Genomic DNA, 63173 nt, shown 5'->3' on the forward strand with positions numbered 1-63173 from the left:
AGAGGGAGTTCCCTGGTGGCCTAGTGGTTAGTATCCCGGGCTTTCACTGCTGTGGCCCAGGTTCAATCCCTGGTGGGAGAACTGAGGCCCTGCAAGCCATGTGGTGCGGCCAAAAAAGAAAAAACAATTAGGAGGTGTTAAGTTTATGGAAAAAGAAAAGGTAGAGCAGGGTTGTGGGATGGGGAAATTGGTTTGGAATTTTTTTATTTTATTTTTTGCGGTACGTGGGCCTCTCACTGTTGTGGCCTCTCCCGTTGTGGAGCACAGGCTCCGGACGCACAGGCTCAGCAGCCATGGCTCTCGGGCCCAGCCACTCCGCGATATGTGGGATCCTCCTGGACCGGGGCACGAACCCGTGTCCCCTGCATTGGCAGGCGGACTCTCAACCACTGTGCCACCAGGGAAGCCCTGGAATTTTAAATAGAGTAACAGGAAGGACTTCTTGACAAGTTAGAGCTGTAATGGTAGGCCATGTTATACTGTGGCAACAAATAATCCCCAATTCTTCGTGGCCCGTATCAGCAAAGAGGAGATATCAAGGAGGAAGATAAAAACGAGTGTGGGGACTTCCCTGGTGGCGCAGTGGTTAAGAATGCAGGGGACACAGGTTTGATCCCTGGTCCCGGAAGATCCCACATGCCGCGGAGCAACTAAGCCCGTGCGCCACAACTACAGAACCTGTGCTCTAGAGCCCGCGGGCCACAACTACTGAAGCCCGCGTGCCTAGAGCCTGTGTTCCGCAACAAGAGAAGCCACCACAATGAGAAGCACAAGCACCGCAGTGAAGAGTAGCCGCCGCCCGCCACAATTAGAGAAAGCCCGTGCGCATCAACAAAGACCCAATGAAGCCAAAAATAAATAAATAAATTTAAATAAATTTAAAATATGGGGGCTTCACTGGTGGCGCAGTGGTTGAGAGTCCGCCTGCCGATGCAGAGGACATGGGTTCGTGCTCCGGTCCCGGAAGATCCTGCGGCTGAGCCTGTGAGCCATGGCCGCTGAGCCTGCGCATCCGGAGCCTGTGCTCTGCAACGGGAGAGGCCACAACGGTGAGAGACCCGCGTACCGCAAAATAAACAAACGAACAAACAAACAAACAAATAAATAAATAAAAATATGATACAAATGAACTTATTTACAAAACAGAAATAGACTGTAAATAGAAAACACACTTATGTTTAACTAAGGGGAAAGCAGGGGAGGGATAAATTAGGAGTTTGGGATTAACAGATATACACTACTATATATAAAAAAGATAACAAGGACCTACTGTATAGCACAGGGAACTATATTCAATATCTTTTGATAACCTATAATGGAAAAGATTTTGAAAAAGAATATATATATACTGCTGTACACCTGAAACTAACACAACATTGTAAATCAACTCTACTTCAATTAAAAAAAAAAAAAGAGGGTGTTGGGTCTGACAGAGCTGAGAACAAAGACTCCAGAACATCAGTTCTCAGCTAGGCGCAGTTTTGCCCCCAGGGCAAATTGGCAATGTGTGGAGATATTGATTATCACAACTGGGGGAAGGTGCTACTGGCATCTAGTGAGTGTGGTCCAGGACTCTGCTAAACATCCTCCAATGAACAGGACAGCTCCCACAACCAAGAATTATCCAGCCAAATGTCTGTAGTGCTGAGGTTGGGAAAAGACTATGTACTGTATGATTCTAACTATATGACATTTCAGAAAAGGCAAAACTATACTGACAGTAAAGAGATCAGTGGTTGCCAGGGGTTTGGGGGATGGAGGGAAGGTGTGAATAGGTAAAGCACAGGGGACTTTTAGGGCAGTGAAACTATTCTACATGAAACTGTAACAGTGGACACATGACATTATACATTTGCCAAAACCCATAGACTGTACAACACAAAGAGTGAATCTTAATGTAAACTATGGACTAGAGTTAATAATAATATATTGATATTGGTTCATCAATTGTAACAAATGTACCACACTAACACAAGATGTTAGTAATAGGGGAAACTGGGCAATGGAGTGCGAGGGTGAGTATATGGATCTCTATGTATTATTTACTCAACTCTTCTGTAAATCTAAAACAGTACTAAAAATAAAACCTATTATTTATTTTTGAAAACCATGTTGATAATTTTCTCTGCCTAGACTAATCACATTTCACGTATGGATAAAATGTATTATTTGTAAGGTTCGAGTATACACAGCATTTTTCAGTAACGCAACGACTTTCTATGTAGAGGGAGAGCTGCACTTTGTTTTGTTTGGAATTTTGCCAAGACTTGGTCACCATTTCAGAAAATCACATCACCAATAGCAAACTAGTCGTCTTGGAGTGGCTGGTTCGCCTGTACTGTGTATGCATTCACAGCCATTGCATGAACAGTGGTTTTATAAAGAGGGGCCAGCATCTGACTGCTTCACTGTGCCTGAGCATTAACATATTCAAACACATTATTTTATTACTAGATACTTTTCTTTATCCTGGGTAGTACAATTAGGGTATTTTATTGACATTAACTTTTGCGTATATAGATAGGTTTTATTACAGATGAATTTCACTGCAGGATAGTAACAAAATATTTTCTCTTAGAAGGATGACTGAGTCTGATTGAGTGGAGAACCCCTCCTTTAAAATGAAATCCACACTCCTTACTCAGCCCTCAGGCCGGTCATAACTAGACCGGCTGTCGCAGAGGCTCTGTCCCCTCCTCCTGCCGTGCCTGCCAAAGGGATCTATTTGTATGTCCCAGAATGTGTCGGCATTCTTATGTCCCTGACCGTGGTACGGGTTGTTCTCTCGGTGAAACGCCCTCATCCTCTTCGCTCACAGCCTCACAAATGCAGTATTCCTTAAACCTCAGTTCCTCATGTACTTCCATGGAAACTTGTGTCACAGCTGTGCCCCCCCCAATTAAATGTATAAATAAGTTCATTTTCAAGGAAAAGTATATCTTATAATAAATAGGAAACCAGCATAAGTAGCCCTAAAAATAAAGTAACTATAAAAATAGATAGAATAAACATAAGTTATTAATCTCTATTTAGGTAAATTTGTCAGCAGAAGCCCTGAGGCCAGTTTGTGTCTGTGTGTGTGTGTGTGTGTGTGTGTGAGAGAGAGAGAGAGAGAGAGATTAACAGGTGTTAGAAACATGTTAGCACCGCAGTTGAGACTTTCCCCCTTGTACTCCGAAAGCTTGAAAGCAAATTGAAGAGAGAATAACTTTCTCATTCACTGTAATTTAATGATGTCTCTGTTCTCCCTAAAATCATTTGTATATCACTGCAATCCATTTATTAACCAAACATTTATCAGGCACCTGCTATGTACCGGGCAGTGGCGCTAGATGTTTGTAATAAACAGTAAAGCAGGTAAGTAGGGACTTTCCTGGTGGCACAGTGGTTAAGACTCCGCGCTGCCAATGCAGTGGGCCCGGGTTCAATCCCTGGTCAGGGAACTAGATCCCACATGCGTGCCACAACTAAGAGTTCACATGCCACAACTAAGGAGCTGGTGAGCCACAACTAAGGAGCCCACCTGCCACAACTAAGACCCAGTGCAACCAAATAAATAAATATTAAAAACAAAAACAGGTAAGTACAGTCTTTGCTTCACATACTCACAGTCGGCTAGAGGAAAAAAAAAAAAACACAAGAACCTGGAAATGGCCAAGAAATGTCATTACTAATGAAAATAATTTGTGATTTAAAACCTCTTATTTCTCCAGCATCCCCAATACGCATGGCGATTGAAGAGAAAACAAACCCACTCGTAAATTATATGAGTTAGAGAGAATTAATTACAAAAGGGCGATGGTCTATCATCTTTCAAAGTTTTTAACGGAAAAAAGTGGGAAGTGGGTGCATCTTCATGTTTGATAAGGTGTGACGTGGGACCGCTGAAAGTAATTTTTTTTTTAAAGCGGCGGTGGTGGGAGGGCACCAGGCGAGGCCAGGGAGCGGGTCTGGGCTCACCTCCGGCTCACCCATTCCTCCGGACCCTTTGCTTAGCTCCTCACTGCTCCGGAGCTCAGCCACACCGCCACCGGGAAGCCCGCCTGGAGGCCCCGGAGGGACTCGCCCCTCCGTTGTGCGCCCCAAAGTCCCGGCGCTTCCCCAGGCACCCACTGGAGAAGAAGGGTCCATCTGTTCGTCTGTCTTCCAGACCGGCACCTGCACTTGGCCCTCCCCTCTGCCTCCCGGGGGACCCATCTAGGCGCAGCCCGCCAGGACCGCTGGCGACTGACGGTCTCTCTGGCTTCCCCCGGCACCGGCCGCTCTCGGATTACACCCTCGGCCGGGGCTTGGCGGGCGCGCGGCGACCCGGCCCCTCGGCAGTCTCCCAAGTTAGCCGGCGGTAGCAGCGCCACGGCACCACCTCCGACTTGGCGGAGCCGGGAGAACCCTGCGCCAGGTCAGCTCCACAGCACTCCGCTGGGGGGGGTGGGGGGGCACCTTCCCCACTACCTCCCCCCACCCCGCCCGCACTGGTCCGAGCCAGACGCCCGCAGAGAGGGGAGGCGGCGGGGGAATCTTCCCGGGTCACCGCCTCTCGGGCGGCGCTGGGTGCGTTGGGGTCCGGGGACGGCGTAGTCGGGCCGGGGTCATACACGGGACTCTGGAGTCCCCAGTCCTGAGGCCGGGAGGGGTGGTGCGACCCTCTGTCCCCGCCCCGGGGGCGGAGCCGAGGTCGGAGCCTGCGGAGCCTGAGACTAGGCGAAATCGGCCCGAGGCTCCCTGCCCGGCTCCAGCCTCCCCCTACCCCGCTCCAGACTCGGGGAGACCCGACCCCTCCTTCCCCTGTCCACCACCTGCAAGACCCAGCCTCCAGGGTCCCCGGCTCGGCCCACGGGCCCCGGAGCAAGTGCAGGTGCGGCTTCCCCATCCCTCTCCCACCCGGGCGCATCCCGCTGGGCGGCCATGGCGCGAGGAGACGCCCCGCAGGACAGGCAAGTTGGGGACCGGATGGGGTGCGTATGGGGATCCGGTGGCCGTGGGCAGCTCAGACCCGCTCCCTTCGGGCTCTCCAAAGCTCAAAGCAGACCAGCTGGAACTACAATTCCCGTCAGCCGCCTCCCTTGGGTGCCTGAGCCTGGGTGATGGGGGTTGTAGTCCGCTCTCTGGAGGAGCTGCCCTGGGAGGTGGGAGGGGCCGGCGAAGCGGGACGTCCTCCGGGTGACCTTCTGAATGATCCTCACAGCTACCACCTGGTCGGGATCAGCTTCTTCATCCTGGGGCTGGGCACCCTCCTTCCCTGGAACTTCTTCATCACAGCCATCCCGGTGAGACTCGTGGCTGGAGTGACAGCCCCACGGTCACAACCACCGTCCGTCCCTCCAGCTGCCTTTCCCCACCACGCCGCCTTTGATTCCTCATTAAGTCCGTTTGTCGGCTGAGGCAGGATCCTCAGAGAGGGGAGGTGCCTCTCTCATGGCTAGGACGACCAAGCTTTGAGGGATGCCCAGATCCTAGAGGGGCAAGGCCACCAGGTCAGGGGATCCTGTGGAACCAGCCAGGAGCTACCCACCTACTTCTCCTGTTTGTCACTATTCCTTGCTAGTCACTCAAAAAGTGGGTTATCCAAGCCTTTGGTTTTCTTTGAAATAGCATGAATTACATTCATTCATCCAACAAATAGTTAATGTACACCTAGAGTTCCTGGCACTGGGGGTACAGAAGGAAACATAGCAGAGGGAGGTTTCATCCTCACGGAGCTTACATTCTTTCAAGGGAAGGCAGGAATGTGGGGCTTGTGTTCTCTTTGGGACTGGGTTATTCTTATATATTAAATGCAACAACTTTCCAGATGCCTCTTTAGTGCCTGGCTCTGTGCTGGGCCCTGGAGACCCAAAGATGAATCAGCCCATGGTCTTGAGAGCAAGATGGGTGCATAAGAAATATAAATAATGTAACATGACACGTGCCATCCCAGGCTTGGAGCAGAGTCCTGTGGGTCCCCAGGGGAGGGAGCAATTCCTTCTGCTTAACGGAAGAGGTGATTTGTAACTTGGGTAAAGCATTTGTGTTGGGGGAGGGGAGTGGTAGGAGGGGAGAGGGCACTCCAGGCGGAGACAGCAGCCTTGCAAAGACACCGAGAGGCAGGAGAGTACCAGCTTATTCAGAGAAAGGGCCAGAGCTTGGGGTGACTGGAGCTTAGCAGGACGGAACAGGAAATGGGGCACAAAAGGGAGACCAGGGTCTGGTTCTGAAGGGCCCCAAATGCTGTTCCAAAACCTTGGGGCTTTGCCTTGCAGGCAACAGGGAGCCATGGATGGGGAGCGGGGAAGTTCAGCAGAGTCATGGCAGAATGTGTGTTCCAGAGAGTAAGCAGTTGGTCAGCACCTGGGCCAGAGCCTGGCTTACAGTAGGAGCTCCATAAATACTTGGGAACCTGGAAGCTGCTGCAGGAGTGAGGGTGGGGGCTGGAGCCAGGGCACAGGAGAGGAGGGGTGACCCAAAGATGGAGCAAGGCCCAAGTTGGGGGTTCTTAGTGCTTGGGCTTGGACCCAGACTTCAGCCGTTCAATTCAATGCACGTTCATCGAGCTCCAACTGTGTGCCAGGTGCTGGGGACGGTGCAAAGACAGAGAGTCAGTCCCGCAGAAGTTAACGGAGCAATCCCAAGCATGGGAGGAGGCAGAGGGAGAAGGCTGGGGGGTTCCTGAGGGTAGGTTGTAGGGTGACCCTGTACCCCACTCCCCTGGCATCCTGGCAGTACTTCCAGGGGCGTCTGGCAGGGGCCAACGGCACCACCGAGACCCTGGGCACCAACCACACGAGCCCTGCAGATACCTTCAACTTCAACAACTGGGTGACACTGCTGTCCCAGCTGCCTCTGCTGCTCTTCACACTCCTCAACTCCTTCCTGTACCAGTGGTGAGAAGCCCTGCCCCTTGGGCTCAATGCCAGGCCATCCCTCTGTTGTCCCTTCCCCGCCTTTGCTGAGGCAGCTCCATCTGGGGCCAGGGAAGACCTCCCATCCTTCCTCCCCTCCCCCCTGAATCTCTCCCCAGCCCCCACTGTCCAGCCCTGGGATGAGACTCTTGCCCCCTCCCCTCCCCTGGCCTGGGCCCAGCGATGCCCACTCTGCCCTCCTCCGTTATGAGCAGCATCCCTGAGACGGTGCGGATTCTGGGCAGCCTGCTGGTCATCCTGCTGCTCTTTACCCTGACGGCGGTGTTGGTCAAGGTGGACATGAGCCCCGAGCCCTTCTTCTCCATCACCATGGCCTCCGTCTGGTTCATCAACTGTGAGCACCGCTGCCCTTCCCCACCTCCCCACCCAGCCCCCCAGGGCTTCAGCCCAGCCTCTTCTTTTTACTGAAAGGGCCCAAGGTATCCAAGAAGGGAAGACAGCAGTAGCATCGCCCATATCCCTGATGAGAAACTGAGGCCCAGGGGGGAGGAAAAGTCACTCGTCCAAGGCCCCACAGTGACCTAAGAGCAGGTCTCCTGGCCCCTAGCCCCTCACACCTAGGGCTGCACCTCGGAGGAGGGATGAATGTGGGGTGTTACATCGGAATGTCCAGAGTCTCATGCCTACACAACCTAGTCCGGAGTCCCCTATGCACCCTGCCAACACCTCCTCCAGGGAGCCCCCAAGGCCTGCCTAGTTGAGCAGCGGCCCCCAATCCTGTCCCTCCACAGCCTTCTGTGCAGTTCTGCAGGGCAGCCTCTTCGGGCAACTGGGCACCATGCCTTCCATGTACAGCACCCTCTTCCTCAGCGGCCAGGGCCTGGCTGGGATCTTCGCTGCTCTTGCCATGCTCATGTCCATGGCCAGTGAGTACACTTGGGTGGCTGGAGGGCAGGGGTGGCCTCTGGGATTCTGGGGAGCAGAGAGAATGTGCCAAGAGCAGGATGCCTTGGGCTTTGGTGGAGATGGAGGTGATGGGGTGATGGCGGGGCTGGGGATTGGGTTTGGGGCTCTTGAGTTATACAATGAGAGAATGACTAGGTGAGAATTGGGTTAGCTTGGGGCCAGGGGCAGGATTCCTGAGGCCAGCACTGGCATGTGGCAGTAGGCTGAGGCTGAGGGAAGGGGGGACAGGTTTGGGATTCAGATAGACTTGGGTTTGAATCCCGGTTCCACTGCTCCCTAGCTGGGGGCATTGGCTGGCACTTACCTGTGTCAGGTTCCCCACCTGAATGATTATTATAGCTCCATCCTCAGATTGTAAGAAGCATGCAGTAAGAATGAGCACATAGTAGGTGCTCAACAAAAATGACACATGGGGAAGAGTGAGAGAAGTGAAGGGCTGGGCTGGGGCCCCCGGCACAAGGGTCCTGAGTTTGTTAGTGGGAGGAATGGAAGATGCCGGAAGGTGAATCTGAGACATGCATATAATGCAAAGCAGGAAAAGAGTTGTTAGCCCTGCGGGAGCTGGTGGACCAGCCACCTCCCTTCTGCAGCTGAAGTTTCTGCACAGGTGGCGTGGATGCCCAGACCTCCGCCCTGGGGTACTTCATCACGCCCTGCGTGGGCATCCTCATGTCCATCGTGTGTTACCTGAGCCTGCCCCACCTGGTGAGCCTGGTATTGGGCTCAAGGCCCACTTCAGAGCATCACAGATACAGCCCTGAGTCTGAGGCCCTGAGAGAGGCCAAAGGAGGCAGAGGGGACCTGGGCCCAGCCCTGATCCCCAAAGGAGTCAGCCACTGGGGGACCCCAGCCTCTAAGTCAACAGGGTGGGGAGGGATCCAGGCACTTCAGCCAAGCCAGGCAGGGACAACGCTTTCCTTCTGCAGAAGTTTGCCCGCTACTACCTGGCCAAGAAACCATCAAAGGCACAAGGTCAAGAGCTGGAGACCAAAGCTGAGCTCCTCAAGTCTGGTGAGCCCGGGACCCTGCCAGGGAGGTGGAGGTCCCAGAGGAGGCTAGAGCCACCACCACAGGGAAGCATTTCCCCTCTGTCCCCAACTAGAACCCTCATCCCTAGTAGCCTCGTGTAATCAGAGGCAGAAGATCTTGACGGGAAGTCAATGGGGTTAAAGTCATCCCTTTGCCCTCTGGGCCTCAGTTTCCTCCTCTATAAAATGGGGAGGCAGTAGAGCTTCAGGCATACAAGTTCTAGATCCTAGTGTGTCTGAGTTTGAATTCTAGCTTCATAACACCCAAGCTGTGTGACCTTAGTCAAGTCACGTAACCCCTCTGAGCCTCAGTTTCTTTATTTGTAAAGCAATGGCAGTGAAATAATCCATTTAAGGTGCTTAACTCTGCCAGGCACAAGTATGGGCTTAATAAATACTAGCTCGGCATATTTCCATTGTTAATTCTCTTTGCCTGCACCCTGGGCTGGTGAAGGGTCACTTGTTTTAATTGCTTGGAATCTCCTTCCCTCGGGCCTGGTTGTCACAGGGTCACAGGCATGACCCTGCCCTCCCCTCTTGCCCCAGATGAGAAGAATGGGATTCCCAACAGCCCCCAAAAGGCAGCCCTGACTCTGGATCTTGACCCTGAGAAGGAGACAGAGATGGAGCCAGAAGAACCCCAGAGGCCAGGAAAACCTTCAGTTTTCATTGTCTTCCAGAAGGTTTGGCTTAGATACAGCCCCCAACCACCACCCCTGGGGAAGAGAGGGCTGCTCTCTCCAGCCTTCCCCAGAGACTCTTAGAATGCACTGGGGCCTTAGTACTCACCTGGTCCACCCAAGGTGACAGGGTCATGGTGGGTCAGAGACATGCTGAGCCAGGCCCCAGTGTCCTGTTCCTGGGCCAGGGCTTGAGCGGGAGGGTTTGCCCGCCTGCTCACACCCTTGCCTCCGACTCCCAGATCTGGCTGACGGCGCTGTGCCTTGTGTTGGTCTTCACAGTCACCCTGTCCGTCTTCCCAGCCATCACAGCCATGGTGACGAGCTCCACCAGCCCTGGGAAGTGGAGTGAGTGCTGGGAAGCGGAAGAGGACGGGGCAGTGGGAATGAGGGGCAGAGAGGGAAGAGGGCAGCTGGGACCAGGATAAGCCCTGTCTCCCTCCCAGGTCAGTTCTTCAACCCCATCTGCTGCTTCCTTCTCTTCAACGTCATGGACTGTCTGGGACGGAGCCTGACCTCTTACTGCCTGTGGGTGAGCACACCTAGGCTGGGGTGATCTGACGGTTTGGGGAAGCAGTCGGGGATCAGAGGGTGTGAAAGAGCACAGAAAGGTGATGTCCCAACAGTCTCACTGGTCTGGGTCTGGTAATGGAACAGCTGGCTGGTTTAGCAGTGAGCACCTGGCCCCTGGAGATATGCAAGCCAGGGCTTAGACTGTGAACTCTTTGAAAGCAGAAGCCTTGTCCAATTGACCTGTGTCTCCAGCATCCAGCCTAGGGCCCAGGCCCTGGTGCTTAGAGATTGCTTTGGGGAGTTTCCTGCACCACGTGGGAGGTCAGACAAGATAACTAGTATTTAGATTGCTTTTAGCCAAGATGCTGCTTCTTTAAATGAAATCTTCCAAGGACACACAACAAACAAAGTAGATCAAAGAGTAGCTGCGAGGCTTCCCTGGTGGCGCAGTGGTTGAGAGTCCGCCTGCTGATGCAGGGGACACGGGTTCGTGCCCCGGTCTGGGAAGATCCCACATGCCGCGGAGCGGCTGGGCCCGTGAGCCATGGCCGCTGAGCCTGCGCTCCGCAACGAGAGAGGCCACAATAGTGAGAGGTCCGCGTACAGCAAAAAAAAAAAAAAAAAAAAAAAGTAGCTGCTCTGGGAATTCTCCAGTGGTCCAGTGGTTAGGACTCCGAGCTCTCACTGCCAAGGGCCCAGGTTCAATCCCTGGTCGGGGAACTAAGATCCCACAAGCTGTGCATCCAAGCCAGGATGGGGCCTGGATCCCCAGCTTCCAAACCCATCTTCCCCAAAGGGGTCTTTGGAACCCAGGGGTGCTCAGAGCCACCAACGTTGAAAACCGAAGATGCTTGTCTAGTTCTGCCATGGAGAGAGCATGAACTGGAGCTCAGGAGAGGCAAAGTCTAGTCCCAGGCTGGTCCTTGATTGCTGGGTGGCCTTGGCCCAGCTGCTCGCTCTCCAGAGGCCCAGGTGCTGGGTCCTCACTGGCACACATGGAGTAGGTCAGGGGAAGTGATAGTTGAGTCTATGTGGGGCGTCCCTGGAGCAGAGACCCTGCTCCCAGGGACCACCCTCATCCCAACCTTCTGCCGCAGCCAGACAAAGACAGCCGGCTGCTGCCCCTGCTGGTCTGCCTGCGCGTCCTGTTTGTGCCGCTCTTTATGCTGTGCCACGTGCCCGAGAGGTCCCGGCTGCCCATCCTCTTCCCACAGGATGCCTACTTCATCACTTTCATGCTGCTTTTTGCTGTTTCAAATGGTTACCTGGTGTCCCTCACCATGTGCCTGGCGCCCAGGTCTGGGGGATGGGAAGGTGTTGGGGAGGGCCTGGGAGCAGGGAGGTGGGCTAGCTCTTTGAGGGGCCTCACTGGTGCCACCTGTCAGGTCAGGCTTTAACTGCTGAGCCGGTCCCAGGCCAGGAGCTGGGGAGAGGAGGACTTGGCTGGGGAGGTTCCTGCCCAGTAAAGTAGCCCAGGCACTGATTTTGGGGCCTCCTCTCTGGTCCTCAGTTTCGCCCTCTGTGAAATAAATGGGTTGGACTCTCATTCCTTAGGGCCCAGCTACTCCCCCAAATTCTCAGTTGCAAGGGAGCTAAGGTTTTGATCACAAGCCGAGTTCCTGGGCTATTTACTCTAGGGAAAATGGAGCTGAGAATCCAGGGAGAGCAGAGGTGACCGGGAGGACCAGGTAGGGGACATTTTGCCAGGAAGGAAGGCAGTTGCATCTAGGCCCCAGGGGCATGAGAGATGTCTATGTCCAGTGGCCCCATTTTACAGATCAGGAAACTGGAGTCCAGAGAGAAGGGCCTAATTATAGCGACCAGAGGTTGGGTCAGCCCAGACTAGAACTCAGGCGTCCTGTTGTTAGGAGGGCGGAGGGCACAGGGCTGGGTCCAGGTTGGGCCTGACATTTTCTAAGAGCTCCTACTCCTGTGTGTTCTAGGCAGGTGCTGCCACATGAGAGGGAGGTGGCCGGCACCCTCATGACCTTCTTCCTGGCTCTGGGGCTCTCCTGTGGAGCCTCCCTCTCCTTCCTCTTCAAGGCGCTGCTCTGAAGTGCTCCATCCAGGGCTCTCCCAGCATCTTCTCTTCGGAGCTGAGACCCAGCACAGGGGGAATGGTGGGCCGGGCTCAAGCCTCTGCTGAGCTGGGGCCCCGCGGTCTGGGGGTCCCAGGAAGAGGCAGGTGCTGCTCTCCTTCCTGGGCTGGTGGCCACCTGGGGTGCTGCAAGGAAGAATTCACCACCTGCCATTCTAACCCTCCCCAGGAGTGGAGTTGACGCACAGAGACAGACTATCTAGATGCACACAGACCTCACTGAAAGGGTGATGATCATGAAAAAGAGGGCCGAGGACAATGGCCCTTCCTCACCATCAGGAGTGCATTTGTTAATCATGAGAAACTCACTGGCCAAGTGCCGGGCCTCAGAGGCCACAGGTGGGAACTTGCCAACTGTGTGGCTGGTGTGGTCGCAGCTTCAGATTCAGAGTGGGAGTGGGGGCCAGCCCTGGGCAGGAGCTTCTCTTCTCTCCAGGCCTCAGCGACCCCATGGTCAAGCCTCTTGGACTCCAGAACAGAGGATTCCAGGGAAGTTGAAGGGACAGGGAGAAGGAGTTCAGGATCTGAGGGCGCTCGAAGGACCCTCTGGGCCTCAAACAGGGTTTTCGTCGCCAGCATTTACTGTGTCCACTCCCCAGAGCCCAGCTGGGCCTGGGTCGCAGAACTGCAGTTAGCCTGCATGTGTGCACTGCACTTTACAGTTTGCAAAGCTCTTCTGCACCCGCTCTCTCACTGAAACCACACTGAGGCCCTTGGAGGGAGGCCAGCAGGGATTGTGCTCCCCTCTGTACAGGTGAGGAAACCGAGTCCCAGGGGGAAGTGACCAGTTCTTGGCAGAGCCAGGACCCAGCCCCCACCTCCCTGTAGGTGCTGTTCTTCCTGCCCATGGCCTGCTTCCCTTTTCCTTGAGGGGCTCAAGGCGAAAGCCCTAAGCACTTACTCCACCTTTTTGCTTGTTTTTTCTCTCTGACCCTGCTCCTGGGTCTAATAATAACCTTCTCCATTTGTACAATGAATTCACTTTCCAAAGTGCTTTCAGCTCTATTGGCTTTGATGAGCTGGGTGGGGGTGGGGATGATTGTACCCATTTGACAGATGGGATGACCAAGGCCCTGAGAGGGGCAGGGACTTGTGGCATCCCTGCGCTGGGCCCTCTTGACCACATCATGGCCCAGGGGTACTGGCCTGCAAAGAGCCCTGTGCTCCTGGGCAGAGTGCCTGGCCGCATGGATGACTATCGCTCTCTCCCCCACCAGTGTCCTCTGCTTCCCCAGGCTCCCCCTTCTCAGAAATGGAGACTCAGAGAGGCAGTGAGCCAATTCTCCACAGGGGTGGAGGAAAGGCCTGCTTGGCCACACACCTGTGTTACCCTGCCCAGCACAGAGAAAAGCAGGGGGTTTTGAGATTACAGGCAGCGGCCTTTCTGCCCACTTGCCCTCCTGCCTTCTGTGACCATTCCCTCAGCAGCTATTATATGCCAGGCACTGAGCCAGCGCAGGCCCCCTGCTCAGAAGCCAGAGGCTACTTTGCTACCAAAGAGGAAAGTGAGGCAAGCTATGACCTTGGGAGCTGAAATAAAGCCACACTCCTTCGACCCTTTTTCACTGTGCCAGGTTCTGACTGGTCTGGCAACCCTGAAACGAAGGAGTTGTGACCCTCCTCCCAAGGCCATGGGAAATAGAATGTAACTTGTGATGGGGCTTGTGAGGACCCTGCAGAGTGTGTAATATGAAACTCTAGAAGAGGGGGCCAGTGATCTCACTGGGAAGTTGGGGCAAGCATCCCTGAGGAGGTGTCCCCTGAGCTGGGCCTTGAGGGGTGAATATGAGCTTGCTGGGCTGAGGTGGGGGAGGGGCGTCCCAGGAGAGGTACCAGAAAATGTGGAAGGCGTGGACACGGAATATTCAGGGAACAGTGGGGACTTCTGGCGGAAGGTCATGGGGGAGTGGAAACTCCTAGGGTGTGAGGAAGGGGACGGCAGAGGCTGTGACTGGGGCAGTGGGCTGGGGACAAACGCTGAAGGGCCTTAGGGCTGAGGCCTAACCAGGGGATTAGAGAGAGGAGAAGGCACACAGAAGAGAAGGCTGCTGCCTCTACAGAGGCCGTTTAACTTGGTGGTTAAGTGCATGTGCCCTGACCCACAGTCCTGGGTTCGAAGCCAGGCCCTTTCCCAGCAGTGGGAACTGGGATTCCTGGAGATTGCAGTCCTGGAGAAAGCACTGGAGTACAGACTGACATTTACTAAATGGTAGTTGTAGTCCTGGGATTTTTTTTTTTTTTTTTACAACTTTATTGGAGTATAATTGCTTCACAATGGTGTGTTAGTTTCCTGGGATTATTTTGTGCAGACCACTAGGCCTAGCTGTACCCTTTGGCTGGGACTGGTGGGAGCAGGACCCCAGTACTTCCTAGGTCCCCTTCTCCTTCTCTACCTTCAGAGACTGTTGTCTGTTACCCAAAAGCACCCTAGACCTGCCAGACCCAGCCATCCCGGGGAACCCAGTGGTACTGGTCCACGTTCAGCCGGGTTGGGCTGAGCAGTGGAGGATGGGCCCAGAAAGATGTCCTTATGATGTCACAACATGGAATTCCTTCTTCCTGTCCTCCTTCCCCATATACGTAGCCCAACTTTCCCATCAGATCAGGATGCAGCTGGTTTTGATGTTAGAAAAATACTTGGGCTGATGGGTTACACTTGGCTCATCCCTCACCTGATGCCCAGCCCCCCTGGCCACCACCACATCCCCAGTCTGACACAGCTCTGCCAACAGGCCCAGGTTCCCTCAGAAGCAGCCAGTGTCCATGAGCAAACAGTTGGAGAGGGCTCTATGTGGAGGGCACTGAGATAGGCTTGGTGGAGGGACACAAACATTGCAAGGCCAGTCCTTATCCACTAGTGGCTCACCTTTTTATGAGGAGGACACCTCCTGGTTTGTAAGTTGATTCAGCTCTCCAATTAAAAGAGATTGTCAGAATGGATTTGAAAATGATTCGACTATATGCCTGCTATCTATCAGAAACTCACTTTAGAGCCAAAACCACAAATAGGTTGAAAGTTAAAGAATGGAAAAAGATATTCTATGTAAACAGTAACCAAAAAAGACAGTTGGGGTGGATATACTAATATCAGAAAATATAGGCTTTAATTCAAAAATCATTGAAGAGACAAAGAGGGATATTATATATTCGTAAAAGCGTAAGTCCATCAAGAAGATATAATAATGATAAACATATACATACCTAACAACAAAGTCCTAAAAACTATGAAGCAAAAATTGACAAAACTGAAGGAGAAACAGACATTTCTACAATGATAGAGACTTCAGGATCCCACTTTCAATAAACGATAGAACAACTAGACAGAAGATCAACAAGGAAACAGGACTTGAACACACTACATACCAAACAGGCCAAACAGACATAACACACAACACTCTACCTAAAAACAGCAGAATATACCTTCTTCCCAAGTGCACACGGAACATTCTCCAGGGAAGATCATATATTAGGTCACAAAACAAAGTTGCAATAATTAGAAAAAAATATTTATTTAGGGGCTTCCCTGGTGGCGCAGTGGTTGAGAGTCCGCCTGCCGATGCAGGGGACACGGGTTCGTGCCCCCGTCCAGGAAGATCCCACATGCCGCAGAGCGGCTGGGCCCGTGAGCCACGGCCGCTGAGTCTGCGCATCCGGAGCCTGTGCTCTGCAATGGGAGAGGCCACAACAGTGAGAGGCCTGCATACTGCAAAAAAAAAAAAGAATTTATTTAGGCTGTGCCAGGTCTAAGTTGCGGCATGCAGGATCTTTAGTTGCGGCACGCAGACTCCTTAGTTGTGGCATGCATGTGGGACCTAGTTCTCCGACCAGGGATTCAATCCGGGCCCCCCTGCATTGGGAGTGTGGAGTCTTACCCACTGGACCACCAGGAAAGTCCCTGCAATAATTTTTAAAAGAGTAAAATCACACAAAGTATCTTTTCCAATCACAGTGGAAGGAAACTAGGAACCAATACTAGAAAAACTGGAAACCTCACAAATACGTGGAAATTAAACAACGTGCCCCTAAACAACTAATGGGTTAAAAAAGAAATCAAAAGAGAAACTAGAAAATGCTTTGAGACAAATGGAAATGAAGGTAACATACTGAACTTTATGGGATGCAGCAAGAGCAGTGCTGAGAGGAAACTTGCAGCTGTAAATGCCTCATTAAAAAGGAGGATCTCAAGCAAATTAAACCCAAAACTAGCAGAAGGAAGGAGATGATAAAGATTAGAGTGGGCATGCCACGGAGCAACTAAGCCCGCGAGCCACAACTACTGAGCCTGTGTGTCTAGAACCTGCGCTCCGCAACAAGAGAAGCCACCGCAATGAGAAGCCTGTGCACCGCAGCAAAGAGTAGCCCCCGCTCACAGCAGCTAGAGAAAGCCCGTGCGCAGCAACGAAGACCCAATGTGGCCAAAAAAAAAAGAGATTACAGTGGAGATAAACAAAATGGAAGATAGAAAAACAACACAGAAAATCAATGAAACCAAAAGTTGGTTCTTTGAAACGGTCAATAAAATTGACACACCTTTGAGTAGACTAAGAAAAAAAGTGAAGACCTGAAAATTAGTAAAATCAGAAATGAAAGGGGGTCATTACTATTGAATATACAGAAATAAAAAGCATTATAAGAGAACACTATGAATAACTGTATGCCAACAAATGAGATACCTAGATGAAATGGACAAATTCCTAGAAACACACAAACTACCAAAAGTAACTCAAGAAGAAATAGAAAATATGGACATATCTATAACAAGGAATGAGATTGAATCAGTAATCAAAAACCTCCCAGGAAACTCCAGGACCAGATGACTTCCCAGGCAAATTCTACCAATCATTTAAAGGATTAACACCAGTCCTCAAACTCTTCAAAAAAATACAAGAAGAGGGAACACTTCCTAAGTCATTCTATGTGACCAGCGTTACCCTGATGCCAAAGCTAGATAAAGACATCACAAGAAAAGAAAACTAAAAACTAATATCCCTTAGGAATATAGATATAAAATTCCTCAACAAAATACTAGCAGACTGAACCCAGCAACATATTAAAAGAATTATACACCATGACCAAGTGGGATTTACTCTAGAATGCAAGGTGTTTCAACATACAAAAATCAATCATTGTAATACACCAAATATGAAATGAAGGGGAAAAACCACATGATCATCTCAACTGATGCAGAAAAAGCATCTGACAAAATCCAACATCCTCTCAAGATAAAAACACTCAACAAACAAGGAATAAATAAGAACTTCCTCAACCTGATAAAGAGTGTTTATGAAAAATCCACAACTAACTTCATGCTTAATGGTGAAAGACTGAAGCCTTCCCCCTAAGATCAGGAAAAAGACAAGGATGCCTGCTTTCACAATTTCATCTGTTCAACTTTGTACTGGACATTCTAGCCAGAGCAACTGGGCAAGAAAGAGAAATAAGAGGCATCCAAATTGGAAAGGAAGAAGGAAAACTATCCATAATCACAAATGATATACACACATACAGAAAATCCTAAAGAATACACACACCGACACACACAATTAGAGCTAATAAATGACTCCAGCAAAGTTGCAGGATTCAAGAATACACAAAATTCAGTTTTATTTCTATACAGACAATTTTGACATCAATTCTGATGCGTGGGTTTTTCCCCCACACCAAGCAATTCTCTGACACCAGCTAAGTGCTCTACAATTCAACTCAGTTCTGACATTGTCTACCTGGAGATTGCATCAGATTCCACAAGTTGGAGCCGCAGAATATAGGTCTCCTGATCACTCTTCAACTCAACAACCTTGGTTCCCTACTGTGTGTGCAGTAGCCGGCGAACACCTTATCCTGACGTTCCAGATCCTCCCCTGACTGTCCTAAAGCACCTTCCCAAGATTCACAGCGCTCGAACAGTTAAAATACATATCAAAGTACCTGCCCTTCCCCACAGCCTCTCCTCTTTTTAAAGAGTCCATGGAGCAATCATTCCACGAACACTTATCAAGCACCTTCTGTGTACGCTGACTGGTGTTAGATATTCGAGGCCTTCTGCTTAAGTGTGTGTGTGAGGGAGGCAGGTGTGTGGATACAAACAAGGTCTCTGCCCTGGGAGAAGTGCTGGGGGAGGGGAATCAGTGCACTGAATAGATTAATAATTTAAATGATCAAGCATCACCGCCACTGCCACCACCAAGGTCCAGTACTTTAGACAGAGCAGCTCCTCCAGGGTGGTTTTCTCTAGTTCCTGCGGAAAACATATTGGCCCCCAGTTTAGCATTGGCCAGAATTCTGGTTCTGGTTTTTAGGTGCCACCAAACCCCGGGCCCTCTTTCTAGGGAGAAGGAAAAGCACACCTCCAACCTCCTCCCATAAGGTCCAGGTACCTGGAGTATGAAACGGCCACGAATGCACGTTGAACAAAGACAGAAGAGAGGCCCGGTCCGGACGGAACTGGGTCCCACCTCTTGTTCGGTTCTCTTTCGACCCGCTGCTCCAGACATCGGGTTGTGAAAATTAAGAATCATCTCCAGTGTAAAACACGACCGACGAGAATGGGATTCGAACCCACGCGTGCAAAGCACAATGGATTAGCAGTCCATCGCCTTAACCACTCGGCCACCTCGTCCCACGTACAGCACGCTTTTCCACATCCTTTATCTCTCATCTCCGCGCCTCCCGGGACCCTCGCAGGCACCCCTCAGTACAGACCTGATGAGACCTAGAGGAGGAAGAGACGGCGGACAGAAAGCGGCTTTTTGTGTTCCTTTCCGCCTGCCACAGGCGGGAACCCGCGCCATCCTTCACCACTCTGCAGCCAAGCTCTGCCACAATTTTCCCTCCCTAAGTCGGGGACGAGCGCGGCGGGGTTTCAGGACGCGCTTGGTCCAGGAGGTCGCGCACTGACCCGGAGGAGGGGGTGCCTGTCCCTGGGAACCCAGCAGGCGCGGCGGAGCGGTGGCGGGCAGTTTCCAGCGTTTACAAAGCGCGCGGCGCGGGCAGAGAATGCAGTAGCTCCTCCCGGTGCACAGGGGGCGAGCTGGCGCGCCCGAGGCCGGCGCGGGCGGGCGGGCGCGGCTGCGCGAGGGACTCGGCTCGCCTCGGCTCGCCTCGGCCGCGCTCGGCAGTCTGCGGTAAATCCGGGCTTGCGGCGGCAGGCAAGAGGCTGCGGCCCGGTGGTCTCTGCTGCGCGCCGCGAGCCGCGAGAGCCATGCAGATGTCCTACGCCATACGGTGCGCCTTCTACCAGCTGCTGCTGGCCGCGCTAATGCTGGTGGCGATGCTGCAGCTGCTCTACCTGTCGCTGCTGTCCGGGCTGCACGGGCAGGAGGAGCAAGACCAATATTTTGAATTCTTTCCCCCGTCCCCCCGGTCGGTGGACCAAGTCAAGGCGCAGCTCCGCACCGCGCTGGCCTCCGGAGGCGTCCTGGACGCTAGCGGCGACTATCGCGTCTACAGGGGCCTACTGAAGACCACCATGGACCCCAACGATGTGATCCTGGCCACTCACGCCAGTGTGGACAACCTGCTGCACCTATCGGGCCTGTTGGAGCGCTGGGAGGGCCCGCTATCCGTGTCGGTGTTCGCCGCCACCAAGGAGGAGGCGCAGCTGGCCACGGTGCTGACCTACGCGCTGAGCAGCCACTGCCCCGATATGCGTGCCAGGGTTGCCATGCACCTTGTGTGCCCCTCACGCTATGAGGCCGCCGTGCCCGACCCCCGGGAGCCAGGGGAGTTTGCCCTGTTGCGGTCCTGCCAGGAGGTCTTTGACAAGCTAGCCAGGGTGGCCCAGCCCGGGATCAATTACGCGCTGGGCACCAATGTCTCCTACCCCAATAACCTGCTGAGGAATCTGGCTCGTGAGGGGGCCAACTATGCCCTGGTAATCGACGTGGACATGGTGCCCAGTGAGGGGCTGTGGAGAGGCCTGCGAGAAATGCTGGATCAGAGCAAGCAGTGGGCGGGCACAGCGCTGGTGGTGCCTGCCTTCGAGATCCGTCGAGCCCGCCGCATGCCCACGAACAAAAACGAGCTGCTGCAGCTCTACCAGGTGGGCGAGGTGCGGCCCTTTTATTATGGGCTGTGCACCCCCTGCCAGGCGCCCACCAACTACTCCCGCTGGGTCAACCTGCCAGAAGAGACCTTGCTGAGGCCTGCCTACGTGGTGCCCTGGCAAGACCCCTGGGAGCCATTCTACGTGGCCGGAGGCAAGGTGCCCAACTTCGACGAGCGCTTTCGGCAGTATGGCTTCAATCGTATCAGCCAGGTGCTCATAAGGGAGAGGGCAGGGGAAATGGGGCAGGATGGATGGTGGGATCAGGGAGCTATGAGTGGCTCTGGATGGAAAAGAGGCAGTGAGGCAGGAGGGATCATAGTTCAGGAGGTGGTTGGATGGTCGCCTCCAGAGGAACAGGAATGCTGGAGCGAGCAGGGATGTCAGTCTCTGCCCTAGGAATGTCATCCAATTTTGCTGACCTGTCTCTCCCCCCACAGGCCTGTGAGCTGCACGTGGCAGGATTCGATTTCGAGGTGCTGAACGAAGGTTTCCTGGTTCATAAGGGCTTCAAAGAAGCTCTGAAATTCCATCCCCAGAAAGAGGCCGAAAATCAGCACAATAAGATCCTTTACCGTCAGTTCAAACAGGAGTTGAAAGCCAAGTACCCTGACTCCCCACGTCACTGCTGAGCCCCTCCCTCCCCTAGTCTGAGAAGTCTCAGCCTCCTCACTCCTTAGGCCGCCCCTCAGGCCTGACTGGGGTAAGAAATGTCACTCCACTTTACAGTGGCAGCTGTGGTGTTTGAACACTGGACTTGAGTATGGGATGCTGGGATCAAGTCCTAGCTTAATCACTAACTAGTTGTGTGGCCTTGAGCAAATCCCGTTCTCTCTCTGAGCCTCAGTTACCCCATCTGTTAAAGGGAGGTGAGAATACCTACCTCACAGAACTGTTAGGAGGTTCAGATGAGATGCTACATGTGAAAACATTCTGTAAGCTTCGTACAAATGTGAAGTATTATTAATATTATTACAGTATTATTATTGTTGTTATTATTGTTATTATTATTAACACTCTTGGGTGGGTGGGCTGTAGGAGAGCAAAATATGAATGGGGCAGAGCTGAGAAGTCTGAGTACTTAACAAAATGGGCATTTTGGAAAGAAATCAGTTGAAGGCGTTGAATTTAGTTCTTAGCTTTTAGGCAACTTCCTGGTTGTCTTAGGCCTCCGTCTCGGGGGCCCTGGAGAAGGGATGGGTCTGCAGGCTCTGTGCGTGGGAGTCTGAGATCTGGACCCCTGAATAGGCTGGGCTGGGTAATTTGCCTACTGACTACAATGTGTAAATAAATGAGTGTTCACACCTAAAGCCGGCTCCGTTACTCTCCTGAACCGGGCGGGGTGGGGGAGCAGGTCGCGGGTTCTCCCCTTTCAAGCCTTGGGTGGTGGCTGCGGACCGAGGCGCGCGGGCGGCAGAGCAAGAAACGCACAAGGGCCTTTCCTGCCTGTTGAAAGCCTGTGTGAATTTCAGTCGGTTGCTATGGGAACCGGCCCGCGGTGTCCCGGCATGCCTCGCCCCCAGCTGTCCAATTGTGAGCACCCCGACGGGCGCCTGCTGATGACGCATGCGGAAGCGTGGACAGGCTCTCGCCTCCGGAGAAAAGGCTCGCTCGGCGCTTCCGGGAGCCCCGCGGCGGCGGCCAGTACCGGCAGCCTCCGGTACCTCTCAGGGAGTCTCGGACGTGAGGCCGGAGGCCCCACTCCCCACGGGTGCGTAACGCCAACCCTGGCGCCTGGTTCGCCCTCTCCGGCCAGTGGGTCGGAGCCGGCCCAATCTCCAGGGCCGAAGCGGAGACTTAACCGGCCGGATGCGTGCCGGGGGCCGCGGGACCGGTGCTGGCCGTGAAAGAGCCAGTGATTGTCCCGCCCGCACCCGCGCGTACGCAGATGGAGCGGGACGGGAGGCTCTCGGCGCGCCGTAGAGGGGCTGTGTTGGCTTCTTCGAGGGTGGGGAAGAATCTTCCTTCCGAGGAGGCCTGCCCTCGACATGCTCACTTTCTGAGAGATAAACTGCCGGTGCACAGTGCCTTATAATTTGCTTTTCCATTCCTTACCGCTTGCAATCTTTATTATTCTCTTTTTATACCCAGGGTAAGGAGGGGGAGGGTGTGATTTAATTTAGCTCACCCAGTAGACTCAGACTGCTGGAGAGACCTCCCCCAACCCCTCACCCTTTCTGGTCCGGAAAAGTAGGACTTACCTACCGCTGCGTCTTCCAAAATAAATATATTTAACAGTGAAGAGGAATTGCGAAGTTTGGGAAATACAGGAACTGAGGCTTGAGAATGGGAAAGATGAGGCTGGTTTGGAGAACCGAGGTTTTCAGGTCAGGGTCAGATCATTTGTGAAACCATTGAGGAATGTTTCAAAACTGTCCTCTAGGCTAGGCCAGTTAATTTACTTGAATTGACGTTTGCTACCACTACAGAGGCCAGGGGCTACCAAGAAGTAAAAGCCAATCCCTGCCCTGCAAAAGTTTGTTTGGTTTAATCTGTATTTGCAAATCCTCCAGTCATTAGATGAGTTAGTACTGTGCTAGGCGAATAAAGCGCATGTGCAGCCCAGCCCTGGTGAGGCTTACAGACTGGTTGGGGAGACAGACACGAGAACGGGCAAATAGACATGTAAATAAATAAGGAAGGGTGTCTACACGGAGCTAAAGGACTACAAAAAAAGTTCCCAGACAAGCACATCACAGTGAACCAGAAGCCCCCAGTAGACAAAGAGATGATCTGTTGAGAAGACTATATATTCTTCCTCTTGGGTGATCTTTTGGCCGCACTTGGCACTGTCACGTCTCCTTCGTTCTGAAGTTCTCTCCATGCTTTGAGTTTTCCCTCCTCCATCTCTTGCTACTTTCCTTCTGTTTTGCAGGGGTCGCATCATCTGCCCCTTTGGTGACCCTGGGAGTTCCATCACGAGCCCCTTCTCCACACATTCTGCCTTGCTGGTTGCACCCTCTCCCAAGGCCTGAAGAGCTCACTATATGTGATGACCAGATCTCTGCAGCCCAGATTTCTCTCTGAGGCTTAGACCCAGGTGTCCCAACCCTGTCCCTTCTCTCCTTTCGGGGTCTTTGCTTACGCTACTCACTCTGGTTAGAATGCTCCCTCCCTCAACCAGCTCAGCTCATCTGTCTGGCCCATCTTCCTCTGCCCTCAAAACTGCAGCAGGCTCCAGGTCCCAGTTTAGCTGTCTCTCACATATGCCCCTCGTCTTAACTCTTCTCACCCCACAGTAATGATCTGCTTCTTGGCCTCTCTCTCATCCAGGAACTTGTAAACTCCTTGAGGTCAGAGACTGTCTTTCTGTCACACTTGTGCCTGCTTCCTACCATGCTGTCTGATGGTACCTAGCATATATTAGATTTTCAATAAAGATTAAATGAGTGAATAAAAGAAGGAATGCTTAACAGTGTTCAGTGTTGCTGAGAAGTCAGCCTGAGGTAAGCACCAAAAAATACTGGCATTAGGTACAAGGTGGTCATCTGTTAACTCTGCAGGATCAGTTGCAGCTGAGAGCGATGGTACAGAAACAGACTGGAGCAAGCAGGAGGTGAAAGTAGGAAGAGCAAGGCCTGGAAAACGGGGGGCAGTTGAGTGGAGTGGGGTGAAGTTTTGTGTTTCTGATTTTTCTATATGGTGGGAAATTCCTGAGTGCGTCTAAAGTTTCATGGGACAGAGCTGTCAAGAGGGAGAGTGGAGGATGCAGAAGACGGGAGCACTGATCACGTGAGGTCTTAGAGGAAGAAGAGGGAGATAGGATTTGAGCACAGTGAGAAGACGAGCATTGTAGAGTGTTCTCGGGAAGAGAAGTGGGTGGCATCATAGAAGGTGCAGCACGGCGGGCGGGGGGCGCTGGGGAGGAAGTGCATGGTGTATCTGAGAACTAAGCGTTAGAAGGTGGGGTGAAGGAGCTGGACCAGCAGTTCAAGTCCAGTCTATGCAGGGCCTTGAAAGCCCCAGTCAGAAGTTTGGGCCCCACAGACAGCGGGGAGCCCACCCTTGGCCTTTCCCATCTTATGGATCGTCACCTTGGCCACTATTCCCGGGACTGGGATCACCAGCAGCGTCCAAGGGCACGGGCCTTTCTGTGGCTCCCAGGCTTCCGGGAGATGTGCAGGCAGGGCCACTTGCACCTGCCCCACCCAGTGTGTGCCCAGGGTGTGGCGAGTCCACTCACCCCCCCGGTTGTCCCTGTCTGCAGTGAGGCTTGGTTTGACTTCCCAAGTGGCCACTTTCCCGCTCAGAGCTTTGGGCAGTGGCGAGTGATGGCTCCACTCCTACTCCCAGAGCCCAGATGCCTGTCCAGCCTCCAAGCAAAGACACGGAGGAGATGGAAGCAGAGGGCGACTCAGCCGCCGAGATGAATGGGGAGGAGGAAGAGAGCGAGGAGGAACGGAGCGGCAGCCAGACCGAGTCCGAGGAGGAGAGCTCAGGTGAGCCCCACACACCCGTGCGCCCGCCCGCCCCTGCTCCGCCGGCCCTGACTGGCCTCTTGTCCCAGAGATGGACGATGAGGACTACGAGCGCCGCCGCAGCGAGTGCGTCAGTGAAATGCTGGACCTGGAGAAGCAGTTCTCGGAGCTGAAGGAGAAGTGAGCAAGGGGCCCTGGGGCCGGGCAGGGCTGGCTGGGGCCTGCTGTGGAGCGGGCGCTCCGCTCGTGTTTGACGGGCGAGCACACGGGTGCGCGGCTGCCTCTTACCTCCCAGGTTGTTCAGGGAACGGCTGAGTCAGCTGCGGGTGCGGCTGGAGGAGGTGGGAGCTGAGAGGGCGCCCGAATACACAGAGCCTCTCGGGGGGCTGCAGCGGAGCCTCAAGATCCGCATTCAGGTGGCAGGTCTGTGCCCTGTTCCCCTACCAGAAGCCATGGCTCTCTGTCCCCTTCCCCTCTCGTCCCTGCCCTGCCTCACCCATGCTCCTGGCCCCCCTTTATGGGCCCCTGGGTCCCCGGCCAAGCAGGACCTCCCTCTCCCTCCCTCCACAGGGATTTACAAGGGCTTCTGTCTGGACGTGATCAGGAACAAGTACGAGTGTGAGCTGCAGGGAGCCAAGCAGCACCTGGAGGTGAATGTACCGGGCGCTGGGCGCTGGGTGGGGACGGAAGTGGCCGCCCCGGCCTGCCTGGCTGAGCCACTCTGCCTCTTCCAGAGTGAGAAGCTGCTGCTCTACGACACCCTGCAGGGGGAGCTGCAGGAGCGGATCCAGAGGCTGGAGGAGGACCGCCAGAGCCTGGACATCAGCTCTGGTGAGGCGAGCGGCCGGCTGGGCACCCCTGCCCCAGGCCCTGTGCCTTCAGTGCCTGCCCCCCATCTGGGCCTCAGCTTCCCCGCCTGCACAGGGGGGTTGTAAGAGGACCTGCTTCGTGGTCACTGTGGGGACTGAATGAAAGCAGCCAGGGAAGCGCCTAGCCCAGAGCCTGGCACACAGTGGGGACTCAGGAAGAGCAGGTCCCCTGCCCCCCTGCTCGATTTCCAGAACGGAGGTGTCATTCTGACACACGCACATGCCATGGCCAAGTCCTCTCCATGTCCACAGGCAGACGTTCATACAGGGCACTGGGGAGGGAGGAATTATTACTGTACCCTTGTCCATGAAACAGATGAAGAAACCGAGGCTCACAAAATCACGGTGACCTCTTTCCCAGGGTTGAACTCAGCTTCCAACCCCAAGCCCAGGCTTCTCTGCACTGCCCTGGTTGGGGTAGGGGCGCGGGTGATGGGGAAGGGCTGACGTGGCCCGGGTGAGGGACGCAGGCTACAGGGGTGGGGCGTCCTGGGATGGCCGGCACCCTGATCCTGACCCTGGTCTGGGGCACAGAGTGGTGGGATGACAAACTGCACGCCAGAGGCAGCTCGAAGACCTGGGGATCCCTGCCGCCCAGCAAGAGGAAGAAGGCCCCTCTTGTTTCCGGTATCCTTTCCCCCACGGTGGCCCGAGCTGGGCAAGAGGTCAGGGCGGAGGAGGGTGGAGGGACACGGAAGACAGAGGCAGACCAGACTCACTTGTGGTCATCTGGCATCCTGTGGCCATGTCCAGTCAAATCCAGCCGTCAGGGATTTTTTGCGGGGTCCTCCTAGGCTGTGTGGACTGTAAAAAATAGAAACATCCATCCAGAGATTTCCCCATAATTTCCTGAGTGAGATCTCCTTTGAGCCCCTTCTGGCTTTCCCATGATGTCCCAGGCTTTCCCACCCCCATGCCTTTGCTGACTTTCCACTCTCCTATCGGCTGCCTTTGCCTGTGTGCCTGCTCAGTGCTCATCTCGGTTGTTACCTCCTCCACGAAGCCTCTCCTGGTTTCTCCACCGAAATGGCTATTTAAGTATTACCCCTGTACCTAAACTGGGGCACCTGCCTCCTACCTGGGCATCGTCATCTCTGCCCCGCCCCAGGCGTGAGTCCCTTTGGTCCAGGGCCTGCTGTGCCTTCCTCCCTCCTGGCACAGCAGCTCGGAGTTGAATTGAATTGAATTCTCTTGTGCACCCCACCCCACCCCTCATGTTCCTGCAGCAACCAGATTCTCAGGGCACTGACCTCCTGGTGGTGGGAATCAGGTTCACGCAGGGAGGGAGAGAAGAATCTGGACTGCAGAGACTTGAAGGGTGAATGGGAGGTGAGGGTGTGGAGACATCAGGGGGACAGAGTGGCTGGTCCCCACAGGGGAGTGTGAGACCGAAGGAGGGTTGTTTTCAGGACAGAGAAGACTAGAGTCTCTTTGTAGATGGGGAAAGGGGCCAGATCCCTGAGTGGGTGGCATGGACCTTGGCCTTCTGACCTTGAGACCGGAGAAGAGGTGAGGGGAGCTGAGGAGTAGTAGGGTTGAGGCTGGAAGGCCCCCGTGGAGTGGGTGAAATAGGCCATAGCCATGCCACCCCTCCACCCGGGGGCTAGGAGGTAGGAGGTGGAGCTGGAGCTCTTATCAAGGTCCTCGGCTCCCTGCCCCGCTGTCCACGGCACCGCCTCTCCTGAGTGTTGGAGCTCCCGGGCCAAGACCCGTCACCTGCCCCCTCCACCAGGCTTCCTGCTTCCTTGACCCCCATTGCAGGCCCTTACATCGTGTACATGCTGCAGGAGATCGACATCCTGGAGGACTGGACGGCCATCAAAAAGGTGGGTCCGGTGCTGCCTGTCTCAGGATGGGGGCTGGCAGTGCAGCGCCCCCTCCCCAACCAGATGCCAGCTTTGGTCTTTGCAGGCTCTCCACGTGTGGACTTCCTGAGAGCCTGGGGAGCTCTCTGCCCAGCCCTCGGCACCCTCTGCCTCCAGCCCAGGTTCCCTGGCATTGCTTGAGCTCCCAAGCCTCCTTTGGCCTGAGGCTGGCCTGGAGGAGGGAGTTTCTAGTGTACATCAGCCCCTTCCTCGTTGCAGGGCAGGTTTTGATGGGGTCGGGGGGTAAAGGGAGGGCGGGAAGGCGGGAAAGCAGCTGGGCTGCCTGGGTCTCTGACAGGAGAGCACATCAAACGTTTGCCTAGAAGGGGTCTTATCCCCCGGCAACCCCTCGAGTGCAGCCCAGACCCAGCAGCGCCTCCACCCCAGAAAGGCTGATGGTGGAGGGGGGACTTGCCAAGCTGGAGGCAGGCTCTCAGGGGGGTTTCTTCTTACCCACCCAGGCAAGAGCAGCCGTGTCCCCTCAGAAGAGAAAATCAGATGGTAAGAACCAGCGGGGTCGGGACTTCCCTGGCGGTCCAGTGGTTAAGACTCCGCGCTTCCACTGCAGGGGGCATGGGTTTGATCCCTGGTAAAAAAAAAAAACCCACAAACCACCGGGGTTGTTCTCCCTCCCCCAGCCCAGCCTCCAGGAAAGGAGCCCAGAGGGAGGCAGGGTTTGTGTCAGATCAGTGGCCTGAGAGAGTCAGGACGGTCTGGGTGTGAGGGCATTGTGGGAGTTAGGGCGGGGGTGGGTAATGGGGCTAGGTGATGGACCTGCCCTGCCAGCTCTGGTTAGGGAGGGTGGAGTGCTGAGCCCTAGCAGCTGGCCTGGAGGGCCCAGAGTACCAGAAAGGCCCAGGAATCGGGTGTGGAGCTGACCTGCGCCCTCCTGGCCTTGCCTGCTCTGGGCCAGACTGAGGCCACTCCTCTCAGTCCCCAATATGAAGTGCCTGCTTCCCTCTTGGTTCGCCATCCTCTCACCTGCAGTGATTTTTCCCTTCCTGTGTACCCCCAGGACCTTGACCCTGCTGTTCACAGCCAGGGGGCCCTTGGAGCAGCTGGCAGCAAACCCAGCATTTGAACTTACCTGCTGCAGAAAGGCAGACTGACAGGCCCCTCAGCGTCTGCCCAGCCAGCCCTCCAGTGCTGCTGTGGCCCTCCCGTCCATCCACCACTGGTCTGGACTCCTCCTCTGGCCCTCCTCGGGGCCCTGTTCAACTGTGGCCTGGAGCTGCCCTAGCCAGGCAACACTGTCTCCTCCATCCCCGGCTAGCCCACCACCTGCCCCCACCGAAGGTCAGCCTCCGCGGTGCCCTCCCTGATGAAGATGTGCCTCATCTTAAGCCAAAGCAGCATCCTTTCTGCTGACCTTGGACCCGGCTCCCTAGTCACCGAGCCAGTGAGCTGGGTCCCACTTCACGGGAACTCTGGGCCAGAAATGATATTTGGGGGACCTTTGTGTCCTGGCTGTTGCTGGAGGTGAGAAGGCAGGCTCCCCAGGTCTTCCTTCTCAAGGTGGTTCCTGGTGTCCGCCTCCCAGATCTCAGGGACTGGAATTAAAACCTTTCCTGGGACTCTGGCGTGACCAGCGTGTGTCTAATTTACCTTGCAAGGGAATCAGGGCTCTCATGGAGAGTGCTTGTGACAGGCAGTCTCTTCTGGGGTCCCTGGTACCTCTTCTCACTGCCTAGCGGGAGCCTACCCACTCGTGACTTGGGGTATAGGCTGGGGAAGGGGGGTCTCCCACTCGCCTGCTCCCCAGAGGTGGGGGGCAGGGCCCTGGACTGCCTGGTGCTGGTGAGCAACGTCTGAAGCAACATGTGGCACAGGCAGAGCACGTGGCCTTGGGTGGGGACGGGGACTGGGTACTCGGTGCTTGGAGACTGGATCATGTCTGCACCTGCCCCAGTCACTTGGCAGATTGGCAAGGCAGGCTGGCAGAGCCTGTGTGCGTGGGAGGCAGCTGGCAGCAGCGCCATGTTCTGACGACCTCACAGCCAGACTCCCCCCTGTTTAGCGCTGACTGTTAGAACCACCCCCAGAACCTCAGTTAAGCAAAGAGGTTAGTTTCCATGGAGACACAGCATCCTTTCTCCACGGCAACCTGAAATCCCAAAGCGCAAGTTAAGCTCAGGAATGCGTCATCGGTGACCTGTAGGGGGCGCTCTCCCTCAAGGCTGACCTCAAGACTGTGGACAGATGAGCAGTTGACCACAGTCGTAAAGGTGCCCCAAAGGCTGCCCCAAAGGCGAGACCTGTGCCGATCTAGATGGGCCCTGCTTAACCCCTTCCTGCCCACCTGTATGATTCGAGGAGGCTGGCAAGGCTGCAGGACGCACTGTGTGGCGGTGGTAGCCCCACAGCTGGGGCCCTCGGAGGGCCACTTGCATGGAGACGATCCCTGCCGCCAGAGGCTGGGTCCAGAACGGAGGAAGCAGGCACTGCCCGGGCTGCGTGGACACACAAGAGTTAACTGGCGGCTGTGACAGGGTGAACCGCCCTCAGGAAGTGTTACTCACCACTGGGAATGTGAGCGCGTTTGCCTTGGGGGCTGGATTCTCTTCCTGAGTCCCCGGAGACACCGAAGGAGCTCCCAGCCATGGAAGCCCCTGGAGAGTCTGGAGCAGGCCTTCTCGGAGCCCCCAGCCCAACCAGCTTCGCACCTGGGCACCTGGAGAGAGAAAAGTTAGTGAAGTTGGAAGGGCAGCCGGGTGGGGCAGCCGGGTGGGGCAGTGGGTGGGGGGGCCCACAGAACTGGGTCTGTCCTGGGGCAAAGGAGGGGGAGAGGGTTGAGCAAAGGTCCCAGCCCCTGGACCCCTGCTCAGATCTGGTGCCTGCCCGCAGGCCAGCCCGGGACCCGCTGTACGATGTGCCTGATGCCAGCGGGGCACGAGCAGGTGGGCCCCAGCAACCCGGGCGCACCGTGAGCCTGCGGGAGCGCCTGCTGCTTACCCGGCCCGTGTGGCTGCAGCTGCGGGCCAACGCCGCGGCCGCGCTGCACGTGCTGAGGACCGAGCCCCCCGGGGTGAGTCTTCCCCCACCCCTGGGGCTTGTGGCCGAGGGTGGGAGGGAGAGGGGCTGGACGCGGAGGTCCTGAGCCTCCGACCCCTGTCCACTCGCAGACATTCCTGGTACGGAAATCTAACACTCGCCAGTGCCAAGCCTTGTGCATGCGGCTGCCGGAGGCCAGCGGCCCCTCCTTCGTCTCCAGCCACTACATCCAGGAGAGCCCTGGGGGTGAGAGGGACCGGCCTGGCGGGAGGGGCTGGAAGCCATCAAGGCAGGGCACCGGGGTTCCCCAGAGAACAACCTCACTTCCCGTCCCTCAGGCGTCTCCTTGGAGGGCTCAGAGCTTGTGTTCCTGGACCTGGTCCAGCTCGTCTGTGCCTACTGCCACACCCGGTGAGCCTGCCTGCAGGGCGCCTGCTGGCCATGGGGCCCTGCTCCCTGGGATACCCTGTCCTCCTCCCCCACAGACGCTCTCAGTGCCCACAGCCCGGAGCTTTCCTCACTCCTGACTTTTTGCTCCCCTCTCCGGCCTCAGGGACATTCTTCTCCTCCCGCTTCAGCTCCCCAGAGCCATCCGCCAGGCAGCCACCCGCAAGGAGCTGGAAGCCATCTCCCATCTGGGCATTGGTGAGGGCTCCCCTGCTACCCGTTGCTCAGATGGACAAGCTGAGGCCAAGAGGGAAAGGGAAGGCATGGGCACACCGCCTGAAGCCTGTGCCTTTCCCTCGGTTGGGCCCCCTCCCTGAACCCCCTGAGGCCCCAACCTGTTTCTCTTCCCTAGAGTTCTGGAGCTCCTCCCTCAACACCAAGGCTCAGCCAGGCCCATCTGAAGGCCCACTGCTGCCCCGGCTGAAGCCCCGGTCCCCACAAGAGCTGGACCAGGGCACTGGAGCTGCCTTGTGTTTCTTCAACCCCTTGTTCCCAGGGGACCTGGGCCCCACCAAGCGGGAGAAATTCAAGAGGAGCTTCAAAGTGCGTGTGTCCACAGAGACCTCCAGCCCCCTGTCTCCACCAGCTGTGCCGCCTCCCCCAGTCCCAGTGCTGCCAGGGACAGCCCCCAACCAGACAGACAGGTTGCCCTCTCGCCAGCTGCTGCGGAGGGAGAGCTCAGTGGGGTACCGTGTGCCAGGGGGCACCGGCCCCAGCCTCCCGCCACTGCCTTCCCTCCAGGAGGTGGATTGCGGCTCCCCCAGCAGCTCAGAGGAGGAGGGGGTGCCAGGGTCCCAGGGGAGCCCAGCAACCTCACCACGCCTGGGCCGCCGGCGGCCCCTGCTTCGGTCCATGAGCGCTGCCTTCTGCTCCCTGCTGGCGCCCGAGCGGCAGGTGGGCCGGGCAGCCGCAGCGCTGATGCAGGACCGACACACAGCCGTGGGCCAGCTGGTGCAGGACCTACTGACCCAGGTGCGGGCCGGCCCTGAGACCCAGGAGCTGCAGGGTATCCGCGAGGCGCTGAGCCGGGCCCGAGCCATGCTGAGCGCGGAGCTGGGCCCCGAGAAGCTGCTGCCACCAGAAAGGCTGGGTGAGACTCCAGCCCGGGGCTCTGCCGGTTCAGCCCCATCTCCCCATTCCACTCTCTCTGCCTCCCCACACTGCCAGCCTGTCTCTCAGTCTGTTCTGCTGCTTTACAAATCCACCTTGTCTCACCACCATTCAAGCAAATTCTGTCCACCGCCTGCCTCCCTGTCACCAAGTTTCCAACTCTTTATTTATTTTATTTTTGGCCGCATTGGGTCTTCGTTGCTGCGCGCGGGCTTTCTGTAGCTGCGGTGAGCAGGGGCTTCTCTTCGTTGCGGTGAGCAGGCTTCTCATTGGGGTGGCTTCTCTTGTTGCGGAGCACGGGCTCTAGGCATACAGGCTTCAGTAGTTGTGGCGCACAGGCTCAGTAGTTGTGGCACACGGGCTTAGTTGCTCCGCGGCACGTGGGATCTTCCCGGACTAGGGAACGAACCTGTGTCCCCTGCATTGGCAGGTGGATTCTTAACCACTGCGCCACCTGGGAAGTCCCAAGGTTCCTCCTCTTTTTCGTCCCTCTCCTCTCCTGATCATGCCCTTCCTCCCAGGGACTCTGCCCCCTACCCCTGCTCTGGCTCCCCTGACCCCTGCCTACCTCTCCCCCGCAGAATGCGTCCTGGAGAAGTCGCTACATCGCTCCGTGCTCAAGCCTCTCCGGCCCATCCTGGTGGCCCGCCTGCGGCGCCGTCTTTCCGCCAACGGCTCCCTGGGCCGCCTGGCTGAAGGCCTCTGCCTGGCCCGGGCCCAGGGCCCCAGAGCCTTCGGGTCCCACTTAAGCCTGCCCCCCCCAGTAGAGGTGGAACAGGTGCGCCAGAAGCTACTGCAGCTACTTCGTGCCTACTCACCCAGCGCCCAGGTCAAGCGGCTCCTGCAGGCCTGCAAACTGCTCTACACAGCCTTGAGGACCCAGGCAGGTATGCCCCCTCCCACCATCTCCCACTGGCCCCTGCCAAGTCAGAGGCAGGCCACCAGGCAGAGGCTCCAGGAATGGCACAGCAGGGAGGAAAAAAAAAAAAAAAAAAGAAGGGTCCAACCCTCCCATTTCACAGATGGTAAAACTGTGGCCCAGAAAATGGAGCGTCCACTCCCCAGGCCTTGCCCCCTGGTTGCCATAGAGACCACAGTACCCAAGGCCTGGCAGGCGGAGGGGAGGGTCCTTGTCTAAGACAAGTAGTGGATTCTGACCCTGGGGCCCCAGAGGAGCCTGAAGCTTCCTCCTCCACCACCCACAGGGGAGGGTGCGGGGGCCGATGAATTCCTCCCACTCCTGAGCCTCGTCCTGGCCCAGTGCGACCTTCCTGAGCTGCTGCTGGAGGCCGAGTACATGTCAGAGCTGCTGGAGCCTGCCTTGCTCACTGGAGAGGGTGAGGGACCCCACACACTCCCCTTCTGTCTGGGTGGGGCTGGGGCGCCCTGACTGAGCAGAGGAGGCGGAAGGAGCAGGTCACTCGCGCCCAGCCTGAGCCGCATTCCTCCCCTTGGGTCCCAGGCGGCTACTACCTGACCAGCCTCTCGGCCAGCCTGGTCCTGCTGAGTGGCCTGAACGAGGCCCACACCCTCCCGCTGAGCCCCTCGCAGGAGCTGCAGTGCTCCCTCAGCCTCTGGGAGCAGCGCCGCCTGCCCGCCACCCACAGCTTCCAGGTAACAGGACTGGCCAACCCCGGGGGGAGTCTGGCACTGTCTGGCGCAGTCCTCTCCTTTGCCCAGTGAGACCCAGGAAAGGAGGGGGACGGGGAAAGGCCAGTCCTGCATCACCCCACGACAGAAACAGCGCCCCGTGCGCAACACACGTCCGAGCCAGCCTTTCTGGAGGCTGCGTTCCATGAGCCGGCACTGTGCTCAGTGCTCTGGCGGCTCAGCCTTAAATCTTCACAGAAACTCTGAAGTGGGATCGTTATTATCCCCATTTTACAGGTGAGGAAACTGAGACATGACATGGGGAGGGAAAGGGACGCAGGCAGATCCTGGCTTCTGGCCCCCAACTGGACTCAGGCTTCCAGCCCGTGACCCCCTCACCCTCCCATCTGAGCTCAGGCGTGGTGTCCTCAGAGCCAAACAGCATCTCTGCCCTTCACCCTCCTTCCATCCAGTCAAGGGATCCTTTCTAGCCTTGGCTAAGAGTCCAGATTTGATAGCCAGATCCTGGATCCAAATGCTGACTCTGCTGCTTTTTGGCTCTGGGAGCTTGGGCAAGTTATATAGCCTCTTTGTGCCTCAATTTTCTTGTCTATAAAATGGGGTAATAGTATCTGCCTCCTGGGGTTGATATTTGGATGAAATGGGTTAATTCAGGACAAGTACTGAGGGCTCAGAGTAAGCACCACCTGAGTAGGACTGTTAGGCTGTAGAGGCCTGCTGGGGCGTCCTTCCAGCCTGCAGCTGTGACCCGCTAGCCCAAGCACATCCCTCCTTTCCTCAGAGCCCCCGCTCAGAGCTCACCTTATTCGAAAAGCTTTTGCCACTGGTTCTACCACTGGATCTGTACCATCCCAGCCCTGTTCCTGCAAAGCCTCTACTGAGACCTCAAGCTTTGCAGCCAGATACGCACCAGGCAGGACTGAGTTCTTGATTTTGCTTCTCCTCCTGCACAGCACCTCCTCCGCGTAGCCTATCAGGACCCCAGCAGTGGCTGTACCTCCAAGACGCTGGCCGTGCCCCCAGGGGCCTCGGTTGCCATGCTGAGTAAGCTCTGTGCCACCAAGTTCCGGGTGACCCAGCCTGACACTTTTGGCCTCTTCCTATACAAGGAGCAGGACTACCACCGCCTGCCCCCTGGAGCCCTGGCCCACAAGCTCCCCACCACCGGCTACCTCGTCTATCGCCGGACAGAGTGGCACGAGACCCAGGGGGCCTCACCGGGGGCTGCCACAGAGGAGGGCAGTGGGAGGCCAGAGGCAGAGGGCAGGGAGGAGGAGAAAGGGGGCCGGGGAGATGGGGACACCAAGGTCAAAGCCAGTCCCAGGGACAGCAGGGGAGAGTCTGAGACGATGGCCGAGGGGGGTGAGGACCAGGCCAGGGGAGGCCCTACTCAGCCAAGGGGGCCAGAGGCTGAGGGAAGCCAGGCAGCAGAGGAGTAGCTGGGAGTGGGCAGGAGGGCCATTTGGGGCAGAGAACTCTGAGCCTGCTGGGAAGGCCTTCCAGAGCCATCCGCCCCACTGGCCAAGGCACAGCCCCCTAGTCTTCCCCACCCCGGGCCGCTCCGTGTCTGCCACCTCCTCTGACTATCCAGCCCTCTGATCACACCTGCTGGGAGGTGCCTGGACTGGCCACATCTGGGCACTGGAGTAAAGCCCAGGGGGGTTTGGGGGGCCCAAGGCCCCTTGGCCTCTCATCCTTCTCCCCCAGCCGGAGGCCAGCCACCCCGTAGTGGTGAGTGTGCCCAACGGGACAAATCCAACAGGGGCCCCACCTCTGGCAGTGGAGGGTGGGGCTTCAAGGCCCTGAAAGGCCCCACCCACTCCTGGGTGTCAGGAGGATTTGGGGAGGCAGCAAGACGTCAGGGCCCAGTGCTGCCCAGACCACCTGGAGGCCGAGCACCTCCAAACCTCAGTGTCCTCATCTGTGAAGTCGGGGTGCTACTGCTGCCCTACCTTCTCCCAGAAGTCTTCCACGGGTCAGAATGGATGGTTTTGTGGCAAAGCAGAGCTCAGACTAGGGGAAAGGGGAGGGAAGGAGGTTGGATGCTAGCAACACACATACACACACCTCTCCGAGGGTCTGTTCTCCACCCTCACGGAAGGGAGAGGCTCTCCAGGCAGCCCCGGGGACTGGGTCAGGTCCAGCTGAGAGAGCACCCACGTTCTGGTCTTTCCCCAAGATGGGAAGTCCTCCCAGGCACTGTGATGTCCCAAGGGAATGGGACAGAGGAGACAGGCTTCTGAAGTGAGGTGAGGATTTGGAAATCATCTTCTCTGCACTTGACTCTCCTGGACCTCACAAGAGCTTTACGGGACACAGGGCCTGGCTTTTTACCCACTGAGGCTTGGGAAAGTGACTCCTAAGACACCACACAGGAGGCCATTGGGATCCCCACACCCAAACCAGGGGTCAGGTTCCAGCTACTCCTTGTGTTCTAAACCACCAGTAGATTAACCCTCAAGGTCCAGTAGACCCCAAAGGGAGGCCCAGAGCGGGCAGCAAGTGAGCAAAGAAAATACCAGCAACAACCACAAGGGGGTGCACATGGCCCAGGAAGCTGCCGAGAGGGTGACCTGATGGACGGACGCAGCTCCAGGGCAGCGGCAGTGTAGGTGGTCACGGGGTTTGCAGTCTTGCAGCTGCCAGGCAACTTGGGGACAGTGCCAGGGCCAAGACCTCTGGCCCTCAGCTGTCTTGGAGTCAGGGGTCTGAATGAGGCCAGCCTCAGGGGACCACTCCCTGGGAAGGAACTAGCCCCTGGTGGAAGGAGGACCCTAGCCGGTCTCTGAGGTGCTCCCTCAGACACTGAGCACAAAGGGACATCAGCTCATATATCAGACATGACAGCTGGAAGGTAGAAATCCTGGACATTGGGATTTCAGACCCTCCAGATACAGCCCAGGTTGCAGGGTTCCCAAATTTCACACTAGGCCACCAGCAGCTCTAACTTCCCCCACTTCTACCCGACCCCCACAAGCTTCTCGCTGGTGGGGAGTCTCCCTTCACTCTTTTGTATGTCCCCCCAAGTCCCGCACCCACCCGAGTGCCCTGTACAGTGCTGGGCACTCCACAGGCGCTCAATAAATGTTTTCCACTGACTGGAGTTTGATAACTTAAAAGCGAAGGGCAGTGGGGTGGGAGGTTAAGGGAGGGCTGGGTTCTGGGAACCAAACACAGGATGTCTCAAGTTCAGTCTCAGAGGAAGGACCTGGAATGGTTGCAGGGGGTGTTCAGAGAACCCCAGGGCCGGATGAAGAGCTGGTCTCATGGGAACCAGGACTGGCCGAGGCTTCTGGGCCCCTGCGAGGGGGCCTCTGCAAGCCCTTCCCACCTCCTTCCCGTGCTCAGTCCTAATTCCTGGCTCTGAGAATTCAGCATGCCCCCAGCAGTGGCTCCCTGGAGCACTGCCAGGCCCTGCCTGCTCCCTGAATCTTCTGGTTTACCTTCTGAAGAAATTCTGATGGGTTAGGGGTCCCGGCCAGATAAATCAGCATGACCAAGGGTCATGAGACAGGGGCTGGGGCTCCAGGCAGGGCAGGCAATGAGAGGCTGGTCTAGAACTGATCTTACTATACCTTTTTTTTTTTTTTTTTTTTTTGGCGGTATGCGGACCTCTCACTGTTGTGGCCTCTCCCATTGCGGAGCACAGGCTCCGGATGCGCAGGCTCAGCGGCCATGGCTCACGGGCCCAGCCGCTCCGCAGCATGTGGGATCTTCCCGGACCAGGGCACGAACCCGTGTCCCCTGCATCGGCAAGTGGACTCTCAACCACTGCGCCACCAGGGAAGCCCTATCCCCATTTTATAGATGAGGAAACTGAGGCTTGCTCAGGCAAAGTGGCTTGTTACAGGGCAGAGGACTCAGACACCAGGTTCCATGGAGCTTCGGATTCTGCAATCCTCCAAAACAGAAGGAGTTGTTTACTCATCCACTCCACAGTCTGTTGTGTCCGTATGGACCAAGCACCCGCAGTCCCAGCCAGAGGGAGATAGCTGTGATCTGGGCAGTAACAGCCTACTGTGCGCTCGGACTCTGTACTGCCCCTCCCACTCCCACTACTGCCTTCCACCTTTGGCCTTCTGGAAGAGGAAGTCAGGGCTCTGAGAGGTGTCGTGCCGTTTCCAGCAGCCACCGCTGCAGGGCAGGGCTGGAACCCTGACGCCTGGATCTCTGGAGGAGCAGCAGAGTCATTTCCTCGCTTGGAAAGGTTTCACTTATCACCTCACAGTAGTTCCCTTGTTTATTGTCTGTCTTCCTCACTAGAAGGCCAGAGCCAAGTCGGCCTTGTTCCCTGCTGCATCTTGTGGGCCTAGAACAATGCCTGGCCCGGAACTGGCACGTAGTAAGTATATGTGGAGTGATTGATTCGGGAAGACTCGGCCTAACTGTTCATCCCATGGCTTGGGACATGGGGCGGGCGCATCCTCCATTGCTGCCACCAGGGGGCGGGCGTGCCCCACTCCCAGTCACATGCCAGGTTCTCTTCTCTCCTGAGGCCACCCAGGGACCCGGGGCATTCAGAGGAACTGTGCAGGGCCTGGTGCCAGGAAGGGCCCTGGGACCGTCCTGCGAATGGGGATCCTGCTAATGGAGGTTGGGAAGGGAATGAGAGAGCGGCCTCTTCCCCCCAGGGCTCTCTGGCCAGGCAGGCTCAGGAGCCAGGCCTGTGGGGTGGCCTGAGAGAGGACCCTGCCAGGGTGGCGAGGAAGGCAGTCATTGAGACCCACAACACCCTGACTCAACTTCAACACCAAGCAATTAACTCCCCGCCATGGCCTTGTGACCGCCTTCATGCCCACAACTTAACACGCAAACACCCTGACTCACATTTGCACACAGGCTGTGTGACACCCTGCCCTGCCAGGGTCACCTACAGTGAAGCCTGAGCACCGCCACCCTTAACAGGAACACCCAGAGTGTTAGGACACCCTGACACTGTTAGCCATTCATGCCCTGCAGGATGGGACACAGTGACCCACATTGGCCCCTCCTCTGAGCCACACCCTGATGCAGACATCCCTAGATCTGCAAACTCAGAGATATTCCCTCACACCCTCCCTCTCGGGTTCAGAATGTGACACCCTGATACACATACATGGAGACAGGCCGACACAGAGACATGTGGTGACCTGCTCCACAAGGACTCCCATGGCACGCTTACACCTACCCCTGTAGGACTGCCGCTGACACACCCAAGGCCCCCTCTCAGACATGCCTGCTCCTTCCCATGCTGCACAGGCGTGGAAGTGCAGACACACACAGAGACAAGTGCAGACACACACAGAGATACACATACAACACAACGACACACATACTTTTTTATATTTTTGATGATGCAGAAGAGGTCCAAGTCCTTCTCCTGACTAATCTCACCCCCTGCCGTGGCCTATCCCTGCCACCACTCAGCTACCCCACCCCATGGTGGACCCTGGTGGGGGCTGGGAGTTGCTGAGAAGACCCTCTTGGGGGCGTGGTGACCCCACTGGCCAGGCAGAAGGCAGGGGCCAGCAGCACTGGGCGGGGAGGCCTGAGCTCATCAGATTCCAGCCTGAGTGATTCACGGGAAGTGCCTGGGGAAGGGGGGCGGGGGGACTGGTCCAGGGGCAGGGGCTTTGGAGGCCTGGGTGGGCTTCAGACCAGAGGGTCTTGGGTCCAGAGCAAGCCTCTGGTCTGGGAGGGGGGCTTCCCGAGGGAGTGGCCCAGGCTGAAGGGGTGTCTGCTGGGTCTGGCTCCTGGGAGGGGCTTAGGACACAGATCTGAGTCGCAGGATGAGACAATCAGTCCCTCCCGCCCACCCCGCCCATGGCCTGGGCCCCTGACCCCCGTGCCTTCCCGGCCCCAGCAGCTGGGTGTCTTTAGCAGGGGTTAGGCCAAGGGTGGGGGGCAGGGGTGGGTGACCTTCACGGCCATCTTGGCCCCTTGGGCAGGCAGCCCGAGTGGCCCCCAGAGGCCTCGAGGGGCTGGACCAACCTGGCCCAGTCGGGGCCGACAGGGTTACAGACCCTCGCTGCCCTGCCAGGCAAGGCCTCTGCCAGAGAGTTGAGAACGCGCGCCTGTCCCAGCGCCAGGGATGTTTTCCTGCTGAGATGCAGCCCCCTGCTCCTGCTGCCCCCGGAGCCCCTGCCTCCCAGGCCGGGCTGATGCTCAGAGGACCCAGCTGCTCCTGCAGGGTGACAGAAAGAAAGGATGGGCTTGGGGACAGGGCGGGGGTGCAGGAAGTGCCTTTCTTGGAACTCTGCACCAAAATAGCCCACTCCTCCGTTCCCACTCTGGGTCTCAGTGTCCCCACGGGGGAGGTGTGTGTCACCAAGGAGACCCTCACCAGGGAGGGGCCTGAGCTGACCTCAGTCTGGCTTCTGCCCGCCAGCCTCCCACCCCTCCCACCCCTGACAGCCCTCACCATCCCCGCCTCGGGCTCTGCTCCACTTTGAAGTCCTAACATAAATATCATGTCTGCTTGGGTTCCCCTTCCCGGCCCGGCCACAGCCCCCAGACCTGGCTCCCACCCCAGCCAGCTCTGGGGGTGCGCGCTGGGGGAGAGGAGCAAGGGAGGCCTGGACCACCCAGGGAAGGTGGCGGGCCAGAGACCCGGGGACAAGAACAGGGAGACAGAGTGGGTGAGACACCAGAGATGGAGAGGGGGAAACAGAAGAGGACAAAGAACAGAGAGACCCCAGAAACCAACAAGGCGACAATGCTGGGGACAGGAGAGGAGACAGAGAGACCCCAGAAACCAACAAGGTGACAATGCTGGGGACAGGAGAGGAGACAGAGTGGGTGAGACACCAGAGATGGAGAGGGGGAAACAGAAGAGGACAAAGAACAGAGAGACCCCAGAAACCAACAGGTGACAATGCTGGGGACAGGAGAGGAGACAGAGAGACCCCAGAAACTAACAAGGTAACAATGCTGGGGACAGGAGAGGAGAAAGAGGGACCCCAGAGACAGACAGGGGAGCTAGAGACCTCGACAGAGAGGGAAGAGAGGAACAGGGAGGAAGAGACCCTGCAGTCAGAGGGAGGGACAGTGAGACGCAGAGGTCCCTGGGGACCGTGAACGGGCAGGAAGAGAAGGGGAAGGTTCCAGGTGCCAGTGGAGACGGCAGGGGCGGAGACCAGGGTAGCAATGGAAAGGATGAGGTGGAAAGAGAAACGTCCCTGGAGACACGGTGACTAACCGCTCTTGTTTGCCCGGGGCTGAGGGGGGCTCCAGGGACACGGCACTTTCAGTGCTGAGACCAGGCAAGTCCTCAGCAAACGGGGAAGAGTGGGTCACCCTGGGTGGCAGGCCTTTGCCAGACGCCACAGGGATCAGAGAGTCCACTCGCATAGGTACCCTTCACACAGATGAGGAAGCTGTGGCCCGAGAAGGGCCAGCTGGGACGTCCCTGGAGCACACGGCAGGGCCAAGGCAGGACCAGCTTCAGGGAGGCTCCATGGAGCCGCACGGGCAAAGGGCTCCAGAGGGAGGACAAGAACAGTGAGGGCCGGGAGAGCACCTGTTCTGGGATCCCCAGGCTCGGGTACAGTCCCCGCTCTGCCTCCACCTGTGTGACCTAGGGCAAGCCTTGTCCCTCTCTGGGCCGTGTGAACACTGAGGGGAAGGGCCGGGCCCCTCTAGCGCTGATGGGGGCTCCAGGACTCATGGCCCCCTGGGCAGATGTGGCCAGATGTTCAGGTCAGGCATCTGCCAGGAGAGAGACTGGGGCTCCAGCTGGGCCCAGGTTGGGCAATCCAGGGGCAGCCATACGCTTCTCCCCTCACAGCTGTGGGCACACGTGCGGGCCCTCGAGGACACACACGTCACCCAGCTGTGCACACCCACAGCAGTGCCAGGCTTTCACAAGCGTGCGTGCGCGCGCACACACACACACACACACACAAACACACGGTCATGCACAGACACCAAGGCTCACCCACAAACACACAGTCTCTCTGTAGGACAAGGATACCTCTGCCCCACCTCAGCCCCCTCCAGCTGTCAGAATCCTTTACCCCAGGGGCCAGGCCTGGAAGACACCCCTTCTTCCTGGGTCCCACCTTCTCCAAGCCTCTCTCTCCCACCCTGTCCGGTCCAGCAACACACCCCTCCTGTGGGTCTCTCCCATCCAGAAGCACACAGGGTGTAGCACAGCACGGGGGGCAGGGGAGGGGGCCGCAATCAACCCCCTCCGTCCCAGATTCCCCTCCCTCCCCACTCCTGCCCTGGGACGTCTCCCACCCAAGACCAGGCGCCTCCCGCCCACCCGTTGGCCCTTCCCCCTGAAGCCTGAAGGCTGGGGTGGTTTGGGAAGAATTTAGAAATGGAGAGAGGTGGGGGGATGGGGACAAAAGAGAAAGGAGGAAAGGAGGTGATTTGTACACAAAGCAATGTGCTGGCTCAGCGGCCCTCGTGCCAATGCTCTCTAGGACTCCTGCCCGGGGGGGCGCCCCCCAACCACACTCAGCTCCCCCATGCTGGCTGCTCCACTGGGCCCTCTGAGGGCCAGCCCCTCTGCAAGCCACCTTCACCCCAACACCAACAGGTCCACATACTGCATCCAGAATCACCGTCTGGCTTGTCCCAGTAGCTGGAAGACAACGCTCCTTCTGGGGAAGTGGGCTTCTGTTTCCATGGCCCTCCTGAGGTGAGCTCTCCCCAAAAGGGCCATGATCAGAGCAGGGAACCCCAGCCTCCTGACTCCCAATGTGAGTCAGCCACGCCTGGTGTCCTGAGCTGTCCCCACCCCAGCCAGGGAGACACATTGGCCTCAGGCCCCAACAGAGAAAACAGGCTGTGTGGTAACAGGGAAGCATCACACATGCTCCCTGCTGCTGGTGGCCCAAGGTGTCCCGTCCTCCTGGGCTGCACTCCTACAGATCCATAGGGTTACATTCTGGGTGTGCCATCCATCACGGTGGCGGCTAATTATAAATTAGCATTTCTGCCTGATTCCCTGTACCCAACCACGCATCTAAACATTTTCTCATCCACACACCCATCTACTTAGCCATCTATCCATCCATCCACTTACTCATTCCTAAATCCATCCATCTATCCATCTATCCCCCCATCCTCCAAGCATTTATTGCATCACTTAGCAACTTCTCTGTGCTATGGGGGAACCAAAATGAGTCAGGCTGAACAGGACTGGCATGAAGACCACAACAAGTCCCTCTCTATCCCCTCACCCCCGGATCCATGATGCTGCGCCCACTATATACCTTCTCCTGACTAGGGTAGGAAATTCTTTTTTTTTTTTTGCAGTACGTGGGCCTCTCACTGTTGTGGCCTCTCCTGCTGCGAAGCACAGGCTCCGGACGTGCAGGCTCAGCGGCCATGGCTCACGGGCCCAGCCGCTCCACAGCATGTGGGATCCTCCCAGACCGGGGCACGAACCCGTGTCCCCCACATCGGCAGGCGGACTCTCAACCACTGCACCACCAGGGAAGCCCTCTTTTTTTTTTTTTTAATTCATTCATTCATTCGTTTATTTTTGGCTGGGTTAGGTCTTCATTGCTTTGCATGGGCTTTCTCTAGTTGCGGTGAGCGGGAGCTACTCTTTGTTGTGGTGTGCGGGCTTCTCATTGCTGTGGCTTCTCTTGTTGCAGAGCACGGGCTCTAGGTGCGCAGGCTTCAGTAGTTGTGGCACGTGGGCTCAGCAGGTGTGGCTCGTGGGCTCTAGAGCTCAGGCTCAGTAGTTGTGGCGCACAGGCTTAGCTGCTCCGCGGCATGTGAGATCTTCCCGGGCCAGGGCTCGAACGCGTGTCCCCTGCATTGGCGCCAGGGAAGCCCTAGGGTAGGAAATTCTTAGGCAGCCTCCACCCCACCTCTCCCAACATGGATGGCCCTGGGGGTGGGGGGTAGGTGAGTGCTAGATGCCCACCCAAACTGGGCACCCAGGCGCATCTCCAAGTCTCATTCTCTACCTACCAAACCCTTAGTCTTGTTGGGGTCAGGGTGTCCCACTCCTCCCCACTCCCGCCCGCCTCCTGGCTCAGGCTTCCCTCCACTTGCCCAGCCAGGCCATCTGGAATTTGGCCTTTGACCCTTCTCCTCCTGCTTTGATTGCCTGCCCCCCAATGCCTCACCCCCACTGAGGCTGTAGTCCTGACCTCTGATCTGACCCGCCCACTCGCCAGACGGCCTGCAGCCTCCCCTCAGACGCCCCAGCACTGGCCATTGCCCGAATCATGACTGGGACCGCCACACCCTTGGACCAGGCTCAGGCCAGCCCCCGCCCGCCCCTGAAGAGCCTCTAGCGGCTGCCTTCCCCAGCCTGCCCCGCCTTGCTACCCAGATCTACAGCCAGCTCCCTCCCCTCTCCCAGACTATTGCAGCAACCTCCTGACTGGTCCCTGGCCTCCAGTCCCCCCTCCACCCACCGCATACCAGCCACAGGGATCTCTCATCACGCCTCTTCCCCGTGACCCCCATGATGGAGTCCAGCCTTCCAGGGGCAGCTCCACCGCTTTCCAGGCCAGGCCTCTACCCCGTTTCTGATACTTTCTCTCCAGTCTTCACTGTCCCTCTAACCCTAAACCTCCCTCCAGGCCCCAGCAGAGTCCTTTGTATTCTCCAAACACATCTTGAGCTCTCCCAGCTCAGTAACTTTGTCTAGGCTGTGCCTTCTTCCCATCATGCCTTCCTTCCATCCTCATTTCTTGACATCATACCCAACTCTCAGACCGCTCCAACGACTCCTCAGGGCACTGCAGCAAAAAGAGAACTGGAGGAAGGGTCTGAGGCCTTGGTTCTGGTCCCAGCCCTGCCACACACTCTCTCTGAGACTCCCTGGGCCTCAGTGTACCCACCCACAAAAAAGCTTGCTGATTTCCAGGGATCTCCCAGGTCTAGGATGGTATGACTTCTGGGGAAGGCTGGGTGAATGTGGGGAGCAGGTGGGCTTTGGCTCCAGGCAGAATCGCACCATCCCCCCTGCGTTGCCCTGAGCCAGATTCTTCACTTAGCTGAGTCTCATTCACTCATTCATGCATGCATTCATTCATTATTTCATTCAGCAAACCCCATTGAGCAGCATCTGTGGGCCAGGAGCTTTCCAGGCTCAGGGGATACAGTAGGAAATAAGACAATGACCCTGCCAAAATGGAGCTCACAGTCTCCTAGGGCTGGAGTTCTCCACTAGGGGCAATGCTGCCCCCAGGGGACATGACATTTGGCAATGTCTAGAGTCTTTTTTTTTTTTTTTTTGGCGGCACCATGAGTCCTGCGGGATCTTAGTTCCCCAGGATCGAACCTGCGCCCCCTGCAGTGGAGCGTGGAGTCTTAACCACTGGAACGCCAGGGAAGTCCCAAGGAGTCATTTTTTATTGTCCCAACTGGAGGGGTGCTACTGGCATCTAGACAGAAGCCAGGGATGCTGCTAAACATCTTACAATGCACAGCACAGTCTCCAGAAGATATCATTACCCAGCCCTGAATCTCAATAATACCGACAGCAAGAAACACTGGCTATTGGGGAATTCAGGCCAGCAAGCAAATATATACCATGTCAGATAAGGGTAAGTGCAAAGGAGAAAAATGGAACAAGACCAGGGGGCCAGGGAGCCCCAGGGTATGGCGGAGGAGGGTGGTGGTTTGGGATGTTGATGCCTGAGCTGAGACCTGAAGAAAGTGAAGAAGCAGAGACATTGCATCTTGCAGGAAGAGCGTTCTAAACAGAGGAACAGCCAATACAAAGGCCCTGAGGTAGACATGTGCCTGGTGAGTTTGAGGAACATCCACAGGCCAGAGTGGCTGGAGCAGAGGGAATGAGGGGAAGGGAGAGGGATGAGAGAGGGAGTTTGTGGGGAGATCACAAGAGCCTGGAGGCCGAGCGTGGTAAAGCTGGCCTTTCTTCTGAGTGAGACGGGGGCCTCGAGGGTTCTGAGCAGGAGAGTGACTGGATCTGACTTGGGGTTTAAAAAGATCCCTCTGGCAGGATGGAGGAGGCAAGAGAGAGACCAGAGGAGAGGGTGTTGCACAATCTAAATGGACAAGTGTAGTGGCTTGGGCCAGACATGGATGGCAAAGGTGGGGAGATGCAGTCAGATTCTGGATCTGTTCTGAAGGTGAAGACAACAGGATTTTCTGAGAGATTGGATGTGGGGTGTGGGAGAAAGAGGAGTCAAGGATGACCTCAAGGCTTTGGGTCTGAGCCAGTGGAAGGATGAACTGCCCCGCATTGACTTTCCTCTCATGAGAAGGCGGATAATTCTCTGTGCTTCACAGATGTAAACCTTGAAAGAACGACCTTCCTGGCATATAGCAAGCCCTTCTAAAGTCCTGGTTCTCAAGGGGATTGGCCGCGTCTGCAAGGCCAGCCCTGCCATTGTAAGAAGGTCAGCAAAGCCGCCCTGGTTCCATTCCCCGCACCCCCCAGATTTGCTCAGAAGACTAAGGAACATTTGTCTCATGCTTTGCAGCTGACAAAGCACATTTGCACACACTGAGTGCCGTGATACAATAGCCCTGCTGAGCTGAAGGGCCCTGACACGTTAGCCCCGTTTTGTAGGTAAGAGAAATGGAGACCCAGAGAAGGTCAGCGACTTCCTGCAGTCACACAGCCGATTGTGGCAGAGTGGGAAGCCGGATCAGGAAGGCATGCTGAGGGGCAGAACCTCTTCTCAGCATCCCCGCCCCGGCTCAAATTTCTGCTAAGAGTGCAGTGGGTGTGCAAGGGTTAATCTGACAACCAGCTCCCCAGGGACCATCCTGAATAATGGGCTCGGTACACATGCCTCCAGAGGCTTCCAGGAGGGGCGGGAAGAGGACCCCAGCCAGGCCTACGCAGCAGGCCCTGTCTGGGGGCAAGGAGGGCTCCACACATGTGACGCCTGTGTCACACACACGTGTGTACCACTGTGTGCCCCATGTCCATACATGGCCTCTCACCAGTCCCCTCCCAGCCAGCCCTGCTCACCCTGCCCACCCCCTCCCCCATGCACCCTGCCCTCCTGCAGTAGGGAGCCCAGAGAAGCATTTCCTGTTTGGGGGCCGCCTCCTCCCCCTCTAAGTCCAGGTTCCCAGGGCCCCAGGCTGAGCAGAGGTGAAGGGAGGGCAGCCCCCTGCCCCTCCTCCTTCCCCGGCCACCCCCAACACCCGGTCCAGCTGGAGCCAGGAGGCTTGAGGGCAGAGGTAGGAGCTCAGTATATAAATGAGGGCTGCGGATGCCCACGCCTGTGAGATCGAGGTGCTTCCCACATCCAGGGCCTGCATGCGAAGGTGGGTGACTTCCTGTGTTAGGGCCTGCAGAACGCCACACCACTTTCGCATGTACACCTAAAGGGTTTAGCATGTCAGAGTATGTGCAACTCTGGGACGAAGGGAGAGTCTCGAGAGAGTGCTCTTGTGTGTGGAGAGGGGCACACACACGTGTGTGACGTGAGAGCGTGAGTCACAGCATGTTTCCACACACATGACAAGCAGTTGTTCACGGGTGTGATGAGGTCAGTGTGTCCCCACTGGGGTCTCTGTGAGTCTCTGGGAAGCGACCTCAACCCACCGCCAAGAGCCCCAGACGGCGCTGGAGTTTTCTGAGGGTCGTCCAGCCTCCTCTCCTCGACTCCCAGCCCGTTAACAGCGCCTCCTCCCCTCCCCTGCCCCCACTCCCAGCACCCCCCACCCCTGCCCCCCGCCCGACTGCTTCCTGCTCTGGCGGCCCCGGGGGAGCGAGAGCAGGGAGCTGGCAGCGGCCCCAGCCCACTCCTTACAAGGCTTGAGCCCGGCCCGGGCCCGCCCCCGGCCCGCCTGCCGGAGGCCCCAGTCCCTCCCCCTGTCAAGAGCGGCTGCCGGCCGGGCCCGGGCCAGTCGGGGGGCGTCGCGATGCTGCTGCGCCTGCTGCTGGCCTGGGCGGCCGCGGTGCCTACGCTGGGCCAGGCCCCCTGGGCCGCCGAGCCCCGCGCTGCCTGCGGCCCCGGCAGCTGTTACGCGCTCTTCCCGCGGCGCCGCACCTTCCTGGAGGCCTGGCGGGCCTGCCGTGAGCTTGGGGGCGACCTGGCCACGCCGCGGACCCCCGAGGAGGCCCGGCGCGTGGACAGCCTGGTGGGCTCCGGCCCGGCCAGCCGGCTGCTGTGGATCGGGCTGCAGCGGCAGGCCCGGCACTGCCAGCCTCAGCGCCCACTGCGGGGCTTCACGTGGACCACAGGGGACCAGGACACGGCCTTCACCAACTGGGCCCAGCCCGCCACGGGTGGGCCCTGCCCGGCCCAGCGCTGTGCGGCCCTTGAGGCGAGTGGCGAGCATCGCTGGCTCGAGGGCTCGTGCACGCTGGCCGTCGATGGCTACCTGTGCCAGTTTGGCTTCGAGGGCTCCTGCCCAGCGCTGCCCGATGAGGCAGGCCAGGCCGGCCCTGCCGTCTACACCACGCCCTTCCACCTGGTCTCCGCAGAGTTTCAGTGGCTGCCCTTCGGCTCTGTGGCTGCCGTGCCATGCCAGGCTGGCAGAGAAGCCTCTCTGCTCTGCGTGAAGCAGCCTGACGGTGGCGTGGGCTGGTCGCGGACTGGGCCCTTGTGCCCCGGTACCGGCTGCGGCCCGGACAACGGGGGCTGTGAACACGAGTGCGTGGAGGAGGCGGACGGTCGGGTGTCCTGTCGCTGCACCGAGGGCTTCCGGCTGGCAGTGGATGGGCGCAGCTGCGAGGACCCCTGTGCCCATGCCCTGTGTGAGCAGCAGTGTGAGCCTGGAGGGCCACAGGGCTACAGCTGCCACTGTCGCCTGGGTTTCCGGCCAGCCGAGGATGAGCCGCACCGCTGCGTGGACACAGATGAATGCCAGATTGCCGGCGTGTGCCAGCAGATGTGCGTCAACTATGTTGGTGGCTTTGAGTGCTACTGCAGCGAGGGCCACGAGCTGGAGGCTGATGGCATCAGCTGCAGCCCCGCTGGGGCCATGGGCGCCCGGGATTCCCAGGACCTTGGGGACGAGTTGCTGGATGATGGGGAGGATGAAGAGGATGAAGATGAAGCCTGGGAGGTCTTCGATGGTGGCTGGACAGAGATGCCTGGGATCCCGTGGATGGAGGCCACGCAGTCACCTGACTTTGGCCTGGCCTATAGACCTAGCTTCCCAGAGGACAGAGAGTCCCGGATGCCCTACCTGGACCCCACCTGGCCACCCCCACTTAGTGCCCCTAGGGTCCCCTACCACTCCTCAGTGCTCTCTGTCACCCGGCCTGTGGTGGTCTCTGCCACACGCCCCCCACTGCCTTCTGCCCACCAACCCCCTATTGTCTCTGCCACGCGTCCACCCCTGACCCCTGCCCCTCAGCCCCCCGTGATCCCTGCAGTACAGCCAGCTTTGCCCTCTGACCACCAGTTCCCCAAGATCTCAGCCAACTATCCAGATCTGCCTTCTGCCCACCGACCCCCCATTATCTCTGCCAAATATCCTGAACTGTTTCCCGCTCACCAGTCCCCCATGTTTCCAGATACCCAGGTCGTTGATACCCAGAACACCACTCATTTGCCTCGAATCCCAGCTAACTACGCCCCTCTGGTCACCACCTCCAGCGCCCATCAAACCCCTGTGACCCCAGATATCCCGGTCCTCAAAGCCCAGGCCACCCACCATCCCATTACTTCCACTGTCCAGCCTTCTCTGACCACTACCTCCAGGCCCCCTGTGTTGCCTGCCCATCAAGTCCCCGTGCCTGCTGCCACCCAACCCCCAGCCTTCCACACTCCCCTGCCCCCAGAGAGCCCCACTAACCAGACCTCACTCGCTAGCCCGACACACCCCCATTCCAAAGCCCCACAAGTCCCAAGGGAAGGTACCCCTGACCCCAACCTGGCCCCGTGGCTGCCCTCGGCAGTCCCCACAGCCCTGGGGGAGGCCAGTTCAGCAGGCCGCAGCCGCAGGGATGATCGGTGGCTGCTGGTGGCACTTCTAGTGCCAACATGCGTCTTCTTGGTGGTCCTACTTGCACTGGGCATCGTGTACTGTACCCGCTGTGGCCCCCACGCGCCCAATAAGCGCGTGACCGACTGCTATCGCTGGGTCACCCACGCCGGGAGCAAGGGCTCAACGGAACCCGCGCCCCACCGGGGCAGCCTCACAGGGGTGCAGACCTGCAGAACCAGCGTGTGATGGGGCGCAGCCCCCGCTCTGTGGGGTGGGGGAAGGGGCGTGTGTTGGACACATGGGCCAGGCTGCACCAGGGACCCACGGGGGCTGCCCAGCTGGACAGAAGGCTTCCTGGTCCCCCGGGCCCAGCCAGGCTTCTCTCTCAGTCAACCGCTAGACCTGACTCTTGGGAGCTCTGTTTCCTGGCCCAGCACTCATGACGGAGGAGATGCCAAGGCCCCCCAGGACCTCAGGGGGTGGGTTCTGGGGTCTTCTCCAATAAACGGGGTGCCAACCTCACGCAAAGCTCCTGATCCCCATTGGTGCCTGAGGGGAGGGTCTGGGAGGACTCAGAAAAAAGAAGGAGGGGATCTTCCTTCAGCTTGTTTGGGCTCCTCAGGAAATAAGGTAAGACTCCTGAAGGCACGGTATGCTTTAGAGATTCTCAGGGAAACAGGAGCCCAGAGATGGCAGAACTTTGCCCAAGGTCACACAGAGAGCCTAGGAGTGGGAGGTTCGGCATGAAGAGAATTTCATATTGGTTCCTCTTTTTACCATAACTCTTAGAAGGTGGGACTGAATCTGGAATGAGGGCTTCTGCTGAACTGGAGCCAAACTGGGGTTTAGGGGGTCAAAGGCAAGTTCTAGGCCTGGTGATTCTGGGGAGTGAAGGCGGTCTAGAGGGTGAGCTCTGGTACTTCCCCTCCCCTCCCCAAACGCCGCCCAGAATTTGGTGGCTAGGGCTCAGGCGGCTTGAGTCAAGGGTGCTGTCACCCCCCTGGGTTGTAGGTGATGGGAGGCACGCCTCCTCTCTGCTCTGGGGAGGCGGTGGGAGTCAGAGCCTAGAAGCTGGGCTTCGGAGAGCCAGGAACCCAGGAGCGAGACCCCACACTCAGCTCCCTGGGCAGCCTCCTGAGCAAGGCCTTCCCATCTTGGGCCACACTGTGCCCTTCTCTGTGTGGATGGTGCTGGGAGAGGGAGAACTGCAGACCGAGCAAGGCTCAGGCTGCTCCAGGCTGAGATGTGCCATGAACGGGAGGAGGGGATGGTAAAAAAAATCACAGCCTGTGGGGACCCAGCAACCTCCCTCATCCTGGGCTCATTGCCTTGGGGGGACCAAGGAGGGGGAGGCGTGGCAGGGGGAGGGGGAGGCGTGGGTTCCCACCACCTCTGTGATTTTTCAGTTGCAGCTTCTAAGGGACCTCTAATTAGGACGGTGCAGAACCACCACGACCACCCGGGCAGGCGAGGAGGGGTGACCCAGAGCCCCCTTTCCTATGCAGTGCCCTTTGCCACCCTCTGACCCCAGGGGCTGGGCCTGGGCTAGAAGGCTGAGCTGGGCCCCAAGGGACCAGGAGAGGAGGGGCGGGAGTTGGGGACGAATAGAGGCGCGGGGTGGGGGGCGGCACGGAGGGGGCGGAGGGAACGCTACGCACCGCCCCCCCTCCGCTCTCACGTTCCCCTAACTCAAACCAGACGCCCCCGACAGATCCAGCCCAAGCTTTTAACGTTGGAGGCGCTGCCGGAGAGATTCACTGGATGGGAGTGGGGGTCGCGAGGTGGTCCAAAGGCCTAGGTCTGAGAAGAAGGTGGGGGGCGCAGACTGGGGGTTGACAAAGCCTGCCAGGACGGGGAGAAGTAGAGCTCCCTCCTGTGACCCTGGGCAGGAGGTCCACAGCGCCCCGAGGGCAGGAAGGAGTTAAAAGCACTGCTGTCAGAGGGCGGGGATGGGAGTGGGGAAGGGGGCCCAGAGCCGGCTCTTTGTCATCCTGTAATGAGCACCAGATGCGGAGCTGCGTGCGGCCCTAAACAGACAGCCTCCCAGGGCAGAGCCCCCACTAACGCCGAAATGGGGCTCCGCCCAGACCCAGAGCTGCGTTTGAGGCTCCGCCCACTGAATCAGGCCCCGCCTCCTCCAGGCGCGACCCGGGCCTGCACTATCAGCTTGGCCTCTCGGAGCTACGAGCCACGCCCACCCACTGCTGTCTGGCGTCCCCTCGGGAACTCTCCAGAGGCCACGCCCACCAAGGCCACAAGCCTCGCCCCCTGCCAGCTCAGAGGTTCTCGCCGAGCGATGGCCCCGCCCCTCTGCTCTATCAGCTCCGCCCCGGCCAAGGCAGTACCTAGGCCCCGCCCACCAGGGCCATAGCCCCGCCTCCTAAGCGCAGCTTGCTCTAGGAGACTGGCAGTTATTAGTTGCAGCTTCCAGGAGGTATGAACTCCGCCCAGAGTTTACACATTCTCCTCACGCAGCTCCGCCCTTTGCAGAGCTGGGGACTAGGTCCACGAGTGTAGGAATCCCGCAGAGACATTAATTCTGTCCGGTAGAGATTCAAACTCCGCCCTCTAGGAGTTCACCGCGTTCCATTCTAGCGCCTCTTCAGGCTACACCCCCAGCTACAAGCCACGCCCCCCCCAGCATCCAAAATCGTAGGGTCGGGACCCCAGACCGGCCTCACCAAGGGAAGAGCTCCGCCCACGTATGGCTAACACACTTTCGCTTCTTACTGAGGTAATGGCCCACCTACACAGAGCCCCAGGGCTCTCCCACTAAGAATGCCCAGAAGCCCCGCCCTTGATGGTCCCTTAAGTCCCGCCCACCCAGGGCGCTGCTCTCTGGGGCTTTGAGCACAGGCATCAACCACGCGGAGAAAGTAACCCAACCTCTCCTCTCAGTCTCCGCCTCCTGTTAATGTATAGCCCCACCCACCCTAGGCCCCACCTTCTCAGGACATAAGCCACGCCCGCTCCGGACCTGGGACCCTCGAAGTCCTCACTGCCTCTGGGTATGCTCAGACTACTGGGTCCGAACCCTATTGACCAGGATGCCCCTTGGACCCGACACGGGCGCCCACTCCTTCCCTGCCCCCGGTTTCCTTTCGTCCAGATCGCGGGTTCTTTGGAGGGAGCTCCGAGACGGTATCAAGAGTCCGGCGGACGGTGTCCATGAATGGGCCTTTGGCGCCACCTACCTTCGGTGGCTTGAAGCCACCAGAAAGCCTCAATCCGGCCTCTCACAGAGCACACTAGTGTTCAATGAATAGTTGCTTAATTTATTAAATGTTTGTATTACTGTAATATCTGCCGAGTTCCCCCGGCAAAACGGCAGATCTGCTCGCAGGTGCCCTCCGTCGTATTTGGAAGACCCCCAAGAGGGCTTCATATTGGTCCTCAAGCTAAGGCTGTCCCTGCCAGTCTTTATAGCAGCTGGTGGGACTCTTGCTGTTCTTCCTCTTGAACCCTGTTTCCCAGGGGCGAAAGCACAGCGTCTCACCTGGGGGTCAAGAACTGTTAGTGCCGGGCCCTCCCTTCCCCCAACTAGCGCTCGGATGTGTGGACACCTTTCATAGGGGTGTGTGTTTGGCGGGAGGGAGTGGGTTTGGGCTCAGGGGTCCTCAGCTGGGATCTGACAGTCACAGTTTTTCGAACGGAATTGATCTCAAGGCCGACCTCTATATCAGTGCTCATTCCTACATTTGAAAATATTAGTCTGCTGACTCCTACACTAGATGGGGTTTGGGGGGTGGGTCTCCAGGGAGCCCTGGAGATTCTGGAGTTCAGCGCTAGGAACTCAATAAAACATTCTACAGACAATATTGGAACAGACCGGGGAGCTATAATTGAGGGGGGTTGGAACTAACTAACTAACTAACTACTGAGCTCAACTAGTGCCAGCACTCCCTGCTTCAGCACCACCCCCGGCAAACTCAGGCCTGGGGAGTGGGATGCCTTCCAGAGGGGATTCCACCTCTGGTGTCCTGGCCTCTACAAATGCAAGTGGGGTTTGGTGCCAAATACTAATTAAAAGAATAGTAGATGCTTGCAGCACTTATTATATGCCTAGCCCAATTCTAAGGGCTTTACATTAAGAATCTTTTAAGAACCATAGCATTTAAAGAACATTTAAAAGGGCTTCCCTGGTGGCGCAGTGGTTAAGAATCCACCTGCCAATGCAGGGGACACGGCTTCGAGCCCTGGTCCAGGAAGATCCCACATGCCGTGGAGCAACTAAGCCCATGCGCCACAACTGCTGAGCCTGCGCTCTAGAGCCCGCTTGCCACAACTACTGAAGCTCACGCACCTAGAGCCCGTCTCCGCAACAAGAGAGGCCACCGCAATGAGAAGCCTGCGCAACTCAACGAAGAGTAACCCCTGCTCGCCGCAACTAGAGAAAGCCCGCACGCAGCAACAAAGACCCAACACAGCCAAAAATAAATAAATAAAATAAGTAAATTTTTTAAAAAAGAACATTTAAGAACCATAACAATCCCCAAGAATTGCCATTTTTACCACAATTTATGAATAAGGAAGCTGAAGGCACTTGCCTGAGTGCCTTGTGTTAAGTCACCTGCCCTACTTGACCAAGTTAGCAAGTAGAGGTTTGAATCCAGGTAGATTCTGTGATCCTCACCCCTAGAGCAGAGCCAGTCCGTAATGACCGCCATGTCTCTGATCAGAAAATGCTCACTTCCCAGGGAACTTGCTTTTAGGGGTGAGGCTGCAAGATGTGGGCTCCCAGGCTGATCATGATGTGATTGGGTGTGGGGGGCAGGTGAAGCCTTCCTCACAGTCAGTTGTTGTGGTTTTGGTGAATGATGATGCTAAGTGAGGCATGGCCTGTGACCTCGTGGGATCCAGACAAGGGGCCCAGACCAGATGCAGCTTTAGGGCCCCTGAGAGTGGCCATGATTTAGTGTGATTTTGGTGAGCTTGGGGATTTCTTTCCAGGAGACCAACTGGCAGTGGTTAAGACCAGGCACCCTAGGGACTTCCCTGGTGGCACAGTGGTTAAGAATCTGCCTGCCAATGCAGGGGGCATGGGTTCGAGCCCTGGTCCGGGAAGATCCCACATGCTGCGGAGCAACTGGGCCCGTGCGCCACAACTACTGAGCCTGCGCTCTAGAGCCCGCGAGCCACAACTACTAAAGCTCGCGCGCCTAGAGCCAGAGCTCCACAACAAGAGAAGCCACCGCAGTGAGAAGCCCGAGCACCACAACAAAGAGTAGCCGCAGCTCGCTGTGACTAGAGAAAGCCCGCGCAGCAACGAAGACCCAATGCAGCCAAAAAACAGAAGACCAGGCACCCTGCACCAAACAGCCTTGCTTTGATTCCAGCTCCACTACCTGAGGGTTGGGGACATTAGGCAGGTTCCCTAATCGTTCCTCATTTGAAAAATGTGCATACTATAATACCCATGATAGCCACAATAATCTGCTGGAGACGAGAAAGGTCTCTCTATGAGGAGAGGCAGGTTTCTTGATGGAAGCCTATGAGGACGTTCAGGGTGGCTGCAAGAACCTCCTGTAGGAAATGCTGTCTGCTTTAGCTGGCAGTGGGAAGCCCTGAAGACAGAGTCCAGAAACTGATCATGGGAGAGCTGAAGCCACAGAAACTGACATCCTACGCCCACCAAGTCCCTACGGCAGAGGTTCCCAAACACTGTCGGTTCACCACGTCCTGAGTGTCTCAGTTGATTTTTTCATGGTGTCCCTTGGACACCCAACAGTTCCATTTAATAAATAGTTAGGTTCAAATGACGTAAGAGGTACTTGTGTTTTAATACCTCAGTGGTCATTTGAGAAAATAATACACATACACTGAAAGATACAAAAATATTTTATTCTTAAATAACCACAATCACTTGCTGATGGGTGTGTGCACCACTTCTCAAAACTTGGAGTGAGACAGGACATCGTCACCTTCATTTCCTGTTCCACACTGACTTTCCCTGTGGTACTTGCTTTTTTATCATGGCAGCTGCCAAAAATCCAGCTGTGCAAAGATACTATGTCATTGAAAGGAACGTACTGCAATCCGATGTTGAAACTGCGAACTGCCTCGAGCTAGCAGCTTGCCAATTGCCAGTATCTCTGTGTTTCCCTCAAAGTTTTATAATATTTCATGGCACCCTCATGAGCTTGCTGCAGTGCATGGGCCCTGCATCGGAGGAAGGATCTTGTTAGACGCCAGGATTCTGAAGGAGGACGCCTGTGAGGAGCGGGAAGAAGGTGCGAGGTTGTGGGTGCCTGGAACCCTTTCCCTCCCCCTTGCTCTATTTCATTGCCAGGTTTGTCCCATGATAGCTAAGGAGACGTAGGAAAATGAAAACAAAACGGCGGGGTGGGGACGGTGGTGGTGGTGGTGTGATGAATTGGGAGATTGGGATTGACATGTATACACTGATATGTATAAAATGGATGACTAATAAGAAAATAAATAAATAACCGTTTTTAAAAAAACCAAAACACAAAACAGGCCTGTGGGTGGGCAAAATCAGATTAGAAAGATGATATCGCTCCCAAGATGAATGGCGGAAGCCTGTGGAGAAGAGGCAAACCTGGCTTTGGGGGTACACTACCAGGCAGCAGAAAGTAAAGATTTAGGTCTTAACTCATGAATTGTCTTGGAGGGCCTTACGGGAAGCTGGATTTTCTTACTCTAATGCAGGCATCTGACAGCAGCTTTTTCAGAGGGCTCACTCCAGCCCCGACCTAGCACTGGCCACACTGGGAAGAGTCAGACCTCCTTGGAATAATACAGAGGAAAAAATTCCGAGGCTTCAGAGAACAGAATGGTAAAATCAGTCTATCCCACCTGTTAGCCGACCAACCTCACAGACTGATGTGTCACCGGGTCCCAGAGAGTCTCTGCTCTCAGTGGCCACTGAAAATAGGCTGATTAGGACTTCCTTGGTGGTCCAGTGGTTAAGACTCTGTGCTTCCACTGCAGGGGGCATGAGTTCGATCCCTAGATGGGGAAATTCTGCATGCCATGCGGTGCGGCCCCAATAAATAAATATATTTTTTATGTCTTTATTGGAGTATAATTGCTTTACAATGGTGTGCTAGTTTCTGCTTTATAACAAAGTGAATCAGTTATACATATACATATGTTCCCATATCTCCTCTCTCTTGTGTCTCGCTCTCATCCTCCCTATCCCACCCCTCTAGGTGGTCACAAAGCACCAAGCTGATCTCCCTGTGCTATGCGGCTGCTTCCCACTAGCTATCTATTTTACATTTGGTAGTGTATATATGTCCATGCCACTCTCTCACTTTGTCCCAGCTTACCCTTCCCCCTCCCCATGTCCTCAAGTCCATTCTCTAGTAGGTCTGTGTCTTTATTCCTGTCTTACCCCTAGGTTCTTCATGACATTTTTTTCCCTTAAATTCCATATATATGTGTTAGCATACGGTATTTGTCTTTCTCTTTCTGACTTAACTTCACTCTGTATGACAGACTCTAGGTCCATCCACCTCATTACAAATAGCTCAGTTTCGTTTCTTTTCATGGCTGAGTAATATTCCATTGTATATATGTGCCACATCTTCTTTATCCATTCAAATAAATAAATAAATTCAAATAAATAAATTTATCCATTCAAATAAATAAATTTATCCATTCAAATAAATAAATAAATTCAAATAAATAAATAAATAAATTCAAATAAATAAATTCCATTGTATATATGTGCCACATCTTCTTTATCCATTCAAATAAATAAATAAATAAATAAATAATTTTTTACATTAAAAAAAAAGAAGACACGCTGATTAAAGAAGCCTCGAAGGACTGATTAAAATGGGTGTTCCACCTGGATATTTCAGGATAATAATCTCCCTCTTTCAAGGTTCTTAACCTTAATCATATCTGCAAAATCCCCTTTTCCATGTAAGGTAATATACTCACAGGTTCCAGGGGATTAAGATGTGGGCATATTTGGGGCCATCGTTCTGACAGCCACACTTAGGGACCAGGAAGACAATGCTGGGTTGGTGTGAGATCCCTCTAGCCACAGCGAGCAGGTCCTGCAGTGCAGCGCCCAGTAGGACAGATGATAAAATCTTCTTTTTATTGTCGGCTTGTTTACTAGTGAGAGGTTGCCAGCCACTTTCTGCTGCAGCCAGACAGCTGGGAGAGGTGCTGTTAGCTGCCAATTTTCACCCAACAGTCATTCCTGGTCATGTGGCCATGGCACTGGAGGGGAGAGTGTGCTGCCACAGCTGTCACAGCCTTGAGAGTGAGGGGCTGCATCAGGAGATGTTTCCAGCTTTGGCCTGTATCCAGACCCTTGTACTGAATTTATGTCTAGCCACCCACTCTTGGGGGTCCTTGGGGTTCTTTCCTGCCATCTGATCTTAGTTCAAGTCCATCACCAGCATCTGGGGCTGTGTAATCACTTTATGCGTTGTTGTTGTTTCTTATTTATTTATTTATTTATTTATTTATTGGCTGCGTTGGATCTTCGTTGCTGCATGCAGGCTTTTTCTAGTTGTGGCAAGCGGGGGCTACTCTTCGTTGTGGTGCGTGGGCTTCTCATTGCAGTGGCTTCTCTTGTTGCGGAGCATGGGCTCTAGGCACGCGGGCTTCAGTAGCTGTGGCACACGGGCTCAGTAGGTGTAGCTCGCGGGCTCTAGAGCACAGGCTCAGTAGCTGTGGCGCACGGGCTTAGTTGCTCCGCGGCATGTGGGATCTTCCCGGACCAGGGCTCAAACCCGTGTCCCCTGCATTGGCAGGAGGATTGTTAACCACTGCGCCACCAGGGAAGTCTCTATGTAATCACTTTAAACCTCAAAAGGAAAAGAGGTCTCAAATGCTCTCCTCCCAGGGGCACCTTGGCCCCCAGCCAGTCAGCAAACTTCGATGTCAAGCAAAATAGAAGGGAATCTTTGGTAGGACATTGGGAGCTGTGGGATTAATGTGGGCTGAAAGTCACACCTGGAAACAAGCAGAAGCTGGGGTAGCTTGGGAGGCTGGAGCAGGGACTCAGGAGCAGTGTGATCAGGCCACTGCCGGATGCTTGTCCCCAGCCAGTCTCAGAATATTTGAGACTTTGCCTAAAATTTACATTCCAAGCATCCATTTGGCCTTTCTTGGATCATGTGCCTGCAATTTTGTTGGTTGAAGAGGAGGGGAAGTCTTTCAGAAGGGGAAGATTACAGAGCCACCAACTGGTTTAAAGCGGCAGGCAACCTCGAAGTGGCAGTTTCCCTCACTAATAAGGAAATAATTAAAGAGTAGATTTTAATTTTCATCCCTAGTAGAGGCTCTACCACAGAGCTTGCTCACAGAGGACCCACCTCGGACTATTTTCCTGGTTCCTATGTGTAATTTAGGACATTTTGACACATGCAGAGCCCCATATCCCCATAGGAACAAGGGCTATTACAGGGAGAAGGGTCAAGTAGAGGCCACTGGAACTCCCCCCTTCACTCACTTGTCCAATATTTATCAAGACCGTACTATGCATCAGAGACTCCATAAGGGATCAGGGTTACAAAAGTAACCAGACAGGAGAGCAGCAAGAATACATAAGGTAAGGGGGGGCAGGGAGAGAACGAGGTGAGGGAGATCAGGAGGTACAGACTTTCAGTACAACGTAAATGAGTCATGGGTATGAAATGTACAGTGTGGGGAATATAGTCAATACTTAGGTAATATCTTTGTATGTGACAGATGACAGCTAGACTTATCATGGTGATTATTTTGAAAGGTATAGAAATATTGAATCACTATGTTGTATACAAGGAATTAACAAAGTGTCATAGATCAGTCGTATTTCAAAAACAAACAGACTCATAAAAAAAGAGATCAGATTTGTGGTTACCAGAGGTGGGGGCTGGGAGGAAGGGGAATTGGATGAATGTAGTCAAAGGTACAAAGTTCCAGTTATAAGATAAATAAGTACTAGGGATGTAATGTACAACATGACAAGATAATTAACAGTGCTGTATGTATTATATGAACGTTGTTAAGGGAATAAATTCTAAGAGTTTTCATCACAAGGAAAAAAGTTTTTCTATTACTTTAATGTTGTAAGTCAAATCCTTATGTTGTACACCTTAAATGTATACAGTGCTATATGCCAATTATATCTCAATAAAACTGGGAAAAAAAGGAATATGTAAGGTGAGACCACCCAGGGCCCTGCCCAGGCAGGAGAGGGTGGTGATCTGAACCGAGGCAGAAGCAGAGTTGGGATGGGAGGAGAGAGTAAAGTTGAGAGGTGGTTGGCAGGTGGATTTGGACCGGATCCAGCGACTGGCTGAATGTGGAGGAGGAGGACTGTGGCCGCCGGGTTTTGGCTCCCCCTGGTGGTGCCATTCATGGAGGCGGAGACATGGGAGAAGCAGCCACTTCGGAGAGATGGGTGATATTCAGTGTGGGCTCTAATTGTGTTTACCGTATTTGGAGGTCACCCAAGTGGGCTACTCAAGAAGGTACCTGTATGCCTGAATCCAGAGCTCAAGGAAGAGGGCCAGGTTGAAGATGGAGATTGGAGTTTCCTTTCTACCCCACAGTTGGGGGTCCCTGAAACCACTGGAGCTGCCACCTTCACTGGTGAGTCCTTCACATTCCACCCCTTGCTTTCCCAGCAAACAAACGAGCAATGTGCTTTTTTTTGTTTTTGTTTTGTTTTGTTTGGCCACACCGCGTGGCTTGCGTGATCTTAGTTCCCCAACCAGGGATCGATCCCGGGCCCCAGGTAGTGAGAGCAACGAGTCCTAACCACTGGACCACTGGGGAATTCCCCTCCAACTCCTAACTTCATAACTGTCCACAGAGTCTGAAATTTTCAAGGATCTTATGCTTGTTTTATAAGTGTTTTTTAGAGTTTTGAACTTGATTTTTATTAAAGTATTAGTCTAATATTAAAATATTAGTTATAACACATTGTGGTTTTTTACAATATTTATTTATTTGGCTGCATTGGTTTTTTTAAAAAATTAATTAATTAATTTATTTTTGGCTGCATTGGGTCTTCGTTGCTGCACACGGGCTTTCTCTAGTTGCAGCCAGCGGGGGGTACTCTTTGTTGCGGTGCGCGGGCTTCCCACTGCGGTGGCTTCTCTTGTTGCAGAGAACGGCCTCTAGGCGCGTGGGCTTCAGTAGTTGTAGCATGTGGGCTCAGTAGTTGTGGCTCGCGGGCTCTGGAGCGCAGGCTCAGTAGTTGTGGCGCACGGGCTTAGTTGCTCCATGGCATGTGGGATCTTCCCGGACCAGGACTCGAACCCGTGTCCCCTGCATTGGCAGGCGGATTCTTAACCACTGCAGCACCAGGGACGTCCACCCACACTGTTTTATAACACAAAAATTAAAACTCTTCTACTGAAAAAAAAATCAGTATTTTTATTTTGGTCAGTTTTATTTTATAAGTTTTACAAACAGCAGCCAAAAAGAAGAAAAATACAACTGTCTTTTCCTGGGCAACCACAGGTTACTGAAAATTAGCCGATTTTGGTCTCAGCTGACATACTGGACAGAAACTCCTCCTTGGAGCAGAGCCAGCACAGCCTCTGGCACTTGGTGTGCAGTTATCAATTTGGCGGCTCTGCTTTTCTTCGTTGCTGTGATCTGACTCCCAGGGGCTTTTTGCCTTCACCCAGCGGGGCAGCAGCTCGCCTTTCCACCCTGACTCAGGGACGTGTCCTTGTCCTTTCCAGCCACTTCAGAGATAAATTCATACTCAGGGGCTCTGGAGGACAGAGGGCAGTGGGTGTGACCTGGGAAGGAAGATGAAACTCACAAAAAGTGCACGGGCCTGACACTCTAGGGGTCCGGTAGTTCTGGGTCTGCATCCACAGAGGGGACACAAAACCTCATGGGCTGCTCTGGGTTGGGGAGGCAGCACACACTTCCCTGGCTGCCCTTCTCAGGCCCATGGGCCAAGGAAGATAAAGCTCCACTTCCAGTGAGGCTGAGTGATGCAAATCTGCTTTGGCAGGTCTGGGCCACAGGAGAAGGTGAAGCGGGCCACCAGCCAATCCTCAGGACCTTGTAGCCCCAGTAACCCCAGAGGTGTTGGTAGAAGCTGTGGAATCATTCACTTAACACATGTTCACTGGACATCGACTGTATGCCGGGCGCTGTTCTGGCTGTTGGTGAGTGTGTGTGTGCAGGCGCAATATGAACCCACTTATCTATCTATCTATCTATCTATCTATTTATTTATTTATTATTTAATTTATTTTGGCTGCATTGGGTGTTCGTTGCTGCGCGCGGGCTTTCTCTAGCTGCGGCGAGCTACTCTTCGTGGTGGTGTGCAGACTGCTCATCGCAGTGGCTTCTCTTGTTGTGGAGCACGGGCTCTAGGCACACGGGCTTCAGTAGTTGTGGCATGTGGGCTCAGTAGTTGTGGCTCGCGGGCTTAGTTGCTCCGAGGCATGTGGGATCTTCCCCGACCAGGGCTCAAACCCGTGTCTCCTGCATTGGCAGGTGGATTCTTAACCACTGGGCCACCAGGGAAGCCCTGGAGTACCTATTTATAATTAATAACAATAATAGTACAAATGATGATGATAGCTAAATTTATTGAGCACTTGCTATGCTGCAAACCTTGTTTTTAGCATGGTGGCATATTATCTTTTTTTTTTAAGTACTGTTGTGATTTTATTTACTTATTTATTTTTTATAGTTGATTTACAATCTTGTGATGGTGGCATATTATCTTATTTAATCCTTATGACAACCCGTGGAAGTCAGAAGATTCTATTATTATCTCCCATTTGGCAACTGAGAGAGAGGATAAGTAACTTGCCCAGGGCCACTCAGGAGGTAGTGGCAGAATTGGAACTCCATCAGACTGAAAGGTCTGCACCTGTTACCATTTGCCTCCCATAACTTAGTTCTAAGAGAAGAAACAAATAATAACCTCATGCATACATAAATAAAAATAATTGCCACTTATGGTGAGTGGCAGAAAGGAAATGCAAAGGGAGCAGAGGTAGAACAGTGGATGGCTTCAGACAGAGCGGTCAGGGCGTCTCGGGAAGAGCTGGGGATGAGGAAGGCTCCTGGGGCTAGCACAGCATGTGCCGAGACCTCGAGGCGGGAAGGAGCTTGGTTTGTTGTAGGATCAGGCACGAGGCCACCGTGGCTGGAGCTCCGAAAGGAGAGGGGAGCTTGGGGATGTCCACCAGACCTCACAGGGGTCTGAGGGCCAGGGCAGGAGTCTGGGTTTTCCTTGAGGCACTGATGTCTATCTATCTATCTATCTATCTATCTATCTATCTATCATCTATCTTTTTCACACCATGCGGCATGCGGGATATTCCTTCCCTGACCAGGGATTGAACCCGTGCCCCCTGCAGTGGAAGCACGGAGTCTTAGCCGCTGGGCTGCCAGGGAAGTCCTGAGGCACTGGTATGTTTTGAGTGAGGTGGAGATGTGATTTGGTTTATATTTTAAGGTGATTCTGCATGGGCTGGAGGGGATGCGAGGAAGGGGAGGCTTGTTGGAGTCCAAGGTTATCACTGGAAGAGGACCCCCTAGGGGGACCTGGAGCAAGGTGGTGGCTTGGAGAGGACTGGGGGTGTTTAGAGAGATGTGTTGTAGGCAGAATCCTGGGTGTAGATGTCACTTCAGGGGTGACGGAGGTGTTCATGGATCAAATGTTACAACTTCCAGATCTTCAAGATAGTCCAGTTGGAGCGGGGAGAAGTGGGGGTGTGTGTGTGGGGGTGAAATAAGACTGGTCCTGATGGGCGATGGCTGCGGTGCTGGGCGCTGGAGACAAAGGACCTTGTTGCACCAATCTCTCTACTTTTGTAGTCTTTGAAATTTTACGTAATACAAAGTTTAAAAAAAAAACTATGAAGAAGAAGATTGCTATACAAGCGCCTGGCTTAAGCAACAGCGGTGACACTATTTCCT

The 63173-nt window shown here is 55.6% G+C and overlaps 5 protein-coding genes across 9 annotated transcripts; all 5 read left to right on the forward strand.

The window, feature by feature from the left end:
• Positions 1-4905: 4905 nt before the first annotated feature.
• Positions 4906-12081, forward strand: SLC29A2 (solute carrier family 29 member 2; the record flags this gene model as incomplete). Of its 2 annotated transcripts, XM_079707656.1 has the most annotated exons (12): positions 4906-4934; positions 5186-5267; positions 6700-6860; positions 7094-7233; positions 7631-7765; positions 8413-8510; positions 8732-8816; positions 9380-9516; positions 9756-9861; positions 9960-10045; positions 11124-11323; positions 11970-12081. In XM_079707656.1, 12 exons carry the CDS (start codon positions 4906-4908, stop codon positions 12079-12081), a joined length of 1371 nt encoding a protein of 456 aa, XP_079563782.1. The 2 variants fall into 2 exon arrangements, with proteins under 2 accessions (XP_079563782.1, XP_079563781.1); XM_079707655.1 differs by lacking the exon at positions 4906-4934 and having other exon boundaries at positions 5085-5267.
• A 7244-nt stretch (positions 12082-19325) lies between these two features.
• B4GAT1 (beta-1,4-glucuronyltransferase 1) lies at positions 19326-20800 on the forward strand (the record flags this gene model as incomplete). Its single annotated transcript, XM_079709112.1, has 2 exons — positions 19326-20381; positions 20609-20800. 2 exons carry the CDS (start codon positions 19326-19328, stop codon positions 20798-20800), a joined length of 1248 nt encoding a protein of 415 aa, XP_079565238.1.
• Positions 20801-24468: 3668 nt separating this feature from the next.
• Positions 24469-28882, forward strand: BRMS1 (BRMS1 transcriptional repressor and anoikis regulator; the record flags this gene model as incomplete). Of its 3 annotated transcripts, XM_079708030.1 has the most annotated exons (10): positions 24469-24607; positions 24676-24766; positions 24882-25009; positions 25157-25236; positions 25321-25417; positions 25990-26082; positions 27217-27281; positions 27782-27821; positions 27959-28068; positions 28336-28882. In XM_079708030.1, the coding sequence occupies 10 exons, from the start codon at positions 24469-24471 to the stop codon at positions 28399-28401; spliced, it is 909 nt and encodes a 302-aa protein (XP_079564156.1). In that variant the 3' UTR covers positions 28402-28882. The 3 variants fall into 3 exon arrangements, with proteins under 3 accessions (XP_079564156.1, XP_079564154.1, XP_079564155.1); XM_079708028.1 differs by lacking the exon at positions 27959-28068; XM_079708029.1 differs by lacking the exons at positions 25990-26082; positions 27959-28068.
• A 1037-nt stretch (positions 28883-29919) lies between these two features.
• RIN1 (Ras and Rab interactor 1) lies at positions 29920-34918 on the forward strand (the record flags this gene model as incomplete). 2 transcript variants are annotated; one of them, XM_079707391.1, is made up of 10 exons in its annotated part: positions 29920-30005; positions 30165-30345; positions 30443-30557; positions 30650-30722; positions 30865-30956; positions 31111-31848; positions 32450-32755; positions 33074-33205; positions 33331-33482; positions 34433-34918. In XM_079707391.1, the coding sequence occupies 10 exons, from the start codon at positions 29920-29922 to the stop codon at positions 34916-34918; spliced, it is 2361 nt and encodes a 786-aa protein (XP_079563517.1). The 2 variants fall into 2 exon arrangements, with proteins under 2 accessions (XP_079563517.1, XP_079563518.1); XM_079707392.1 differs by having other exon boundaries at positions 32636-32755.
• Positions 34919-47282: 12364 nt separating this feature from the next.
• On the forward strand, positions 47283-49826 carry CD248 (CD248 molecule; the record flags this gene model as incomplete). Its single annotated transcript, XM_079708670.1, has 1 exon — positions 47283-49826. The coding sequence occupies one exon, from the start codon at positions 47283-47285 to the stop codon at positions 49542-49544; it is 2262 nt and encodes a 753-aa protein (XP_079564796.1). The 3' UTR covers positions 49545-49826.
• Positions 49827-63173: the final 13347 nt, after the last annotated feature.

The sequence above is a fragment of the Hyperoodon ampullatus genome (genome assembly GCF_949752795.1).
Source record: "Hyperoodon ampullatus genome assembly, chromosome: 7".
Taxonomy (NCBI): domain Eukaryota; kingdom Metazoa; phylum Chordata; class Mammalia; order Artiodactyla; family Ziphiidae; genus Hyperoodon; species Hyperoodon ampullatus.